General features: G+C 51.7%; 2 protein-coding genes across 4 annotated transcripts; both read left to right on the plus strand.

Moving 5' to 3' along the window:
- The first annotated feature begins 458 nt into the window (after positions 1–458).
- TEX264 (testis expressed 264, ER-phagy receptor) lies at positions 459–29,802 on the plus strand. 3 transcript variants are annotated; one of them, XM_027120954.1, is made up of 6 exons: positions 460–577; positions 1,574–1,649; positions 3,934–4,225; positions 12,599–12,820; positions 25,349–25,517; positions 29,210–29,802. In XM_027120954.1, exons 3-6 carry the CDS (start codon positions 3,968–3,970, stop codon positions 29,500–29,502), a joined length of 942 nt encoding a protein of 313 aa, XP_026976755.1. In that variant the 5' UTR covers positions 460–577; positions 1,574–1,649; positions 3,934–3,967; the 3' UTR covers positions 29,503–29,802. The 3 variants fall into 3 exon arrangements, with proteins under 3 accessions (XP_026976757.1, XP_026976755.1, XP_026976756.1); XM_027120955.1 differs by lacking the exon at positions 460–577 and adding an exon at positions 1,095–1,320; XM_027120956.1 differs by lacking the exon at positions 12,599–12,820 and having other exon boundaries at positions 459–577; positions 29,210–29,801.
- Positions 29,798–43,888, plus strand: GRM2 (glutamate metabotropic receptor 2). The gene is made up of 6 exons (XM_027120953.1): positions 29,798–29,909; positions 31,906–34,827; positions 37,460–38,297; positions 39,815–40,890; positions 42,898–43,078; positions 43,324–43,888. Exons 2-6 carry the CDS (start codon positions 34,378–34,380, stop codon positions 43,395–43,397), a joined length of 2,619 nt encoding a protein of 872 aa, XP_026976754.1. The 5' UTR covers positions 29,798–29,909; positions 31,906–34,377; the 3' UTR covers positions 43,398–43,888.
- Positions 43,889–69,572: the final 25,684 nt, after the last annotated feature.

Below are 69,572 nucleotides of genomic sequence, written 5' to 3' on the forward strand. Positions count from 1 at the left end.
AGCTGATATTTGTGCTGTCCGGAGATTGGATCCCGCTTCTTCCCTGAGCCTCAGCTGTAAAACGGGAGCAAGTGGCCATGCCTTGCCCGGTTCCCAGGTCTGTCGCGAAGCCTCAGTGAGAGAAAGTAGCAGTAACTAGGGTGGTACAAATGCCAGGCTTTTACTGCCGTGCTGCACTTCCCAAGCCTCTTCAAACGATCCTCTCCGGTGCCGCCTTCCGGGACCCCACACTGCCTCTCTACTTCCCCTCATGCCTGGGGTGCTCTCGACAACCCAGAAGTTAAGAGGTTGTTCCTAAATCACCATCTGCAACCCAGTAGTTTGTGGGAGGCACGAAGGTACGGGGCGGGCTCGGCCCCTGACAGGCTCGGCCCCTAACAGGCTCACGTTTGTTGCCCTGGATACGGGGCGGGGCAGGCCTCTGCCCGTCGGGTCCCGCGCGCACGCGCCCACGGCCACGGCCACGTCCTGCCGCGAGAGGGGGCGGAGCGAGCGTGTGCGGCGGGCGCGCGCAGGCTCCGCCGCTGAGCCCCGAGCCGCGTGCGCTGATCGGCGTCCGCGGCGGGCGGCAGCTGAGGTGAGGGCCGGGCCGGGGAGGTGTTCACGCTGGGGCGGCTCCACGCGCGCCGAGCTCCTGGGACCTCCGTCCGCCCGGGCGCAACCTCAGGGCCTCCCGCGTCCCCACCGTCACCCCCCGCTGCCCAGCCGCTCTTTGCATCTCGTCTCGGCCACAGCTCGCCCCGGCCGGTCCAAGGTCCCGAACGCGACCTTGGACCAGCCTACTATCCCGGATCACCCTCTGCCTCGGTCACGGGTGCAGGGCACGCCCGGAGGCAAGGGAGCCAGGGAGGGCGAGGGGGTGGGGAGCACGAAGACTGAGGCTAGAACCGTACTTTAACTCCGCCCCCGTCTCCTGAGGCCGCGCCTCGAAGCGTTGGCTGCAAACTTTTAACTTCCTTTAAGTTGCAGAGGTGCCTGGGACCCCGTGAGGTCGTGGCTGAAAAGAAAAGGGCTGGGTAAATAGGCGAGGAGAGGGTGAGCAGGGGCTGGAAGCCGAGAGCGGAGGTAGTGTCCCGTCCTTCCCGCGCAGGCCCCTCAGACTCCACGTCTTCCCGCGCCCCCCGAGTGCCAAAGTTTTGCTTGCAGCGGGCGCTTTAAGGGCGAGGCCAGCCGCCGCGGCGCACGTGAGCAGCCTCGGGAAGCCAGCGCGGGGCAGCCCGCCCAGACGCTCCGCCTGGGCCTCTAACCTGAGGAGAAACCGAGGCCCGAGAGGGGTCACAACCTGCCCGGGGTCAGCGGCAGGGGTTGTGTCACGGCCAGGTGCGGTGGCTGGAGCCCTCCAGGAAGAGGGCTCTCCAAGAACAGGGATATGTGAGCAGGGGTCTAGTGAAGAGCTGACATTTTTGAGGCGGAATTTGGCTTCTGATTTCCCTAAGGGGTCTGAGGGCATGGTGGAGGGTGCAACCTTGTGGCGGGGAGAGAGTTCTTGTAGAGGCCCCTGTGGACTTTCCCTGAAAAGAGATCAGTCAGGGCAGGGTGCCCGGCTCAGTGGTTATTTTCTTTCTGCCCCCAGCCCTGGAGCACTTGGAGCGTTTGGTCCCTGCCGTGCTGGATGCCATGAGTTGCTAAAATTGAGCCTGGCTTTAGAGGTGAGCTTCCCCAGCCCTTCTCCTTCCCTTTATCTTGAGAAAAGGGGAAATTTCCATTGCCCTGCCTCCTTCCTGGGCTGACCAAAGCTCTGCGGCCCCCAGGTACCTTTCACCCCTCTTTTGGGCAGTTTAGGAGGTGAGAGAGAAATGTGGGAACTAAGCTCCTTTCAGGAGACAGGGAGTGTGCAGCTGAGAGGATGGGGGTAGGTCACAGTGAGGGCTGATCACTCCCAAGATGAGTGGGAGCCTTAGATGCTGAGAGCTTCCAGCTGAGAGCCTTGGGTTCAGAGATGTCCAACGTGGATTAAATGCTTGGGCTTTTCTGGAAGTCTTGTTCCCAGGGAGGAGAGAGAAAGTGGATGTGGGGGCCTAGAATCAGACTACCTGGATTCCCATTGCCTGCATTTTGTCCAGGTGGCTCTATTTAGTACCTTTGTGACCTTGGGCAAGGCTCTTAATCTCTAACCACTTGTTTTCTGATCCATATCCACTTGGTTTTGAGGATTAATGAAGTATCTGTGTTTCAACGTTTAGACAGTGCCTAGCATATAGTAAGTACTAAGTGGAAGATTCATCATCATTATCATCAAAGAAAACAGGAGTGAAACTAGCTGGGGGCCAGGAACAGGGGTCAATGAGAAGACCAGTGTGAGACACCTCAAGGTCATGATGCCAAAGGTTTAGAAGTTTACTTTGCTTTTTTTGTGAGACAAACACGGTGTGCACATTGACTCCAAAGACAGTTTTTCAGCAAAAAATTTTGATACCCAGAACCCACAGGGAACAAATTATTCCATACAGCTGTTTTCCATAGGGTCAACATGTTGATTTTCAGCTCCTAAAGCTTTTAAAATTTTAAGTACTTGGGGTGAGAATGTTCTTCCAATGGGTCAGATGCTTCCATTCCTCTTTAAATAGTCTTCTCTGTGGTGCGATTTTTTTCCCCCCCTGGGTGACGCAGGTCAAGCCCTCTGTGTAAGAGGGTTAGTTTTCTGGCCCCAAGTTTCATGGAGTTCCGGGCAGTCTGTCTTGAATGGCTCATACACCAACCTATGTGTTGTGTCGCTAGGCCTGCTCTTTGATAGCTTCTCTGCTTTTTATTTTTTTCTCCCCTGAAACAAGTATCTTTATTGCTTGTACCATGCAAATAGCAAATACGGGAAACAGGGAAAGGCCACTGAGGAAGAGGGAGAATTGTCAGATAAATGACATACACAAAAAGGAAAAAAGACACCCCTGCCCTGCCCCAGCATACCTACCCCAGGATGGCTTCCTGTAAACTACCTAGTACAGGAGGTCAGGTGGGGAGATCAGAACCACAAAAACTGAATTCCAAATATCTGGAGATGTTGGGGAGAAGGGAAGGAAGGGGGAGGGACAGGGCAGCAAGTGGACCCCAGGTGTGGCTCCCTGCCAGGCTAGCACCCCTCCACCATAGGATGAAATGCTCCAGCCGTGGGTAACTTTCACAGCTACCTGTTGTGTCTCCACTTCTAGCAGTCTTTTCCTCCTCCTCTTCCTTGCTGTTTCTAATCTATGGACTGGGAAAGTGAGATGAAGCTTGTTAGCACCGGTAGCTCCGCTCAAGTCTGGGAAGCATAGTGCTAGACTTTGTTCTGCCTGCTCAGGCTATTTTAACCTCGTCTCTCCTTTGGTTCTGGGTGGGTGAGCTTGTTGGAAAGCAGTATTTCACGGGCCAGATGTGCTTAGCAGAGGAGAGCTTCCTACAAGAATCCCTTCCTGTGGCACATTTTTCCCCCTGACGTTTTGTTCCTTATGGTTTCCCTGTTTTTAAATACGTGTTTGGGCCCTGTGCTTGCCTGTCCTCCCTCTGGCAGTGGCCCATGAGGCTTGGGGAGTCTGGGCAGGCAGTGTGGCTCAGTTGTGGTAAGAAATAAGGAAGAGGCAATGTGGGGAAAAGGCAGGCTGGCTGACGTCTGGCCCAGCAGGGGTGGCTGGTCAGGGCCAGGAGTATGTCCCTGGCTGACTCACTCCTGTGCCCCTCTATGACTCAGCTACCCCAGGTGTGACCAAGGCTGCCAGCTGACAGAGCTGCTCTGAGAGCCTCAACAGTTTTGATTAAGAAATAAAGAGGCTTGTAGCTTCAGTCATCCTTTGTAACTCCCTTCTAGGTCACTCTGTGTGTAAACACCTCTGGCTCCTGCCTCTCCCACATCAGAGTACCCAAGGCAGGGCTGAGGTTGGGCCAGAACTGGCTGGCGGGAAGGTGGGCACATTGGTCAGACAGGCTACCAGCCACCTCTTCCTTCTGTCTCCTTTGCAGCTGCCTTGGGGTGCGGCGTGGGGGGCACAGAGCCATGTCGGACCTGCTACTCCTGGGCCTGATTGGGGGCCTCACTCTGCTGCTGCTGCTGACGCTGCTGGCCTTTGCTGGGTACTCAGGGCTGCTGGCCGGGGTGGCAGTGAGTGCTGGCTCACCCCCCGTCCGCAACGTCACCATGGCCTACAAGTTCCACGTGGGGCCCTATGGTGAGACTGGGCGGCTTTTCACAGAGAGCTGCAGTGTCTCCCCCAAGCTCCGCTCCGTTGCCGTCTACTATGACAACCCCCGCATGGTAAGGAGCCTCCTGGGCCCTGGCTGGGGTTCTACCCCATGGACAGACATGGGGCAGGGCTACTTGGGCAAGGGGTGTTCTGGTTTCTGGGGAGGGGTGGGAAAATCGTTGAGCTGGCTATGCACACCACCTCCTCTCTGAGCTTGAAGCTCCTTCCAGATTTAATCTGGACTTCTCCAGATTTCTATATATGCTGGCTTTCTACTTGTCACGATATGCTGGCTTTCTACTTGTCACGATCTAATTTTCCTGGCTTGTCTCTGCCCATGGACTTCTGAGTGCAGGGGGCCACACCACTGTGAGTCCCTAGCCTCTGAGGGGGCGTTGGTCTGTTGCCTCCTCTTCTCTCCCTCCCTCAGCCCCATTTGAAGCCAGCACTCTAAGACCAGACCATTTCAGATGCTACCCTCTCTTTGAGGTCATGTTTCTTTGACTTCCCTCTTTCAGCTCTTGTGCTGAAAGAAGGTGGAATCTTCCAGCCATTATGGTGGCCCCTGGCCCAGGGATAAGGCATTTCTTTGGACATCAAGCTGCCTGGTTGGGAGAGTGCTTTGGGGGCAGGTGGAGCCAGGTGAGCTGTCCAGAATGTCCAAGATGCTGGGGTCAGAGACTAACCTGACATCAGTGACACCCTGTAGGCATATGGCTGTATTTACAGCCTGTGGTGAATCGGGACTCACCAATATGGCCTCCTGCCATGCCATGAGGTGGTGCTGCCCACAGCTGCATTGGGCTGGCAGCTCTGCCAAGGGTTCTTCAGCCTCCAGCTCTGAGCCTTGGCACACCAGGCGTTGAGAATCCCCAGCTCTGGTGTTCTTGCTTGGAGAGCTCAAGTGGGCAAGGCCTGTAGCCTCCATACCATGTGCTGAACAGGCCTCAATGGGGTACTCAGTCGAAACAAGGGTGTGCTGACTCCCTCTCTGTGCCAGGTTCTGCTTGACACCTGCACTCTGGAGATGAACAGACGTGGCCCTGCCCTCAGGAAGCTTTGTGTGGTTGGCAAGTCAGCCCTGTACAGATGCATCTCCAGCAAGACACTGTGTTCAGTGCTCACAGAACTTTGAGCGAGCTGTGGGTTTGCCTCAAGTCTGCCAGGGAGGCTCAGAGAGGAGGTCTTCTGTCATGAGTAGAATTTTGCTCTACTGGAAAGGGCCTCCTGGCTAAGGGAACTGCAAAGTGCAGGCCTGCAGATGTCGGCTGACAGAGGAAGTGTGGCAAGTGAACACGTGGTGGGCGGAGAAAGATGTAGAAGGGTTTGCTGGGCCAGGTGGTGGGAGGTACAGTAGGTTGGGAGGAAAGGTACAGCACAATTTGCCACCTTTGATTTAGGAAACTAAGTGGATGGCAGGTGGAGGAGGGAAGGAGACGAGGCAGGGGGCCATCGAGGAGATTGGGCTGGGTCTGGGTGAGAGGTGATATGGCCTGGTTGAGGGATGAGTAGACATTGAGGTTTTTAGGTCACATGGCTCGGAGATGGCACTAACTGACAGTCAAGAACACTGGGGCCCAAGTGGGATGGGGCAGGCATTGGGCTATGGGAAGCTCCTAGACCAGATGCCGGGCCCCCACCCTTGCAGAGGTCTCTTGTGTAAGTCCCTTTCCCTCCTCTACCCTCCCCTGGACCCTGCTCCTCCTTCCACATCTGACCCAGTTGGAACCCTCTGCAAGACCTCAGTGGGAGGGATGAGGGTCCTTGCAGCTGCCTCTTTCCTCACCGGCATGTCCTGTTCCAGAAGCAGTACATCGCCTCTTGAGTTGGAGGTGCTAATTCCAGAATGGGAAAGGGCCAAGGCAGCACGGTACCTTTGGGTCATTGCTGGAGGCTGGTTCAGGGAAAAGTGAGATAGAAGAATCCTGGCATGGGACACTCTCCCTATGGCCTCCTGACCCAGCCACCTCCAAGCAGCCCACTGTACAGCTCTCCTGGAGGTGTGGTGGACTGTCTGAGGTGGTGGGACTTGGGTTTCCAGGGTTGGCTGGGCACAGCCCGACTTTGATACCAGTCTGGGGGCCCATGGCCTGAGAGGACAGACTCAAGGTTAGCAGTTCTGCGTTTTGATTCTGTCTCACCACTGTCCTGCTGTGTGGTATTGGGCATACCACATACCCTCTCTGAGCCTCCATTTCCTCATCTGCAGAGTAATGTTAAAAATACTGCTTATAGGTAGGCTGGCAAGGGTTAAATTAAGTGACATAGGTGAGCCATTCACCCCAGTACCTTGCCCTCAAGAAGTTGTTGTAACAACAACAAAAAATGGGTGGAAAAAACACTCATGCTACTTAGGTGTGATGAGGGGTTGTTAGGCTGGGCACTCATAACCCAGGCTTAGACCCTAGGCCTGGCTGTGACCATCTGGTTGGCACAGAGAATGAATATATATGTCTAAAAGTGGCCCCTCTGATCCTGTCCATCCCAGTCCTCGGTCACTCTGGAAGAAACTTGTGTCCCTATTCAGAGCTGGGTCACACCCTGGCACCTGCGATGGCTCACCTGCCTGGCAGAGATCCTAAAAGGTTCAGGGAACCCTGGACCCCCAGGCTTCAGGTGCTCATGGCTATCACAGACTATCTGGTCCATAAGGAACTGAAGCCTCTGGGTCCACACTGCTGATATTATAGAGGAGGAGACTAAGGAGCAGTTAGCAGGAGTTGTGGTACTATCTGAGTTTACTCATGCTTTTTTATTTTCATTTAGCAAATATTTGAGCACCCTGTCTGTGCCACTCTGTCCTGGGCACTGCTGCACAGTGGGGACCAAGGGGCCCAGCCCTCAGGCCATCTCAGTGGGGGTGGGGGGTGTCAGGGAAGCCTGAAGGACAGGCCTCATCCAGTCCTGGAGAAGGCCAAGAAGCCAAGCTTTCTGCTCCCCAGCTGCCTCCTACAGCAGTGTCCAGCATGGGGCCCTGCATAATATGGTTCACAGAAAGAAGGGACAGGATGTAGGCTGAGCTGTGGAGTGTCCCATCCCCATTCCACCCTCCCCAGCACAGCACAACACAACAGGAGCCAGAACCTGCTTCTCTGAGTGTGGGAGGAAGTGAGGCTATTTCAGGTTCTGTGAGTGGGGCAGTGAGTGACCAGGTGAGAGGTGGTCATGTGCTCTGGGTGCCGCCCACCCCCGTGAGATATAGACTGACAGCTCCCCAGCCACACCCCTTCCAGGCCTTAGCTGGACAGAAGGAGGCTGGTTCCTGAGAAAGGCCTGGTGAGGCTCCCCTGGTCTGTCTCTGGGCTCAGGAAGTGACACAGAGAAGGGTACCAACAAGGCAAGATTGTGGCGATTGCAGTGGACCATTTCATATGAGATGCTGCTTGAGCATATATCCTGGAGATACATATGTATGTCTGTATGTCAGTTAGCCACCCAGCCCTATATTTTGGAGTTCTCATGGGATAAGCCTGTAAGATCTGGGCGAGTGGTTCTTGTGGTGCAGGAAGAGGGATTCCGTTCTTCATCCCTGAGGGCCTTGGTGGAGGTCGGGGGAAGGAAGGAAGGAGCATGTGGCAAGAAGTTGACAGACTCTGGCAGTGGCTCATAGGTGTCCCTCTCCTCTCCAGGATGCCACATTCATGGAGTGTGGCCATTTCCTCTTTTTTTTTTTTAAGTCAATGATTTTTTTTTTTTTATATTTGTTTGTTTGTTTGGCTACACCGGGTCTTAGTTGTGGCACACAGGCACCCAGTCTCAGCATTCAGGATCTAGTTCCCTGACCAGGGATTGAACCCTGGCCCCCTGCATTGGGAGTGCTGGGTCTTAACCACTGGACCACCAGGGAAGTCTCGTCATTTCCTCTTCTAAGTGCCAAGGGAAGGGGGTGATTCCAGAGTCAATCAAGGATCTGTCCCCACCTCTCCACCCGCCCCCTCAGCACACGCACAGACACACACACACAGATCCAGTTCTGTCCTGCCTTTGTATAGTTCTGCCCTCTCTCTCCTGCTTGGACAGTGACTTTTGCCTCCCCTCCTGGGCCTAGTTCCTCTGGGAGCCTTGGGTGTTGGGAAGGAGGTGGAGAGGACCCTGAGCATCTTATTTGATCCTAACCAGTTCTGGCCTGTTAACAGGCCCTAATGGCTGGGCTGCTGTTCCTGTGCCCATGGGCCTGTCCTGTCTGCCAGCCTGGCCCTCCTCCTCCTGCCCCACCCTCTGCTGCCACCGCCTCCGCTGCTGTGTTTGGGGCTTAAGTAACCTGCCTGCTTGCCTGCCCTTGTGGGGAGCTTGGCTGAGGCCAGTGGGGCATGGCAGCCTGTTCAGCTCACCTGGGGAAGGCCTAGGAGGGAGTGCTGCCTCCAGGCATGGAGGAGTTTGGGGAGGGGACTGGTGACGGTTGGGTACTGCCTTTAGTGAACTAGACCACACTGAAGTTTCTTTTTCCCCCTAGTCCACTGAGAATCGGTTTACGGTCACCACGTCTGCAGGGGCTTAGGCCAGTAAGAGTTTTCTGACGTAGGCCTGTGCCGTACTTCCCCTTCAGTATATGTGGGGATGGTGCCCCCTGCTCTCCCTGGAGGCACTGAGGTCACATGGAGCCTGGGAAGGGGTGGGGTGAGGGAGTAAGATTTCCCAGGATTGAGCCCTCAACAAGGGCAATGGGAATGTGAGCTGAGCTGATGCTTCCTGGAGGCCCAGGCCATCGCCTACCCCAGGTACCCTGTGATGATTTTCTGCTAGATGGAATCTAGGTTTCTGCTCACAGCAGGTTAACTGTGGGCCCCTGTGGAAAGGTGGGCTGGGTAGTCTGGCCAGGGAGGAGTCAAGGTATCCCTCTGGGTCTGGGATTGGCAGACAGTGCAGCTGTCCCAGTCAGATTATGCAGGTTATGGACCTGGGGTGGCCCATTTCTAGTGAACCCGAAGGCTGGGTTTGGTCTGGGCTAGCTGACACCATTTTTTTCTTCCTGGATCCTGGAATTTATTGATCTTGTCCAGTTTCCAGATTCAGTGAGGTCTTGGCCAGGCAGAGACCCTCTCTTCGCTATGGCCTCACACAGCAGGGTCAGCAAGGTACTGCAAGGCCTCTCCAGAAGGGGCAGTAGGGCCAGCTTGTACCCGGAAGCTGTAGGTTCCAAGCAGACTGTGCTCTTCTTAGAATGCTAGGACTCAAGAGGCCTCACAGCCTGAAGGAGATAACTCTGGTATCTCTTTCCTAGCACTTTTGCTCTGAGGGCAGATTCTGGATGGGCCTGCCTTACTGAAATTGGTGGTGGGTCTGGCCACTGCCCTGTCTCCCTGGTATGGTTCCTTGCTGGTGCTAGTTCTGGTCCAGCTCTTGTTCTAGTCATAGGTACCCAGAGAAATGACTGATACAGGGAAGAAAGGGAGAAGACAGAACTGGAAGGCCCAGCCTGCCCTTCGAAGATCAGGCCCAAATAAAGACATTGTATTGAACCAAGGTGGGTGGGGTTTCTAGCCATCAAGACACTCCTGCTTTCTGGGCCCTTGACCATCTCAGTGGGCCATTCCCCTGGAGGTAGGCCTGGGCTCTCCTGGGAGCCCAGGAAAGCCTTCCCCTGCTCTGAGACCAGCCTTGCCACTCCCCAGCCTGTCTTAGGCCCTGCCCCATCTCCTCCTTGCTGGTGCCTGGTTCAGATGTCTCCCAGCTCCCGCTTGGTATGGGGCTGCTTAGCAGGTGGTGGGCTTGCTGGGTAACCTCCGAGTCTGCCCCTTAGCCACTTGGACAGGGGAAGGGGCAGGAAGTGTTCTCACTTCTGGAACTGAAAAGTTGCTCAGGCAGGAAGGGAGTCCCTGTGCCGAAGATCTCAGGAGCCCTGTCTCCTTATTAGCTGCTTCCCTCCCCCATGACAAGAGTTCCTCCTTTTTCAAGGGAGAGGGAGAGGAGGTTTGCTCATGATGCAGAGCCTGTGCGAGCAGGTTTATGCATGCATGCCTGTACTATCGCTGAAGAACTTCTGTGCACAGGATCCTGGACCTTTCTGCCTAGAGCCCCGGAGTGGTGGGGAGGAGAGGCCACCAGTTACAGTGCAGCAGAAGACCTGCTCCCTCTGGTGGGCATTTTGGGATCAGAGAGGAGGAGCTGCTTAGTGAGGAGCAACAGAGGCTTTCAGGAGGAAGGTTGAGCTGAGTCTTGAAGGATGGTTGAGTTTCCCAGGCAGAAAGAACTCTGCAGTAGGGTTACGAGGACATTTCAGGCAGAGGAAGTAGCCTACGCAAAGGGAGGAAGCATGGGAGGATGTGGCATGTTTGGGGAGCTGCAAATAGTTCTGTGTGGGGGTGTGGTGGGAGAGGAGGCTGGTAAGGCTGGCTGGCCAGAGCCCGGATTTGTCTCTCCCTCTGCCACTCACATGATTAGTGGGCACCTGCCCACCTGGGTCTTGGCCCCTACTCAGGCCTAGGGATGCAGAAAAGGAGTGCTAGGTCAGTGTGTGGACAAATCCAGGCAGTGTGTTGTGTGGGCCACCCTGAGACAGCCTTGCATGCTGGCCTCGAAAGTTTCATCATAGAGGTGAATTGGGATCCATTGAGAGGTTCTAAGCAGGATGATCACAGGTGTTCTGGTGCCTTTGGGGGACTGAGAAGGATGTGGAGCTGGAAGGTCCGTGAGGGCTGCTGAGGTGATCAAGACCCTGGGACCCAAACCCAGGCAGGCCAGGTGTTGGAGAGGAGATTACCAATTGACCTTCCATCCATTTCTCTGTTTAACCTGTATTGGATGTTTCTTTTGTATAGCATAGGTCGCTAGGGTTAGTTAGGAACATGAAGATGGGCTTTGCCGCAGACACTGTCCTTTGGTCTGTCAGCAGGCGGCCTGCCAGAGCCACTTGCCTTTCTGGCCATCCTCAAGTCTTGGGTGTGAATGGGGCAGTGGCACCATCTAGAGACAAGAGGTGGTACTGCAGTGCTCTCCAGCGCCTCTGGGTGGGGTGGGAGGAGCGTGAGGTTGAGAGAACTGACTGAGCTGCAAGGTTGACTTGATCTGGGTAAGAGTTTACAGCACAGTATTGGAGTCTGTGGGGGTTGCCATTGAGCCACCCTGAGAGGCTCTCCAAGAGGGTGTTTGGACCTGAAGGATGGGCAGGGAGGAGCTACATGTTCAGAGTTTTGGGTAGATGGGCATCCTGGGCCAATGGTTACGTGTTTGGCCAGTGTCATAGCTACTAATAACTGACAACAAGTATGGAGCACTTGCTGAACCATGCTCAGTCCTCCTGTGAAGTATCTCACAATTCTGTAAGTTGGTATCGAGGAACTGGGGCTTCAGGAAACCAAGGGACTCATCCAGAGCACAGGACTCAAGATTCACACCCAGGCCTGCCTCTCTTCAGAGTTGTGGTCCTGACCACTGCACCGTATTGCCTGCCACGAGAGCCCTGAGTTACGCTTAATGACATAGGATTCAAGGGGACCAGGGCTGCAGAGAGTGGGAGGTGACCCCCAGGGACTACGCAGAGGTGGGAGTCAGTGCCCAAGTTTCAGGCAAAGTGAGACTCTGCATTGGCCAGGGTAGGAAGGCAGAGCAGGCCTGAGACACCCCTGGGGGATTGTTGACAGGACTTGGAAGGGGCCAATGGGAGGGCAGAGACAGGTAAGAATGACTTCACGGTACTGGGAAAGGAGGCTGAGGAGAAGAGCAAGTGGAGGTAGAAGGAGTTTAAATTTAGGGGTCAGTGGCCCCTGAGTAGGGCCTTCAGATTGAGGAAAACCTGGGATAGAGAGCAAAAGGTCTGTGGTAAGTCTTTTGGATTTAGGAAGAGATACCCCTGGGGGCTGGTACAGATTCAGGTGTCAGGAGGTGAGACAAACTGGGACCCCTGATACCAGAAGGAAAAGCAAGTGCTGGCCCTTTCAGGCCTGGAGTTAGGCCTAGGAAGTGTTGGAGACTCACGTAGGAGCCCTTACCTGGGTGGGGTTTGTGGGAGCCAGGGGAGGGAGGGGAGCAGAGTGAAGTGAAGTGTAGGTACTAGGGGTCCAGGGAGACTTAGGGGGAACCAGCAGTCTCAGCTAAGAAGGGGCTTGGGAAGTGGGGCAGGGTTTAGGATAGGGTGTGGGTTGGAGAGGAGATATTGAGGCCCTGGTGATGATGGCTGGCCCTGCCTAAGAGCCTGGGGAAGAGGATCTCACACAGTTTGATCAGCAACCCAGAGTTCAGTTCTGCTTCCTGACCAGCCCTTCTGTGGCCCCTCCACAGCTGGCAGGAGCCTGCCCTGTGCAATGGAGGGATGGAGAGTCCTGCAGCGGGATGCCACAGGCCGGGTTTCAGCAGGAAATTGTCATCTCCATTATGGTGTCTGGGGCTGCGTGGCTTGTTGGAGCTAGTGGTTCTGCCAGGCCCAAGCTGGCACAGAAGCCAGGAAGCAGGAGGTCTGTGGGCCTCCTTCCTTTGCCCAGCCCTGACACCCTGCTCTGCTTCCCCAGGTGCCCTCTGAGAAGTGCCGCTGTGCGGTGGGCAGCATTCTGAGTGAAGGTGAGGAGTCACCCTCCCGTGAGCTCATCCGACTCTATCAGAAATTTGGCTTCAAGGTGTTCTCTTTCCCGGCACCTAGCCATGTGGTGATGGCCACCTTCCCCTACACCACACCCCTGTCCATCTGGCTGGCTACCCGCCGTGTCCATCCTGCCCTGGACGCCTACATCAAGGTGAGACACAAGTCTGGTGTGTGTGTCAGGGGGCAGCCAGTCCTTTGAGTGGGTGCTGGGGAGGCCTGCCTAGCCTGGGAGGAAGAGGCTGTTTGGGGAGGGCAGCACCTCGTGGAGCAGGTGCCTGTGGAGCTAGGAAGATGGGCAGAGGCTGCTGGCATTTCTTCCATACACCCGAGACCTCTTGGGCCCCAAGCATCTCCCAGGAGTACGGGTAGTTTGTTCAGAAACCCAGTCTTGTCATTTAAGCTCTGACTTGGAACAAAGACATCCTTAGTGCTCAGCCCCCACTCCAGACCCACCCTGTCCCTATCCTGCTGGGCCTGCAGAGCAAGGGCCCTGAGACAAACTTCCCCTGTTGTAAATTACTCCTCCTCTAAAACATTTTGTAAACTTGGGTGCTAGGGAAATGATCCCAATTTGGGCTTGGAAGTGATCGTTTATTCATCTGTTCAACTTGTATTTATTGAGTGTCTGTGCTAGGTGCTATGCTGGATGTGGTGTGACATACTGGTGCATGAAATAGGCATTTACAGTGAGGTGTGGAGATAGGTAATAACGTCAAACAAAAACGGGATACATGCTAGGAAAGTACAGGGTGAGAAAAGGCGGGGAACCAAGTGCACAGAGTGGTCAGGGACAGCCTCTCGGAGGAGGTAACTTCTCAGGCAAAATCCTAGAAGAGCCCTTGGAGGGGTGGTAAGAATGTTCTAGGCAGAGCTAGGGTGAGGAGCGTGGGTTTGATCTAAAGGCAGTGGGAAGTCACTGCAGAGTTCCAGCCAGGATCCGAGCTGCGCCTTTGCAAGATGGGCTCTGCTGTCGTTGGGAAGGGTAGGGCTGGACCATGGCTCATGGGGGCCGGGTGGAGGTGCTTTGAAGCTGTTATGAATCCTGCCGTGCATGGCGGCATCTTGGGCTGGGGCAGTAGCTGTAGAGATGCAGACAAGGGTGGAGACTGACAATTTGTTTTGGAGGTAGAACTGATGGATTTGTGGATGTGTTGGATGATGGGCAGGGGAAGGAGTGGGAGGAGTCACAAGTTGCAGTCCCCTCTGGGCAGGGCAGGTGGGTGAGCATGTAGTGGTGCTTTCTACTGAGGTATGCAGGGCGGAGGGAGGAACTGGTTTGGGGGGCCAGCTCTGTGGGCTGTGTCAGGGAATCTGCCTGAGGGACCTCTTAGATGGGGTGTGGAGTCCACAGTGATGTGTGTAGTCTGGAGTTCAGAGAGGATTGGGCTGGTGAATATGTTTGGTGACGTGAGCCTATTGACAGTATTTGCCCTGGAGGGTGGCTGAGGCAGCAAAGTGTACAGAGGGCATGGCCAGTGTGGCTGGGATCAGGGAACAGGAGAAAAAAGTTAGCAAGAATGTGAACTTGACGGTTTTGGAAGAACCTGGTGGCTTGTTCTCCAGAGCAGCTTGGGAAAAGGGACAGGGCCTTGGTGATGGAAATGGGAGTTCAGACACAACCTGGTTAAGTGTCTGGTATCAGGGCTTGGGAATGAATAAATGGGGCCCTGGGTCACCAGCTGTGGCCTTCGTGGGCAGAGACAGGAAGAAGAAACAGGAGGGCTGCTGTGGTAGGGAAGGGGCATGGGGAGGATGGAGGAGGATTTCCTTTGTGAGCTGGAGGTTGGCAGCCAGAAGGGTGCTGGGCGTGGGGTCGGGCCGGAGGCTGAGGGGCAGGGTGAGGCAGGAGGTGGGGGAGCTGACTGGTGTTGAGGGCAGGAAGAGAGACATCAGTGCCTAAGGCCTGCTCAGCATTTCACCCAAGGAAGGGCTGGTGTGTGGTGTCTCTGGTCTTGTCTGTGTCATCCTCAGCTTCAAGGGCCAGTCTGGAGGAGCACCCCTGGGAAGAGACTTTCTGGGTTCCAGACCTCAGAACAGGACATGTGGTGTGGTGGCGAGCAACTCAGCCACCACAGCCTTTTCTTGGCTTCAGGGGTTTATTTTTAGACACCTTTGTCCAAATTTCCTGGCCCCTGACAGCTTCACAAGTTGCCTGGTTTTGACGTCACCTCTTTGATGAAAGCCCTTCCTCCTACCTCCTCCTCCCGTGGGAGCCTGTCAGCTGTGCTCTGGGCTTGATTTTCTTGGGGTTGGGGCTGCAGCAGGGGTCGTACCATCCTCTCTCCTGCCTGTGATGAGGAAGCCTGACAGGTGCGGGGCAATGCAAGGGGCTTCTCAGGGATGTCTGCGAGGTGTGCTGTGTGGGCCTGACCACCAGCTGGGAGAGTGAGACAGATGCCGGGCTGCCCTCAGTGGAGGCACGGCCCAGGTGCTCTGCTGGTTTTGGGGGTGAGGAACAAACCCAGGTGAAAGACGAGGAAGGGGCCGGTTCTCTTTGTTGGTCTCAGCCTGCAGTGGACAGGGGGTGGCCCTGTGCCTCTCTTGGCCTAGGTGACAGAGAGAAGAGAATGTAAGGCTCGCTCTTACACCTGCCCTCTTCCCCACTGCCCTGAGACCAGAGAAAAGAGGCTGCTAATGAGACTCTGAGTGCTTCTGACTGTCCCAACCCTGACAGCTGGCTGCCTTTAACCATGTGTGCGTGCGTGTATGTACATGTTACGTACATGTGCGCATGTCTTTTTTCTCCACCCCACTGGCTTCTCTCTGGATCTGAGGCTGGGTCTGCTGTGGAGTTGCTTCAGATGCAGTGACAGCAGCCCGTCGGCTTTCTATTTCAGGAGTGGTGAGGGCGGCAGTAGCCAAGAGGAGGGGAGGGAGGGCTTGGCAGGCTCACCTGCTTCCCCAGAGGCTGGGGCGAGGGGTGGAGGTGAATGATCTCAGAGCTTTGGATGAGGGAGGTGGAGAGCAGCTGCTGTTCCGGCAGTGGCAGATGTCTGAGCCTGGGACAGGATTGGTCTCATGGGACAGCAAGGTCCTGGGGGTTCTCTGTGAGGAACCCAAAGACAAGCATTTGTCAGGGCTCTTGTGGGGATTCTGGAAGGATGGCTGGATCCCAGCTTTGTGGTCTGTGTGGCAGCCCCTGGCTCTCTGGCCGGGCTTCCCCAGCTTGGCAGCCTGGCAAGCTCTAGGGGCTGGAAGTCTGCCTTTCTCCACGTAAACCACTGGGGGCCCCAGGCCAGGCACTCTGGGACAGCATGTGTGTGAGGGGTCCCTGGGTTCTGTGTGACTATTTGTCTATGTGGAAGATGCCCCAGCTTTGTCAGGCCGCTCCACCAGGGTCCAAGGAGTTAGCCTCCAGGGCAAGAGGAGACCACTCCCTGATCCCCAGGAAGGGGGTTCTTCTGGCAGCTGAAGGAGGGAACTGAGCTTCCTTGAAATTGCAATGCCACAGAGGAGGTGGGGACCAGATATCAACCCAGAACAATAGGCAAAGGCCTCAAAATTCACCACAAGGTGAGACCAGTCTTAATGAGCGTCCAGGGAAGGCTTGGGGCACATGGAGCAGACCAGAGATGAGTGCGAGGCCTGGGGTCCCACGTATGGGATTGTGTGTGAGTTCCCTGAGCTCGGTACTTGGCTCATATCTGCAGTTGGTGAGGAGATCACTAAGAGTGTTAGACTGGCCAGCCAAGACCCCCGTGCCTGACTTCCTTTCAACAGGATCTATGATCTTTTCCATAAACCCCCTTCCCCAGGGTCTCTGCTTTCCCCAGGTTTTCAAGGGAGGTCTCCTTGTGATGTTTGGGCATCTCCTGAGTTTAGGGAGGGCATTGTCTGTGTGGAGGCTGGTTGGCTGGGTAAATGCAGGCAGGCCCTGGAGGTCAGATAGTGGCTCTTTCTCCATAGAATTGGAGATGTGTGGTAGGCAGAGCAGGTATAGTGAGCCAGTGGGGGAACCTTGGTGGTAGAGTTCTGGGATAGCTGGGTTGATGGGGCTGTTCTACCAGGGACAGCTGTGAGCAGGGACCCCAGACCTTAGTTCTCAGACTGCTCTGGGGGCCAGAGCCTAGGGGCTGTGCTAAGGTACCCCTGTGGCTGGCAGCCAGTGATAGGGGGCTGCACTCAGACCTTTACTTGCCTCAGCTGGAGTAACTCTGCCTCTGGGTTTTACACATCAGATGACCTCCTGAGCTTTTGTTTGGAGGAGGATGTTTGAGACTTAACTGGTTTGAAAACCTCTGTCCTAAGAGGGGGACACCATTGGGCAGATGCCTCTTCCACCCCTGGCCAACTGCATGTCTGTTCTAGATCCTGAGGACGCCGTGGCAGTTGCAGTGTGAGTGGAGCTGGGAGGTGCCAGGGCTCATCCCTTGTGCAGGCAGGGGCAGGAGGGGTTCCCAGAAGAGGCACTTTCTGGGGGAGCTGGAAGCTGGACCTGGAGGAAGCCCTGGGGAGTGTCACGGTGGAGATTTCCCTGGAGTGGATGTGACTGAATTCCTGAGTGGTGGGTGATAGGCTGGCAGTGTCAAGGGACAGCCAGCTGGAAACTAAGGAGCGGGGGACTCAGCTGCCTCAGCAGGGTGGCTACAGAAGTGGGTCATCCTGTTGAGCGTGAGCAGGGAGGAAGCTCCCAGCAGCGTGGTCAGAGTCTGGGTCCTGCCCAGTGGCTCACAATCTCCTGTGTTTGTTTTCCCTCAGACTGTCTGGGTGACTTTGAGGGAGTCAGTGATAGGGGTGGTTTGAGTCCACACTGAGGCCAAAACACCAGTAGGGAGCAGGATGGTCCTGGCAGTGGGAATCCAGGTAAGGAAGCCCCCATAGAATATGAAATTTGGGGTCGTCTCTTTCCCTGCCCATCACCTTTGCTGAGCTAATTTGGGAGAGTTCCCGAGCTTTATTTTTAATAAGGAAGGCCTTCCTGGTATCTCAGCTCAGTCACTTACTCTGCACTTATTTACTGGGTCCTCTTTTGTGTGGCATTGTTTGGGGCATGGAGGAATGAGCTAGGAGGCAGGCATAGGGTCCTAATCAAAGCCAGCATCCCCATTGTTTTACCAGTAACGACAGTGAGACCTAGGGAGGGGAGGTTACCCAAGGTCAGGAGTTGAAGCAGTGGCCAAGTCCAGACTGGATCCCCTGGGCAGAGAATCACTGATGGCTACATGCCTTTTGCCACTCTGCTCTGTCCATGATTGGGGCTGGGGCCAAGAGGCTGAGGACTGTCATGAGCTTGGGATGCACTGGGAGTGGTACCCAGAGTGGGCCTGGGATAATAGCAGCACTGTGGCCTAACACCCACTTGACCCTCTGTCTCCAGCCCTGGTGGGCAGAGTCATAGGCTGAGGCTGTCGATTTGGGAGCCTGCTGGGGGAGCCAGAAGCAAAAGGCAGGAAGAGCCTGGCTGCCCATTTGCCCAGCAGGGACTCATTAAGGGTTACCTTGGCAGCTGTTCTGGGCACAGGAAGCAGCTGCTGCAGGTGCCTTATTGGTCCTCATGTCCTTACCCTCAGTGAGGTGGAGATGGCTCCAGGGCTAGCTTACCTGCCAGGGCTGCGACCTGCTAATTGGCCTGCCCCAGTTCAGGGAGGAGGGTGTGCTCAGTAGCACCAGGACCTGGGGCTGAATGATAAGCCCCCAGAACTCTTTCCTCCCACCATCTCTCCCAGCCACAGGGCTTAGCCTAGGGGGAGTGGGGTGGGGAGGGGAGAGATGGATTCACTGGGAAAGGCAAAGCAACCTTTGGGGTTGGGGAAATTTGGGCTGAGCCTTGAAGGATGGGTAGTGTTCTCCAGGTAGGAAGGCAGGTCAGGCAGAGGCATTGACGTGGACATGGCCTGTGTATCCATTGTGGATGGAGTACAGGGGAGGAGCAAGAATTTGGGCCCAAGAGATGAGGCTGGGTCCTGCAGGTTTTAGAGAGCCACTAATGGTATGTGATCAGATGAGTGACAGCATCCAGGCTGGCTTTGGAACAGGACTTGAGCACTGGGGGATGGAGAGGAAGAGCCAGAGGCCACAGTCCAACTCTGAAAGAGAGTAACAGAAGTTAGCAGAGAGTAGCAGTGACTCTCCATTCCCAGATTTCCCTGGGCCAGGAGGAGACCCCCCCCATCCCAATTCCACAAACACACACCAAGGCTTGGCTTCCCTGACTCCCCTTAGGAGGTTGCCCCTGGATGTTGAGGTGTGGGGACCCACACAGGAGGCTAAGGCTCTCCCCTCTGCCGGCCTGGGGCCCTGAAACTTGTTCCTCAGCCTCTCAGGCTTCACCCCTCCCCACTCCCCTATCCCAGTAATGAAAGCACAAAGCCAGCCTTTGCTGGGGCGGGCGTGGGAGCCACCACTCTCGAAATACCAGCTCAGATATTGTAGCTTGGCAGCCCTGCAGGACCCTGGGGGCTGAGGCTTGTCTGGATGGTGCTGTGGGCTTGGGCCATCACCAATCCAGAGAGAGCCTTTTTCCCCAGGCAGATGGGCCTTACCAAGGAAGGATTCTTTTGCTCTTTTCCAGAGAGCTTGGGATTTCAGGAACAAGGAAGGAGGAGAGATTCCAAGGAGGGAGATCCCTCCAGAGCAGAAAAACTCTGCCTTTTAGTGGAGCCCTCAGATCGGGAGAGGCTGTCTGTCTGCTTATGCAGACAGGAAACCTAAGGCTCCAGAGGGAAGGTCTTTCCTGAGCAGCAAGTAGAGGTACCAGTCAGAGATGAGAAATTCAGGGCCTTCTCCTCCTCCCTTACCTTCTGTCTTTCTCCCCACCTCTCCGTCCCCACTTGCCCAGCTGTCCTTCCCTCTGGCACTTCCTGATTCCTCTGGCTCCCAGGTGCTTGACTTCATGGCTCCATCTGCACCAAGCAGCCTTCCTGCTGCTGGATAATCAATCAGCAACATTTTCGTTGGCTTATAAGCCGAACTGGGCTCAAGGTCCTTGACTGCACAGATGCTGCAGACTAAGCGGCAGGATCTCGGAGAGGGATGGGCTATGGAGCCTGCCATGGCAGCAGCGTCGTCTGGGAGGCTGTGGCTCCCCTTCATTTGGAAGGGAGAGTGTTAGGATCCCAGGTCTGAGCCCCTGAGCTCCCCGTGTAGGTACTCACCCCCACACTCCCCAGCCCTCTGCTCTTGCTCCACAAGGGCTCAGAAGGCCAGAGCAGGGCTGAGCTGGGATTGAGTATTGGCTATCTGGACCCTGGGGAAAGGCTGGGCATGGCTGCAGATCAGGACCTGCCTGGCCCACCCAGGTATTAGGATGCTTAAGGGCCTGTGCCCCCTGTGCCTGCTTAGAGGGAACTACTCTTGCCTGCTTCTGCCCCAGCCCACGCTGGTCTCCACTGCTGCTGAGGCCCCCCTCTTGGGCTGCCCAGGAAGCCATGGCCTGGGTGAGAAGGAATATGAGCAGAGGTGTAAATTGCATGGCAAGCTGCCGGCTCTGAGGTGAAAATGAAAAGTCTTCAGGCAGCAGCGGCAGCAGGCACAGCAGGCTGGGGTGCCAGGCACAGCGCCCTGCTCTCCCTCACACCTTCCCCCTTCTGCAGTCTTCCCCAGACTCCCACCCAAGCCTTGCTTCTCTGCCATCCCCTCCCCTACCATTTGGGGTGGGGGTGGGCTCCCAGTTCGGCCCTGGGCTAGACCTGACCCCAAGAGGGCCTTCATCTCTTTCTTCCATTATATCTTCTAACTGGCTGATTAGTGCACAGAAAAATGGGCTGTGCTTTTGCTAATTTTGTGAGCTTAATATTTTTGGTAGCTTCTCCATTGATTCTTTTTGGGTTTTTCAAGTGCACAATCGTCTTTAAGTAATGGGGGTTTTGTTCATATTTTCCAATTCCTCACTTATTTTAAGATCATCTATTCCAATCTCTTTATTTTACAGTTGGGGAGATTGAGACCCAGGGAGGGGTCAATAGCTAGGCCAAGGCTCTGGGCTCCTGCCCGGAGCTCTTTCTGCCACTTCCTTCACCCTATGTCCCGTCCCTGGCAACCCCATCTCATTCCTTTTCTCCTTTGCCTCTCATTTGCAGAGCTTTGGGCTGTCCTGCTCCAAGGGAGAAGGGTACTCACCATCCCTTCTGCAGGCTCTCCCTTGCTAGCACTGCAGCATCCCCAGAGCTGTCTCCTGCTGTCACTTCCTGCCCCACAGACAGGCTTAGGTTTTGGTCCAGAGGCTGTTGAAAGGCCCCTTGGGTATAAGAGGGAGCATGGGAGAGGGAAGTTGACGGAAGTTCCTGGGCAGAGTAATAACAATGTGCCACATTCCAGCAGCAGCCCCCGCTGCGCCTCCCCCATCACTTTGCACATTCGATGCAGACCAGCTGCCTAAGGGGCCTCCAGGGTCTGAGCCCCCACTTGGCAGGGACTGCTATGTGCAGGCGGGTGCACGTCAGTGTCTGTGAAATTAAAAATGAGCATGCCTCACTTCACCCAGTGAAGAGATGCCATCACCTTGGGTGGGATGCAACAGCTGTTTGCTGGCTGTGTGGCTGCCCAGCTCTCCAGCCTGGCGTGGAGGGACAGGTAGGACTGGTCCACTCAGAGTGAACAGGAAGACCCAGGGCCCCTCACTTCAGTGAGACAGGAAGTAGAGGGCTGTGATGGGGTGGAGATTGATAGAGCAGACCTCATCCCTTTCTGGGCCTAGAGCTCATCTAGGAGATGCATGACCCAGACCTTGGCCTGCACCCATTGCCTTGTCCTTTTGAGGATTTGAGGCCGCATAGCTCTGAGCAAACCCAGGCTCTGGGCAGCCTGGGAATGGGATCCACCCTGTCTCCCCTGCTGGGCCTGACCTCTTCTGCACGCCACACTCTCCCCACCCCTAGCCCAGGCCAGGGCACAGGTTGATGGTTTGAGAGCAGAACACCAAATGAGAGTAGTTCAAGTCCTCTCTCTTTCTTCCCTCCTCCCCTCTCCTAATTCAGTAAGAACTACCAGGGGTGGCACTGTGGGTCCTGTGGGGAAACCTTGGCTCGGCATATGCCAATCTGGTGCCTTTGCAGGAGCCCTGAGCTGCACCCCACCCAGGACATGAGCTCAGCCTGAGGTGAGGAGGGAGCGTGTGGTGTGTTCCCAAGGTAGACAGGTCAGTGGCACCATGGCAGCCTTTTGTGTGCTGCTCCTTCCCTTGTCTGCCGGCACCCCTGTGGGCGGTGTGAGCACCTGGTGTTGGTGCAGGAGTGGTGGGGGGAGTGCTGGTGGCTGAGGTCTCCTGGAAATCCCTGCCTTATGGGTGGTGTACCAAGTCCACCTATTGTTTCTGTTTGTGGAAGCCCCAGGGGGGAGGGAATCCTTGGAGGTGTGTCTGAGGGACTGGAACTCTGGAATCCAGTTTCTAGCAGTTCCTAGTGGCACCTTGGCATGATTAGCTGACTTCTTCCTATTAGGCGGGGAGGATTATAGACATCTGCGTCTCTCCCACCTTGGAGCAGGGCTTTGTGATCCCCTTGAGTCTGCATGTGCGAATGAGTTGCCCTGGTTTGTGGCCTCATCAGGTAGCCCGTAGCTTCAGTGGCCAGAGCAGGTTCCCCTGTCCTGGTGATGCTTCCTCAAGCGTCTGGCTGTCTGGTCTGTGGGAGGGGTTGTGCCCAGGGCTGGGAAGACTCCAGGCCCATCCAGTCAGTCCCCTTTCCCCAGCAGTACCGGCCCAGTGTGGCATTGGCCTGGTGTCCTTGGCAGTCAGTTCTCCAAGGGCTCCCTGAGGCTAGCTGAGGGAGAAGCAGCTGGCCTTGCCTTACTTCGATGATTTTCCAATATTTACCAGGTCATCAACACGCTGCCCGGGCCACAGCTCCTGCTGTGCAGAGAGGACCTGAGAGCTGGCCCACGGCTATCCTCTCTTCCCTCAGAGACTGCACCTGGCTGGGAGGGAAAGGGCTTGTTCTCTCTGCCTGATCACTTAGGGACAGGGCATATGGCTAGTCCTGCCCCCACCCTCCATCCCCAGCCCCCCACTGAACTCATTCTTGGTCAGTGGGCAGAGCGTGGAGAGGGATCTCAAGGAGAGGCTACAGGGACACTTATAAGCCCCTCCCCCTATCTATGGACCTGGTTTGGAAGTTTCTGCCTTTGCCTTCTTCCTGCCCCTTCTCTGCCCCTGAGTCTGAATTTTGACAGGATCCAGCATGTGTTAAAATGATTTGGGCTGAGCCGTCAATGAGATTTTAATTAGCTCCATGCCTCTCTCCAGTAGGGAGGGCCAGGGTCCCCCAGGTGGCTTGGGTAGGACTGGGCTGGGCTCGGGTATTAGGCTGCCCCTCCAGGGGCCTGGGGACAGGCTTGGGCAGCTGGCATTCTCTGTGTGGGATGCTGTGAGGAGGGAGGGCTGGGCAGGGAAGGAAGGGCTGGGTAGCCCCAGGCCACAGTTTTCTCTCCCTCCTCTGTCTCCCCTGTTCCTCTGTTCTCCCGGATGGCTTTGAGATGAAGGCGACAGCAAGAATGGAGGATGCAGTTTCCATGGCAACGGGGCTGTCCACAGCCAGGCAACTTCAGAACCGGGCTCTCCGGAGGAGGCAGATGCACAGAGCGGCCACAGAGAGCTGCCTCCCGCCTGCCAATGAGGGGGCTGGCAGAGCAGTTGGCAAGGGTGGCTGCTTGGTGCTACCCACCCTGATGCCTGGCCTCCAGGAGAGGGTGGAAAGGGCACTGCTCCCTCTTATCATCCCTGTTACTTCCAAAAGGAAAGCTAGGCAGGTGGCTTGAGTGTTGGTGAGGGTTGTCCCTGGAATTTCTGGGTGCACACAGGCTCTGATTCCTAGAAGCATCCCCAAAAGCCGACTGTCTTCAGCCCTTGAGAGATGGGCCTCCGGGTAGCTGATCACCTCTCAGCAGCTTCCTTTTGGACCCTTTGAATGCCCAGAGTATGGAATGCTGGTGAAGGCCATGCCCTGATTGGGTTCGGGAGCCCTTTCCCTCTAGCTATCAGGGAATGACCTGGACCTTCTTCAGGGAGCCTCCCTGACCCTGGCCTCGTGACCAGTTCACTGAGTGGGGTTCAGGTTTGGCAGATGCTCGCCCCCAGGTGCTGGCAGTAGCAGAGCCCCAGAGCCTGGTAGCTACTCATTCCTGATGTTGTCTTCTTGTTCACCCTCCTCCTGAAGACCAGGGCTGGGGTGGGTGTGTGGGCAGGTGGAAAAGCAGAGGCAGCCATTGATGTGTTTGGAGATGGGAAGAGCTGGGGGCATGGCCTCATTAGATGGCCAAAAGAGCCACCCATGTTAGCAAAGAAGGTCAGACTCAAACTATTAAAAATAATGACTTTCCTTCACTGCCCCTGGAGGTGTCAGGGCTAGGGTGTCCCACTCTGTTCAAGCTCACAGAGTCTTAGGACGAAAGGCCTTGCCTGGGTCACCCATGGAGTCAGAGGCTGAGCTGCAGCTAGACCTTGGGCCAGGACATTCACCCCCATGTGGCCTCCAGCCGGCTGCTGAGGGCCCTGGCTGGATAAAGTAAACCTTCCTTCCCTCTCTCTCCCGGGGGCTCATTTTTCTCTCTCTTCACTTGCTTCAACTGGAGGGGGGTTCCTCAACCCTAAGCGTGGCCAGGCAGGCAGACAAGTGGAGTCCTGGAGTGGCTTCTCCCCACCGGGCAGTAAGTCTCTCATTACCGCTAAGTGGAAGGCTCATTTCAGAGCTCATGGTGAGAGCCAGACGGGTGCTATAAATAGCCGTGTTGTGAAGGTTGGCGGGTGAGCAGTGACAGGGCAGGGTCCTTGCAATCATCTTAGTGGATAATTGTGCTCCATTGCGGGAAGAGGGCAGGCTCAGGAGCAAGATGCACTTGACCCCTGTTCTGGTTTGTCTGCCTGTCTCAGGGCAGCTCTGGCATGTGTCTGTGCCCCTTTCACATACACTGGGGGCTACGGAGCACTGGGCTCTGTGTTCACGCAGAAGGGAGTGGAGTGCCTGTCTACACGTGGGGCCCTATAAGCTGGCACTTCAGCCCACTGGGGAGTTGGGCAGTGTCCAGTATTAGACCTACTTGTCTTGTCTGTTCCTCTAGCCTAGAGTCTGCCACCTCCCCCTTGGCTGAAACTCAGGACCCAGGTCTGAGAAGGGGTGGGAACCAACCACATCTGACAGTCTCGGAGGTTGGAATAGACCTGAACCAGCAGGGGAGTGGGAGTAAGAGAGAGGTTTAGCTGGCCTGGAGCTCCTATTCAGGGTTAGTCAGTAACATGTCTGCAAGGGCAGGGGCTAGGGGCCTGAGAGTCAGGGGCACTGCCTCTCCTGATATTGGTGGGTCAGTCAGCATTGTCCAGGGCAGAGAGGAGGTCAGGGCCATGGGATCCTGAGATGGCAAGTCTGGCAGGTCAGACCTTGGCTTGGCTTGGGTGCCTGGGGTCAAAGACTGTGGGGTCCCTGTCCTAGGGTATTCTGGGGTGCTAAGCTTCATGGCTCTGTGAGACCGGTGCTTTCTGGAACAGCGTTTTGGTCCCAGGATTAGCAGTGCCAGGCTCCTGGGTTCTTTTAGCACCTGTCCTAGGACTCCCAGGTCCTCAGACCACTGCCCCCTGGAGTATGAGGTCCTGCCCTTAGGATGCTGTGTGGGTGCCTTCGGGAGATTGGGGCAGGAAGCGGAGCCAGCCCCCTGGGAGGGAATAAATAATGGACAGTTCCTGGGGCCACTCAGGGACATGTGGGTCAGAGGCCCTGTAGGGCTCATTCCGCCTTTCGCGCTCTCCCACAAGGAGCGGAAGTTGTGTGCCCACCCACGGCTGGAGATCTACCAGCAAGACCAGATCTATTTCATGTGCCCACTGGCACGGCAGGGAGACTTCTATGTGCCTGAGGTGAAGGAGACAGAGCGGAAATTCCGGGGCCCTGCAGAGGCCATTGATGCCCACGTGGATGGCACAGGTACGGGGCAGGGGTGTTGCGGGGGGAAGAGGGTGGGGCCTCCTCCTTGGCTGGGTCGCACTGTGGGTGTCCAGGCGAAGCTTCACAGAGGTGGAAGAAGGGACCCGTCTACCCACGTGCAGAGTTACTTGTTCTTAGACACGCAGATCCATGTAGGTGTGGCTTCACACGTTACCCTTGGCAATGCAGATACAAAGACCCTGCCTGGATTCCCTTCAGATGCAGCAGGAGTACCCTTGGAAACACAGATCACAGACAGCTGGATGCTCATGGGAGGGGGCTGAGGCTGCTCAGGAAAGGCATCACTTGGGTGGGCTCGTCAGGAAGTGAGATTGGCTCTGGATATGGAAGGTAAGGAGAGGAACAAGGTGTCCCCCAATATGGGGCCCCACCCAGAGCCAGCTGCTTTCTTCCTTCCGAAGAGGAACAGGGGGACTTCCCTGGTGGCCCAGTGGTTAAGAATCCACCTGCCAATACAGGGGACACGGGTTCGAGCCCTGGTCCGGGAAGATCCCACATGCCGCGGAACAACTAAGCCCGTGCGCCACAACTACTGAGCCTGCGCTCTAGAGCCCACGAGCCACAACTACTGAAGGCCATGTGCCTAGAGCCCATGCTCCACAACAAGAGAAGCCACTGCAATGAGAAACCTGTGCACCACAACGAAGAGCAGCCCCTGCTCTCCACAACTAGAGAAAGCCCACGTGCAGCAGCTAAGACCCGATGCAGCCAAGAATAAATAAATCAATGAAACAGTCAAAGAGGAACCAGAGAGCATGCAGAGGGGAGCCAGGAGATCAGCACCCTGCCCCTTCCATCAGAGCCAGCCTTCCTACCCCAGGTCCAGGCCAGTAGGTTGCTTGCCTGCTCTCAGCCCACCCCCTTTCGTGACCTCTTGTAACCCTGAGCTGTCCCCAGGTGCGAGGGGACCTGCTGGTAACATCCCAAGTGGTCTTAGAGGGTCTAAGGCTTGGCCATGCTGGTGGAGCCTCATGTGACTCTGGAGGTCCATGACCTGTGGCAGTGGTACAGGGCTGGGAGGAGAGTGACTGTCCCTCTTCACCTCCTGCTTTAGGAGACTCTCTCTGTCCATCCAATCTTCAACAGCCAAGGTCACCCTGAGAGACATGTGTTGGCGGGGGCAGGGGGTGGGTACTGGGAGGCAGCCTTCACTCCCTAGGGGCCATGTCCAACACAGTTAACTTCATCTGCCACTTAATTACTTCCATGGGGCACTGCTTCCACCGGCCTGGTAGTGCCTGACAGACACTCTTCAGTGCCCCTACTGTGGGCACAGGACATACTACAAGGTCAGCAGGCCAAGGCAGTCCCCAGGGCAGGAGGGGAGCACCTTGACCTTCTTTCAACCTCCCTCAGCTACCTGCACCCCTTTTCTTTTCCCCCCCACCCAGCTCCTCTTTCAAACACCGCCTGCCAGGGTGTCGAAGGACTGCTTGGCACCCACTACAGCTGGCTGCAACCTAGCTCCCACGCCCCCGGCTCCTTGGCCTGTCCTACCCACCAGCCTGCCCACCCATTCCCTGGAGTGGGGACAAGGGGTCTGCTCTCCTCTGATAGGGTCTGCCCTGGCACCTGGGGCGGACTCTGGGTGTCTGCTTGCCAGGTACATGCCACTTGCGCAGCAGTGTGTGGTGGATGCCTGTCTGCCCAAGGCTTGGCCTGTCCCTGTCTGCCTCCCTGCTGTGGCCCCCGCTTGGGCTGGGAGGTGAAAGGGGGGTGATTAGCTGCCTTGCACCTGTTATTACATTGATGTATTATTTAGCTCCAGAGAGGCAATGAATATTTGATCTTCTTGCACTGGCTGTGGGCAGTGGAGGAGAGAGGGACTGGGGTGAGGTGGCAGCTTCATTCTCTGCTTCAGCAGCCTTTGGGATTTAGGTGCTACCCTGCCTTGCCTGGCCTCTTCTGCCCTGGGACACAGACCCAGGACTCTGGACTTCCTCCTGTGCAGACCTTGATGGAGCTGGAGGGTTGCCACTTCCCTGCCTTGGACTCCTTTGCCAGAAGTGTCCACATGTGCCCAGAGGCTGTCCTCATCCCAGCATGCTGGTCCCTGGCCTGAAGGGGCACCCCTGGGCTCCTTCCTCTGATCATTCCTAGCCTAGGAACTGGGAGAGGGAGGAGGCAGCTAGCTGGCAAGCAGGCAGGTTCCCATACCTGGGTCCCGAGAGAGCCATTGGGTGGGTGGGTGGATTGAACTTAATGGGGCCAGGGAGAAATTATCCCCCTCCTCTGCTCCTTTCAGGCCTGCAGCCTCTGGGGCACCAGTTATTATTTAAGGCAAGAAAGAGGGGCTGGAGTCCTGCCCCAGGGTCAGAGGGAACCACCTATAATTCAGGGAGTAGTCCTGGCTCACTCTTGAATACCTCCACTCTGGGAGCCATGACTGAGGCCCCAGCAAGAAGAGGGCCCTGGGCCAGCAACCTGGCACTTACAGGGCTCATCTCACCTCTGTCAGTAGGTCCCAGAGGTCATCTTGGGGCCGAGGAGGCTGAGGGAGCAGATCCCACCCCACCCCACCCCTCACCCTGGGCTCCAGCTGAGGTTCAGTGAAAGTTCCAGGCCAAGTCCCAAACGCCAAGCAGTCCCCAGCTGTGCCGGGCTCGGGGCTCAATCACCATGGAGACAGGATCTGAGGAAGCTGGCCCACCCGTCACTTTCTGTGATGTTTGATAGCTGCCCCCTTCCCTCTCACACAGGAAGGGAAGCATATCCGCCTTTTCTCAATCTGGATTCCTACGCACAGTAGGCCTGAGCTCTTTGCTCCTCCTTGCCACCCTCAACTGCTGTCAGTGCCTCTGACCTGAGGAGGTGAATTGAGGGGCTGCTCCTGAGCAGGGCAGATGAACCTGCCCTGGAGGACGTGTTGGGGGTGGGAGGAGCAGGCTGGGAGACATCTCAGGGCACTCCAGCCACTTGCAGAGTTCTCCCATGGTCCCTTCTGCTGCTTTGTGGCTCAGGAGCCACTAGTGGTTGGGGATGGGTAAGGACTTCTCTGGGGTGACCCAGGCATAGAAGAAGAAAGTCCTTAAAATGCTTCGTCCCAACACCCTCCTCCCGTGTAATTGGTCGAGGATTTCTCAGGACTTCTCCATCCCACTCCTGCCCCAGCCTCCTCCTCAAACTGGGGCTCAGTGTGGGCCAGAGGCAGGGATATGGCTGCCCCTTGGGGAGCCCTGCATGGGGGAGGGACACAGGAGAGCAGGCCTCCTGGTCCATTCTCCTGTCCTCAGGCCTTATGGGCAGTGTTCTGGCCTTGGAGAAACCTCTCTCCAAGCCTGAAATAGGGGGTGGAGGAGGGGACACTACTTAAATCTCTGTCCTACCCTCAGCTTCTCAGGTTGGGGCTGAATGGTCCTTAATGGACTGTTGGGGGCTGGGGGGCAGCAGGCTTTGTGGGAGTGCAGGGAGCTGAGGCTAATTCAGGGTAGGGAGAGGAGTATACAGCAGGCTGTCCTCCCTCACTCCCTCCCTGTTCTGTCCCTCTGCCCTGCCAATGCAGCTCAAGACAGGGCAGAGGGCAGCTGGAATGAGCCTCTTGAGCCGGGGCAGCTTTATTATTCATGAGCACACTGTGTATGCTGAGTTGCTGGGCTGGTGGGAGAGCCTCAGTCCTCTCCCTGGAGGAGGGGGTGGGGGCCCTAGCTAACCTGTGCTCCCTCTTCCTTCAGGAACTGACACGATGAGTGACACAAGTTCTGTAAGCCTGGAGGTGGGTCCTGGCAGCCGGGAGACTTCAGCTGCCACACTGTCCCCTGGGGTGAGCAGCCGTGGCTGGGATGATGGTGACACCCGCAGTGAGCACAGCTACAGCGAGTCGGGTGCCAGCGGCTCCTCCTTTGAGGAGCTGGACCTGGAGGGCGAGGGACCCCTTGGGGAGGCAAGGGTCGGCCCTGAGGCTGAACCCCTTGGGGTTGCCAAGTGGCCCCGGGAGCCCAGTACCCCTGAGAAGGGCGAGGAGTAACCCACAGCCTGCACCTTCCTGTGGTGCAGTTGCTAAGGAACTGAGCAGCCTCTTCAGTCCTCTTCTTCCTCCACCTCCCAGGCTCAGGCTGGGGCCAGGGGTCTCAAGCAGACCTGACTTCTACTGCCCTGGGCCTCTGGCTAAGCCTTCTCCTCACTGCCCTCTCAGCTCCCAGAGCCAAAGGAGCCGGGACTGTTGGCACCGAGCCCCTGCGGCTGCCACCCCTGTTACATCTTTTTTTCAGATTCACATTGGAGCTTCCAGGACCCAGAATAAAGCAAATGCTTTTCTTTGTTTTACCTGGATTTGTACTGTGCATTTGTTTGTTCCACAATGGTTCTGGTTCTTGGGGACCGCAGAGTGGGCAGGAGCACCCCCAACCTGAGGAGAGGAAAGAACTTGGCCAGGTACCCTGGGGGGGCGGGTAGAGGGAATTGGAGGCCTTTCACTCCCTGTTCTTTGGCCCCACTTGACAGCTGCCCCTCCATTGCAGCAGCCCCAGAGGCTCCCCCAGGCTGCTGGAGAGCAGGCAGATCAGGACAAGGGGTGTGAAAGCTGAGCATGGGGTGCCCTCTGGGGCTCAGGAGTGGGGAGCTCACAGCCTGCCTCAGTCTGCTTCCAAGGGATGCCTTTGTGTCTGTGGCTAGAGTGTGCCTGTGCTGACACTGTTATCTGTCCAGCCGGTGAGGACATCCCTGCTGTGCCTGCCAGTGGCTGTGTATCTGCGTGTGTGCATGCAAACACACACATGCCTTTGGTCTTTTATGTGGTGGCTGTACCTTGTGTGGATGGCTATGTGACTCTGTGCACATGTTGCTATGCTTAGTGTCTAACTTTGGTTGAATTATAGGGGTGTGAGGCTGGCTATCTGGGAGCGTCACTCGGGGGTTTGTCCATATACAGCTGTCTGTGTGTAGTTATGTGTCTGTGTACAACTATGTTTGGCGGGGTGTGTTCATGTGTAAAGCTGTGTGTTTTTCTGTGTCCATATGTAAAGCTATAGGTCTTTGCAGCTGTGTGTCCATGAGTATAGCTATATATGTGTGGACATGTTCACCTGTACAGCTACGTATATGTGTTCATGTGTACAGCTGTGTGTCCACATGTAGAGCTATGAATTACGGCTGTGTCTGTTTATACAGCTGTGTGTGCAGTTGTGTGTTTATGTGTACTGCTATGTGTGTGGCTGTGTCCACATGTACAGCTCTGCAGGTAAGGCTGGGTGTGTGTTTGTGCATAGCTGGGTGTGTAACTGCATGTCCATGTGCTGTCGCGGGACTGTGCAGCTCACTTGCTGCGGGCCATATAATGGCCACTTGGGCTTGTGCTGTGTTTATAAAGCCCCATGTCTTTTGTGAGGCTGCCTTGGTGAGTGGGCTGGGACTGCTGTGCAGCTCCTCTCACCTCAGAACCCTGCTACTGTCAGCCCCTCTGCTCCAGGGGCCCAGGCCATCACTCACCTACCCCAGGGAGCAGTTGCTCTGAGACAGCGGAGAGGGTGGGAACAGCAGGAGCTGGCAGACAGCATGTCTGTCTCTCCAGCCTTGTCTGACAGCTCTGTACCCTCATCCTGCTGCCACCTTGCCTCATATTAGCGATGGAGTTTGTTTGGGTTTGATGTCTTAGTCTGTTGTACAGCTGTGCTCTTTCCAGAGCAGTGGAGCGTCCAGTTTCTGTGTCCAGGGAAAACACCTGTCCTTCCTTGGTGACAACCCCCTGCCCCCCAACCCCCAACGCCAAGCCCATATGTAGGTGTGTGTACCAGAGGGACCAGGGATTAGCATGTGCTCATTGGCATGCATCTCAGCTAGCCTTACCTCTACTGACACCTGTGGAAGAAAGGGCAGCACCAGGGGAACGTGTATAGATGCTGTGCCCCTTAGTACATGTTAGTGCGTGCGTTATGGCTCTGGGGCTAAATCTGGGTGCAGCCCCCCTCTCCAAATCCCTCAGTACAGTGTGGCGATGCAGATTATCCACCACCCCTACCCAGGGGTATCCTTCCGCACTCTGCTGCAGGAGGGGAGAAGACTCAAGAACATCTCAGAGCTGTCCTCCCTCTGCTCGGGCTCCAGCTCCTGCTCCCTCCTATGCAGCAGCCAGTTTCAGGAGCCTCTTCCCCAGCCCCCTCCCTCCCAGATCCCCCTGTCAGCCCCAGCCTGTCCCTCAGGGTTGACCCTGAGTCCCTGGTCCTGCAACCCCACCCCCCACCCCAGATTGGTATCTCTTTGCCATTAATGCCCTTTGCACAAGAGAGTGGAGATTAGTGGAGGGGTGGGGGGGAGGTCAGGGCTGGATGTGTGTGGGGTGTAGTGGTTTTAAAGGTCATCTGCAGGAAGGAAGAGAATGTCCCATCCTCCTCTGATCCTCGCCCCCCCCCCCCCCCCCATCTCTTCCTTCTAGTGACTCAGGCCCCAGCTCGCACTTGGGGCTGAAGACACATTCCCCCACCCCAGGCCTGGCATGTGGACGGAACTGCAGTTCATGGATATGGAGAATCAGTGTGAGGACAGGGATGCAGCAGGCTAAGCGCTCCACCTATCTCCTACGTGCCTCTTTACCTATCTCCCAGTGGACCCCACTACCCTAGGGCCAGCCCTCCCGCTTTCGCAGATGGGAACCCATAGCACTGTGCGCACCTCCCGGGGCTCAGTGACCTTCCCAGCCCAGTGCCTCATGCCCGCTGCTCTCTGGGACGCAGTCTGACTTGGGGTGGAGGGGGCCAAGAGGCAACTGCTCCAGCACAGGGTGGGAGAGCCCGAGGATTCAGCACCACGCGGCGGACAGCGCCGGGCCGGTGCGCCTGAAGAGGGGAGCGTTGGAGGAGTCTGGGGGGAGGCGGAGGCCCGGTTGGCCGCGGGAGATCTGTAATGGAGGAGGGGCTGAGGGCGGGCCGGGGCCGGGGGCGGGGCGGGCCGCGATTGAAAGCTGCAGGTTGAGCGGGCGGGCGGAGAGCGCAGAGCTGCCGAGCCAGCGAGCGAGCGAGCGAGCGAGCGCTCTAGCGGGAGCTGGAACCCCGCGCCCCCGGCTCCTCTCCGTTTTTCTCCGCGCCAGAGCCGGGCGCGCAAGGTAGGGTAAGCCTGGTGGTGCCGCGGCCGCCACCGACCTTATCGATCCTGACCCCACGTCCTGGGGTCCCACGGGCCCTCGAGTTCTGGGGCTCCTGGGGCTGAGACTGGCCAGGGCGTCCAGACAACGCTTGCCAGGAGCTCCGGGAAGCGGGAAGACAGCCCTAGACGTCCCGCCTTTCTTCCCCAAAGAACGCACGCTCTGCATCTCGATCCCTCGTTCTTCCTGCCCCTCCGTCCTTTGGTCAGTCTTTCTGTCTGTGCCTCTGTCTTTGTCTCAGCCTCCCAGGCTCCATCGCTCCCTCCCTGAATTTTGTGGCCCAGGCCCCCAGGCTGCCCCCTTCTAGGGTTCTCTCTCCCTTCAGGGTTCTGTCCCTTGTTGGAGCTTTGGTCCCAGCCACCCCTGTGGGAGGATCGTGGTCTTGACCAGTTTGGACCTCAGCCCCCATCTGGGTCCGTGTCCCCATCTGTGTTGGGCTTCATGCTTACCTCTCTCTCCTGTTTGCCTGCTTGAGCTGCTGCTTTCTGGCTACGCACAGGATCACAGTTCTCCTGGCCTAGCCCCAGTGGCAGACTAACCCTGGGGAGCTGAGGGGGCAAAGTGAAGAGCCCCAGTCTCTGTGGCCAGGATATGGGGTCCTTCAACTAGTTCTGCCCTTCTTCAGGCTCAGTTTCCCTCTGCTAGCCTTCCCAAGCCTGTGTGATTGTGACAACCTGTGTGGGATGGGTGTCTGGGAGGGCAGCTGGGGCACAAATACAGGGTGCAGAGTGGAAGAGGGAGGCAGGGTCTCTGAGGGCCGGGGCCAGGATGGACAGGGCCCTGAGACCAAGGATGGGGAGTCGAGATGGTGACTTTCTCTGCTTGGTTCTGAGCTGAAGAGAAAACGAAAGCAAAAAGTCTCAAACGGCAGTCTATATAGTGCTAGCGTGTCCAAAATCTCACCTTGAGCCCTGTTTTGAGATTTTGACCAGGTGGACTGCCCCTCCACCCCTGACACACACATACACTCACATCTACTTTCCCTGTTGACTTTAGGACCTGTGGTCACTTCGGTGTCCCTCTCTAGGGCCAGCCTCTCTACCTTGCTCTCTAACTTCCAAAGCCTAGAGTCTCTATTACTTCCCCAGTCAGGGGGTGTTGGGGATGGCTTTTTAAGAACGAGAGGCTGGGAACCTTGGGCGCTCACCTGGGCTTCAGTTTCCTTAGAGGTTGGAGACTAACTACCCTTTGTTCTCAGCCAGCGATGGCTCCTCTCTGGAAATCCAAGGCTCAGGATAGGGACTGGACTCCCAAGTTTGTAACTGTGACCTTCTGCTGCAAAGCTGTTGACTTTGGGGTCCCGGGAGGTTTTGGCAGGGTGTTGGACATTCTTCTGGGTCTTCTGTTTTCTGTTTGGGCCTTTACTCTCTGTAATCCTCCATCTCTGCTAAATTTGGGATGGGCACAGAGCCCATCTCCAGCCGCAGATCTGGGCAGGGCTGAGAGACAGGCCAAAGGGGTGTCCCAGGAGTTTCTCATCCTAGTTAGGAGCACCACCTCTCCCTGGCTCCTCAGTCCCTGGGAAAGGAGTTTGGGGGAGGCAGAGTCAGAAGGGGTAGCCACTCTCAGGTTCCACTGTTCCCTACCTGTTTGTCTGTCTGTCTGTCTGTCTCTCTCTCTCTCTCTCTCTGCAGGAGCTGGGTCCCTCCTCATCCTTTTCCTGTCTGTCCTTTCCTGGTCTATTTATACCTCTCTTTGCCTTTGCTGCTTCTGCCCTCACCCCCTGGAGGCCCAGGTCTGCTGGACCCATCCATCCCCTTTGGAGCCATGGGATCACTGCTTGGGTTCCTGGCTCTGCTGCTGCTGTGGGGCGCTGTGGCTGAGGGCCCAGCCAAGAAGGTGCTGACCCTGGAGGGGGACCTGATTCTGGGTGGGCTGTTTCCGGTACACCAGAAGGGCGGCCCAGCAGAGGAGTGTGGTCCCGTCAATGAACATCGCGGCATCCAGCGCCTGGAGGCCATGCTTTTTGCGCTGGATCGTATCAACCATGACCCAAGCCTGCTGCCGGGCGTGCGCCTGGGTGCACACATACTCGACAGTTGCTCCAAGGACACACATGCCCTGGAGCAGGCACTTGACTTCGTGCGTGCATCACTCAACCATGGTGCCGATGGCTCACGCCATGTTTGCCCCGATGGTTCTTATGCCACCCATGGTGATGCTCCCACTGCCATCACTGGTGTCATTGGCGGCTCCTACAGCGATGTCTCTATCCAGGTACATGGGGGCTGTTTAAGTGGGGGCTGGGGAGGGAGGCCAGAGGTGGGGACCTGGAATTCCTGCTGAGCAGGGCCTCTGGGCTACCATGCATTAGAAGAGGGACTAGAGGCTTCCTTCGAGTAGCTTTTTACAGAAGACTAAGAAAGTGCCCCTGTGGCAAAATGGGAGTACAATTTTAGAGACTGTGCAAGGAAAGCATCCCACTTCCAACACATACGCACACACACATCTGATGTTATACAGCCCTAAGAAACTTAATAGGCGTTTTGAATCCTGGCTCTCCCACTTACTGTGTGACTCTGGACATTATTTCTCTCTTCTGTGCCTCAGTTTCATCCTTATAAAATGGGACTCATAATACTTACCACTCTTAGGGGTGTGGTGGAAATTTAATGAGGGGGCCTGGCAGATCGTAATGGCGTAATCAACATTAGCTGCTATTGTTATTAAGCCATTTCATAGATGAGGAAACTGAGGCTTGGAGCGAGGCAAGGCACGAGTCCAGGTGCTCACAAAGTGGAGACATGAACCTAGGGCTCTCAGCCAAGGACCTCCGGGACTGTCAGCTCATCTGTCTTTGGATTGGAAAGGGGTGGAAAATAGAAGCCAAGAGCAAACCAGAGAAGAGAAACAGGGGTTGGGGACCCAGAAGGAAGAGAAGCAGGATGTGTGTGGAGGTGAGGAGGAGGGTACCCAAGGGTCTTCAGTGGGTGTAGGATTTGAAGGGGTGGAAAGGGGAGGGAACCAGGTCCTCCCTCCTCCTGTTCTCCCATAAGGGGTCAGCAGAGGGCTCAGCTAATGTCCCTTGCCACATCTGGCTGCTTTAGCCCAGGTGGGATCCTCCCTGTCCCTGACTGGGTTCCTCCTCTTGCTTGGACCCTTACCTTCCTGGTGCCTGACATAGGCTGCTGGAAGGTGAGGCCAGAGCTGGGATTGGGGTTGGGAGTGTTGCAAGGAGGGCCTTGTCTGGGGCCTCAGCTTCCTTTAGGAGGCCAGCAGAGGGCATTGCCATCAGAAGCAGGGCCAGGACCTCTGACCTGGAAGGCTTGTTTAGGAGAAAGGAAGCAGGAGTCTAAACCATGAAGGCAGCTTCTGGCCTGGGGTTGGGGACGCCTGCTCATACCCCTATTGCAGGGAATGAATTACCAGTCCTGCTAGTTCCAGCTACTGGAAGTGTCCAGCAGTAGCTTGGACAGGTGTGGCTGTAGCAGCACCTACATCTGCAGCCCTGGGGGTGCAGGGGCAGGGATGGGTAGGCAGCCTCCCACCTGCTGATGTCTGCAGGGGCCTCTGGGGTGCTTTCCCAGCACCCACTCTTCACAATTCTCTTCAGGGCCCCATGTATTCATCTCCAGGAGCCCAGTTACCTCTCTCCAACCCCAAGTTGCCTGCCTCCTGCAACAGGGCCCACACCTCAACATCAGTCTGCTTTTTCCTTGTCTGGGTCAAAGCAAAGCTCAGTCCTTTATCCATAGGCTGCACCTGCCTGTTAATGATTCCTCCATATTCTGGCCCCTTCTCTCTTGCCAAAACCCCTATCATCTTCCAGGCATTGTGGCTTCACATACATCATTTTTATCTGCTCATCAACCTTGTAAGGCAGGAATGAGAAACTGAGGCTCAGGGAGGTTTGCTAACTTGCCCAGGGGCACAGAGTTAGAAAGTACAGGGAAGGCATTGACACTGTCAGAGTAAAAACCTGTGTCCCAGTTGCAAATACAGGACCTAACTCCCGCTTGTGGAACCTGGACCATGCCCTGCTCTCACCTACCCACCATCCCACCTGGTCCTTGGCTAGACCCCACTCTTAGGGGCAGGTCCCAGGAATCTGGGGGTGGGAGATCGGCTGCCAGACAGGCAGTGGTAGGCAGGAAGCCTTGTTTATTTCAGGTTCAGGCATCCAGTGGAGACCAACTCTTGGGCTCTCAGGGCTATGGAGCCCTCAAATCTGGGTCTTCCTGGGGGAGTCTTTTCCTCCTTTCTCCATCATCCCATCAGAATTGACTCCGGGGTAGAGAGCTTAAGAGCCCTGAGCATCCCACTTGCCATCTAGGGCCTACTTTTCCCTGTGCAGCCAGTGGCCAACCTCTCTCCACCCAGGACTTGGGCCTTCCCTTAGCTCTCTTTCTTTGTTACTGCCATGAGTCTGAAGGGAGACAGCAGAGGGGTTCAGGTGTGGCTCAGGACCCTGGTGCCTTGGCCCTGGGTCTTTCTCAGCCCTTGGGAAGGGATAGAAAACTCCCTGCCACCAGGGGGAAGACACATCAAGACAAGATATAGGTCTTGGGCTTCCCTGGTGGCGCAGTGGTTGAGAGTCCGCCTGCCGATGCAGGGGACACGGGTTCGTGCCCCGGTCCGGGAAGATCCCACATGCCGCGGAGCGGCTGGGCCCGTGAGCCATGGCTGCTGAGCCTGTGCATCGGGAGCCTGTGCTCCGCAACGGAAGAGGCCACAACAGTGAGAGGCCCGCGTGCCACACAAAAAAAGAAAGATATAGGTCTTTTGGGAGAGGGAGACCTCAGGGACAACCGCATGGGCACTTGATCCCAAGGTCCAATAGCTGTGGGGGCACATCCGTCTCCAGCACTTGACTTGGTCTCTATCTTCGCCCTCTCTACCCCTCCCCCAGGTGGCCAACCTCCTGCGGCTATTTCAGATCCCTCAGATCAGCTATGCATCCACTAGTGCCAAGCTGAGTGACAAGTCCCGCTATGACTACTTTGCCCGCACGGTGCCCCCTGACTTCTTCCAAGCCAAAGCCATGGCTGAGATTCTCCGCTTCTTCAACTGGACCTACGTGTCCACTGTGGCATCCGAGGGCGACTATGGCGAGACAGGCATCGAAGCCTTTGAGCTAGAGGCCCGTGCCCGCAACATCTGTGTGGCCACCTCGGAGAAGGTGGGCCGTGCTATGAGCCGCACAGCCTTCGAGGGCGTGGTGCGAGCCCTGCTGCAGAAACCCAGTGCCCGCGTGGCTGTCCTATTCACCCGTTCCGAGGACGCCCGCGAGCTCCTCGCTGCCACCCAGCGTCTCAATGCCAGCTTCACCTGGGTGGCCAGCGATGGCTGGGGGGCCCTGGAGAGCGTGGTGGCAGGTAGTGAGGGCGCTGCTGAAGGTGCCATCACCATAGAGCTGGCTTCCTACCCCATCAGCGACTTTGCCTCCTACTTCCGGAGCCTGGACCCGTGGAATAACAGCCGGAACCCCTGGTTCCGCGAGTTCTGGGAGCAGAGGTTTCACTGCAGCTTCCGGCAGAGAGACTGTGCAGCCCACTCCCTGCAGGCTGTGCCCTTTGAGCAAGAGTCCAAGATCATGTTTGTGGTCAATGCGGTGTATGCCATGGCCCACGCGCTGCACAACATGCATCGCACCCTCTGCCCCAACACCACCCGCCTCTGTGATGCAATGCAGCCTGTCAATGGGCGCCGCCTCTACAAAGACTTCGTGCTCAACGTCAAGTTCGATGGTAATGCTGCTGGCCAGTGTCCACCAGGCAGCTGGCCCTCCGAGGGTGAAAGGGAACAGGCCCTCAGGTTCTAGTACACGGCTAAGAAAACATAGCCCATAGCAAGTAAGGGCATTACCCAAGGGGCTGGTGTCAGAGCCAGAACAAGGACAGCTAGGCAGAGAGGACTCCAACAGGAGCCAGGACTAAGGTTCCACTTTCTGAGTTCCTTCCAGAGAGTAGATGTCTGGCCTGGTCCTTCACTGTGAGGATCTCTGGTTCCTGCTTGGGCCTTGCCCTTTTATCTCCTGTCTCTTTATCATGCAGGGAGTAGGGATCAGGAGACCTCAAGCCCATTGTCAGGCAGCAAAATATCAGTGAGAGTCAGAAGGAAGGTGCATCAGGATGAACCACTATTTTCCAGGAAAATTTCTATTCCTAATCTTGGTTTTCCACTCAAGGTGGCCACAGTCTCTTCAAACCAAAAGTTATTTTAATAGAAGTTCCAGCTTCAAGAAAAATAAATGCCTCAGAATCATCGTTGTGCTTCAGGAAGAATCACTGTGGGAACAGTGAGAGAGGGTGCCAGGGCTGACAAAGCTTGGAGTACTGGACCAGGATCAAGAGGAATAGTAATTCCAATAAGACTGACATTCAGAGTTATGGGAGAATCAGAGTGGGGGTTAGTGTTGCATTTGGGTCTGATTGGGTTGACATTAGAACAAGGCTGAATTTAGCCCGCTGGGCTAAGTGGAATTTATGGTAGGGCTCAAGTTGGATTTTGAGGACTTTTTTGGGTAGAAAGAGTAGGGGCTGCGGGGGACCTGCATTCAACACCAGGCTGCACCATTCACCACGGGGCCTTAAGTACATGATCTGCTAACTTGAACACCATTTCTTACTGGGACATGGGATAACAGGGGTACCTGCCTTCTGAGCCTGGCTGAGAGATGTGAGGTTCACAGGGGAGTGGGGATGGGGAGTAGAGTGATTTGTGAGATGCCTGCCAAGCATATTCTGGTGAACATTGGTGGTTCCAGGTGACCACTGAGGTTGGGATTCAGCTTGCACTGGGATCAGTGTTAGGACTATCCGGGGCTGGAGGTGGGGATGTCATTGATGGGATTAAAAGTAGGACCAGGACTAGACCTGAGGTCGAGTTTAGCCTTAGGGGGTCTCCATGGTAGGTTTGGGGAAAGGGCTGTGGTGTGTGTTGGGATAAAGTTGGGGTCTGGGGTCTGGGTTGGAAGGTCTAAGGCTGGGTTTTGGGAGTCATGGTTGGGGATTGGTGTGGGCATTAGGTTTGTGGAGGTGCCTGGATTTTAAGGTTGGGGTTCTATCTGGGGCTTAGGGTTGGGGTTTGTTGTAGCCTCTCATTTAGAAAAATGGCTGGGGTTAGGCTGGCTTTAGTGCTGGGTTGAGGATCAGAAGGATGAGGGCTGACCTAAGCTTTGGGGTTTGAGTTCTATGTTAGGGTTGAGGTCACATCAGGATGACCCACCAATCCAACCCTCTCTTCCTTCCCTCCTCGACCCCAGCCCCCTTCCGCCCAGCTGACACCCACAGTGAGGTCCGCTTCGACCGCTTTGGGGACGGTATTGGTCGCTACAATATCTTCACCTATCTGCGGGCAGGCAGTGGGCACTATCGCTACCAGAAGGTGGGCTACTGGGCAGAAGGCCTGACCCTGGACACCAGCCTCATCCCATGGGCCTCCCTCTCAGCCGGGCCCCTGCCCGCCTCTCGCTGCAGTGAGCCCTGCCTCCAGAATGAGGTGAAAAGTATGCAGCCGGGGGAGGTCTGCTGCTGGCTCTGCATCCCCTGCCAGCCCTACGAGTACCGGCTGGATGAGTTCACCTGTGCTGACTGTGGCCTGGGCTACTGGCCCAATGCCAGCCTGACTGGCTGCTTTGAGCTGCCCCAGGAGTACATCCGCTGGGGCGATGCCTGGGCCGTGGGACCTGTCACCATCGCCTGCCTAGGCGCCCTGGCCACCCTCTTTGTACTGGGCGTCTTCGTGCGGCACAATGCCACCCCAGTGGTCAAGGCCTCTGGCCGGGAGCTTTGCTACATTCTGCTAGGTGGTGTCTTCCTCTGCTACTGCATGACCTTCGTCTTCATTGCCAAGCCATCCACAGTGGTGTGCACCTTACGGCGCCTCGGGTTGGGCACTGCCTTCTCCGTCTGCTACTCGGCCCTGCTCACCAAGACCAACCGCATTGCGCGCATCTTCGGTGGGGCCCGGGAGGGAGCCCAGCGGCCACGCTTCATCAGCCCTGCCTCGCAGGTGGCCATCTGTCTGGCCCTTATCTCGGGCCAGCTGCTCATCGTGGCTGCCTGGCTGGTGGTGGAGGCACCAGGCACGGGCAAGGAGACAGCCCCTGAGCGGCGGGAGGTAGTGACATTGCGCTGCAACCACCGCGATGCAAGCATGCTGGGCTCGCTGGCCTACAATGTGCTCCTCATTGCGCTCTGCACACTCTATGCCTTCAAGACCCGCAAGTGCCCTGAAAACTTCAATGAGGCCAAGTTCATCGGCTTCACCATGTACACCACCTGCATCATCTGGCTGGCCTTCCTGCCCATCTTCTATGTCACCTCCAGTGACTACCGGGTGAGCTACCTGCTCCAGGGTGGGCTGAGGCCTGGGGGTGGGTGGGGGGCAGGGTGGAGTGGGACACAGGACCTTCTATTTCCTGATATCTCATTTAATCTTCTGATAACTCTGAGGCTCCAACAGGTTAAATCCTCACCCAGGAGCACACAGCTTGTGGTGGCCCAGTTAGGAGTGGACCCCAGGGGAAGGTGGGAAGGTTGAGTGGGGCCTGGGGAAATGGCCATGGAGGTGGAGGAATTAGAGCTGAGAAGAGATTTCAGGACTCAGATGTTATCTCCTAACCTGGGTGGAGGTGGAAGTGCCGAAATGTGTCCAAATCAGCAGAGGCTCTACCCTGCTCCACTGAGGGGTTGGCTGCAGAAGGGGAGCCCTGGTCTCTGCTTTTGTGGAGCTCCCAGACTAGCAGGGTGATTGACCAAAGAGCTGCTGACTGGTTTAGGTTGACAAAAGGCCCCAGTGAGAATACAGAAGAGGGAGGTGTGTATGTGGTAGTGGTGGTGGTGTGTGTATGAGTGTGTAGGAAGTCAGAGAGGGCTTTTTGGAAGAGGGGTCCTTGAACTGGACTCTGCAGCACAGGCAGGTGGGAATAGGTAGGGTGGAGGAGGTGGGGAGGGCAGCCAATACGGAAGCTGATTGGAGCAGAGGGTCTGCATTGCCCTCCCCCTCGCCTGGAGTTGAGGTGGGGGGGGTGTACATGGTGGAAAGGTAGGCAGAGGTGAGAGTGAAGCAGGAATGGGAATGACAGAGCTATTAAACCAGCAGCCCCAGAGGGTACAATGCTTTGATGCCCCTTGGACCTGTGCAGTGTGGCGTGGTGCCCCCAGAGCTGTGCAACTCTGGGATTGAGAGATGAAACCAGGGAGGTCAGGAAAGGTGAAGCAAAGAGGGGGAGGAGATCTGGGGTGTAGGGTTCAGGAAGGTCAAAGCAGGTGAAAACTGTACCCCAGTTGGTGGCTTCCTAGCAAAATTCCAACTGGCACTGAGTGCTCAATGCGTCTCCTCAGCTTCAAGGGGCAATGGCTGCTTCAGATGGAGTGGTCAGGGCAGACCTCCCCAAGGAGGTGACAGGTGAGCTGAGCTCTGAACAATAAGAGGATAATCTTGGGTAATCCTCACAATTCTGGAGTAAATTCTGTGGCTCTCCCCGTTTTCCAGATGAAGAAATGGAGACTCAGGGAGGTTCAATTCCTTGCCTAAGGTCACTCAGCTTGGGAGTATAGAGCAGGGTCTGAGCTGACAATTTTAACAATTAAAGGAGCAGGAAAATTGAGGCAAGAACCCCTGCAAAAGCCCTTTTCCTCAGGACAGAGGTATGGGGGGCAGTGCCGGTGGCCAGGGACGGCTGGGTGTGGGCTGCTCTTGCACCTGCTGGGCCACCTGCCTGGGCAGTGGAGGCCCGAGCTGGGGAGGGAATCTGCTCAGACTCAGCCTGCATTTGCATATGATTTGCATTTGCATGCCAATCATAGGTGGCTAAGGACTTACCTGGCATGTACACACACAGTACCCACACACACATGCGTGCACACACGTATCCCTACACTCACACACGTGCACATACCAGCACACCTGGCAAACATCCACATCTTCCCACACATCCATATACATGCATCCTATACTTACACACACAACTGCACACTCTCACCACCCCCTACACACACACACCCCGTACAGATATTCATGCCCTTACATGCATGCACTCCATACCTGCACCCCTACACACACCCGCACACACACACATGCCTGCACACCCACTCCCACATGCACTCTGCATGTTCACCCCCACAGCTAGAACTCTGGTCATCCTGGAAGACGGTGCACTGGGGCTGATGCTGGGACTGTGCCCAACCTTCCTAAAAATTCTTTGGAGCTTGGCAGACAGACCAAGATCCAGTGTTGGATGCTTACAGTCTCCCCTGCTCCTTACCCCACCTCCTGGGCAGGGTTCCTGGGGCCAGGCCCAGGCCTGTGGGACAGACTCATCCTTGACCTCTCCCATCACAGGTGCAGACCACCACCATGTGTGTGTCCGTCAGCCTCAGCGGCTCTGTGGTGCTTGGTTGTCTCTTCGCGCCCAAGCTGCACATCATCCTGTTCCAGCCACAGAAAAATGTGGTTAGCCACCGCGCACCCACCAGCCGCTTCAGCAGTGCAGCTGCCAGAGCCAGCTCCAGCCTCGGCCAAGGTCAGTGTCCATCTATTTCTAAGACCCCTCTACACCTGTGCCCCCTCTCCCCACCTTAGTTCCTCATCATGGGGGCAACTCCCTGGGTTGCTGAGATTCCTTGGCTGGGGGTGAAGTGCCCCCTAGATGAGGCTGGACAGGAGAGGGTGTGTGGGGGATGATGGTGAGCTGCTCTCCGCCGCCCTGCTTCCCTACTGTATAAGGGACCTTGGGACTGGCCCCAACCTCCAGCTTCCTTTCCCTAGGGTCTGGCTCCCAGTTTGTCCCCACTGTTTGCAACGGCCGCGAGGTGGTGGACTCAACAACATCATCGCTTTGAGGATCCCCACACTCCTGCCCCGACACGGCTGCTCCCCAGAAGCCGGCGCAGACCCGTGTCCAGGGCCAGGAGGAAGATGGCTGGAGCACTGCAATAATGCCAACCCCGTGCCCGCCCCCAGCGCCACTTACCAACCTATTCACTCAAACCCTTCAGAGTCAGAAGTCAGAGTCCTTGGTCTGGGAGCCTCTATAACGACCACCAACTGCCCTTGCAGCTGTGTTCCCTCCTTGCCAGGCCCAGGACTTGGAAGGGAGCAAGCCAGGGTCCACTCTGCACTGGAACAGGAAGGATGAGGACTGAAGGCCCCAATCCCCAATCAGCAAAGGTGCTTCCAGCCCTGCCCCTCCCTCCTTCTAGGGCCTTTTAAATTTTTTATATAAGTTATTCTGGGATGGGGAGGGGGGTCAAAATGGGGGCCATCGCTCCTCCTGCACAGTAGTTTGTCCTGTAGTTTATTTTGTATTATCTGTAAATAAAGTGTCTTTATTAAAAAAAAAAATCACTCTTTGCCTCTGATCCAGGGAGGCCCCTCACCCCCACCACAGCCTCTCAACCTTCATTTTGCCAGTATTTGTTCACTCTGCTCTGTGCCTATGCTAGGAGGATCTGGTGGCCACAAGACAGACCCAGTCCCGCCTGGTGGAGACACAGAAAATGAATAAGCCATCCTTCCTTGAAAGGAGCTGCTACAGACAGGCCAAGGCACTACTGGGGTGAGGATGGGAGATTTAAATGGACACAAGCTCACCTGGCAGTCTGGGGGAGGACGTGGACGATGTGGGTGATGGAGCAGGCGGGGAAGCTGACTGTGACCCTTGGGAACTGTGGGCTTTTCCATTGTCTGGCATGCCTGGCACTTGGAGGAGCCTTTGGTCAGCTCAGAGCCAGGCTGAGCGTTTGGGGTGGAGAGAGCCAAGAGGAGGCACAGGCTGGAGCATCGCCTGTTCATGTGGTGCGAACAAAGCCAGGAAGAGGGCGTGAGGAGGGAGGAGGTGAGGTAGGGAGGGCAGTTGGAGAGACCATCTGCTGTCGGACCCGGTGAGAGGTGGGAGAAGGGGGCCTTTTTCCCATCCCTGGAGGCGCTCGCCCCGCGGTGGGATTGTGGAGCCCAGCGCCCTCAAGCAGCCCCCGCGTTTGCAGTCTGGGACTCACCAGCAGAGGGCGCCGAGGCACAGGCTCGGACTCGATTCAGCCAAGCAACCGCTGCCCTCCTGTGGCCTAGGGGGCAGAGGGCACGCAGCTACCACAGGAGCAGAGGAAACTGACGTTTTGGGGGAGGCCTCAGACTGTGGTATCTTAGAGGGACGAGGTCCTGCACTGGGAGACGGGCAGACCAGGGACATTTGTTTTTTAAATTCATTTTTACTTTGGCAGCGCCGGGTCTTAGTTATGGCACACAGGCTCTTCCTTGTGGCATGTGGGATCTTTTAGTTGCGGCATGCACGTGGGATCTAGTTCCCACCGGGCCCCCTGAATTGGAAGCACCGAGTCTTACCCATTGGACCACCAGGGAAGTCCCGACATTTGTGATTTTTAAGTGAATTCATTTGCATCTATAGGCTGGTAAGGCTGTGGAAATTTGGGTTAACAATTTAAGAAATGAAAACAGAAAACTGAAAAAAGAAAATTGCAAGAGTGGCTTTTCCTCTCCAGCCAATATTTGGGGTGTAGGGATGCCAAATAAAATACAGAATGCCCAGTCAAGTTTGAATGTCATATGAACAATGGAAACCTTTTTGGTATAAGTATATCTCATGTGATATTTGGGACATACTTACACTAAACATTTTTATTGTTTATCTGACGTTCCAATTTACCTGGGCATCCTGTATTTTCACTTGCTCATTTTGGCAACTCTACTGGGGTGTCTCTGCCCCAGATCCCTGCCCTGAATGACCCAGGCCTAGGTGCAGCCCCTAGTGACCAGACATCAGGGCGCTGCGCCCCATGGGAATTGTGGTGCTGTTCCCTGCTTCCAGTGTGGCCTTTTCTGGGTCTTCATGCTAAACTGGATCCAAGGAACATTTGCCCACCCTCCCAGGCCCTAGGCAGGCCAAGACAGGGCTTTGCAACTGAGCAACTCTGCAACTCCTCTTGCAACTGAAAAGCAATCCTCCTTCGCATGGCTCAAGTATATTTTCCTTAAAATGTAATAATAATAAGTTTTAAAAGGTAGTAATTAACATGGTTCACAGCTAAAAAGGTACAAAGTGTATTCAGTGAAGACTCTCCTATCCCTGCCACCCATCCAAGGAGAGGGCCCAGAGGCCTGGGAGCTGGAGGCAGGTGAAGACTTCCTAAAGGTCAGTCCTCAAGTCTATGGACCACATCCCTTTCCTTCCTCCCTTGCCATCCCCACTCCCCGACAGTGTTGAAGGTGGAGAAGCTCTTGTCCTTCACTCCTTAGCTCTCAGTCCTTATCACACATTACTAAGACCAAGCGCCCAGTTCTCCCCCCAATCTTAAGTGTTCTGGGTTTATGTCCCTGCTCTCTTCTCCAATGCCACATTCATGTCCACAAAGCCCTGAAAGGGGTGGGGGCTCAGAGGCCCCTGCCCTTTCCGGATGTTACTGGAGAGTAGGTTCTTGTCTCGTGGCAGAAAGAATTCGGAGACGAGACAGGGAGGTCAAGAAAGCAAAGCCAGGATTTACTTAAGCAACAGAATGCTCAGAGAGCAGGCAGGCTCAAGTGACTAGCTGGGCTGAGCTTCTTTGGCAAGCCAGTTATGTGGGGTATAGAAATGAAGGAATGGAATATTCATTGGGGAGGATTCCCTGATTTTCATCCCAGCTCCACGTTCCCAAAGGGAGGAGGGATTTTTGTCCTTTAGTCTTGATCATTAGTGTCATGGTGTCGGTGCATGATGGGAACTTCTTATCTGCAAGGCTAATTTTATTGTAATGAGAGCATAATGAGCAAAATGTTACCTTCAGATTCCAGAGAGTCGTGCCTTTTCCCACCTTTCTTTGTCTGGCTCCAGGACACTTATCACCCCAAATGTGTGGTTTCCTGTCAGTCCTGAAGTTCCTGCTTTTCTTTGTCTGCCCAAGGACCCCCACTGTTTACAAGATGTGGTTTCCTGCCATTTGGCCTGTGTCCGCCTTTCTCTGTTCACATCTAGCTATCTACCTGCTCTAACATTCCCCCTTCAAGGAATCTGGACCCTTAAAGTCTTTCAAGGGGCAAAGGGTCGATGGTCCATCTTCTGTTACTGCTTCAAGCTGAGCATGGGTGTTGTCCCTACCTATGGGTCCAGGTCTCCTTGCTGTCTGTCAGAGATAGGGGTTTGGGGGTTGTTTACAGTGGTGGAGATGGAGAGTGGGGAGTAGAAGGAGGCAGCATGCTTATCCAGTGGATGTTGATAGTCCTCATCTTCAAGTGGGATGGTTTGAAATCCCTGACGTATCATCATTTGAAGCTGGAGTTTTCTGAAGCTGTGGGATTTTTTTCCCTTGGCACCTCAGGTTTCGCTATAGCAGCTAACAGGGAGAAACTGGAGTATATCTGAGTGTATTCATTATATTAAACATTAGTCCGGAATATTGTCCAATCCCTCTGCTGGCCTTCTCTCGTGTATTGTTAACTCTATTATTATGCTTTTATTGTGAGTTTTAGTTTTATTTATTCCAGTCACTAGGTTCTTCCACCAGATAGTGACGCTCCCCACATATTAGATATTGGCAGTCTGGTTGGTGTCTGTCACCCAACTGTGATTACTAAAAATTAGAGTGTGATTGTAGTATGTTTCATTAAGCCATCGTAATTCTTGTCTCCAGATGCTAATACCAGTAAAACAGAGGCTAACTTTGTCTAAAAGCTGAAATACCCTTCCCTCTGATTTGGAGGAGGGTGTCTGTTCCAGAGACCTTGGCCTCCAGTTGGTTTCTGCCCCAGTCCTTCCTTCTTTACTGCACTGGGGTGGTAAATAACCAAAATATTTTGCTGTTTGCCCCATCAAGTCCCTCAAGGAGGTAGGGAGTCCTAAAAGATGTAGGTCCTTTGGGGAGGTACAGCTGTGGGGGCAGATCCAACCATCAGAAGAGTTAGTAACTTTAGCAATGGCATTCATGGTGTCAGATAGTGGATGTTTGTAAGCTGGAGCTGTGACTATGTGAATAAGAAGGGACTTCCCTGGTGGCGCAGTGGATAAGACTCTGCGCTCCCAATGCAGGGGGCCTGGGTTTGATCCTGATCAGGGAACTAGATCCCACATGCATGCCGCAACTAAGAGTTCACATGCCACAACTAAGGAGCCCACCTGCCACAACTAAGACCCGGTGCAACCAAATAAATAAATAAATATTTTTAAAAAAAGTGACGCTGGGTCTGTCAGACCTCATGGTTGGAAGTTGCTAGAAAGATGTTAGGGGATGTTTAAAAAAAAAAACATCCATGTTAAACATGTTTAAAAAAAAAAAAAAGGAGGACCATTAGGATGGGTGAGGTTAAAGGAGCCGTGACCTCATGAGAAGCAAAAGAGCAGAGATACAGGGAGTTTACTGGAAAGGGAGGGTATTGACACCTGGAAGGAAGCCATTAGCCTCCTTTAAGGTGATTTTTAAAGGAGTGACAAACTTTGTTTTCCCTGGGATTCCCTGATCCGAGACCTGTGGATCTATACGTTTTTCTGTTTGTTTTTAATTTGGGGGGAATATTTGGAGCTGGATTGTCCATAATGCATAATCCAGCCAAAAGTAGGCCTTGCTTTTGGTTTTCAGGGAGAGTAAGAGTTGCCGCCAAGGCTGAGAGAAAATCCCTTCCCAGTAAATGGACTGGGGCATTTAGGCATGAAAAGAAACTTCTGAGTTATAAGGGTCTTTCCCTGGGTGCAAGTGAGAGGGGTGATGAAATGTTTTAGCTTAGGCCTTCCTTCTACGCCAACAATAGAGCAGGTTTCAAGGGCAAGGGGCCCAGTGTGAGAAGTCAGGACAGAGCACATGGCTCCCGTGTTCACTAGAAACTGGACAAGCTTACCCGCCACATCAATGGTCACCCGCGGTTCCTCCCATGTGATGACTGTCTTCTAGGAAGCCTTGGGAGGTCCCAGGTCCCGTCAATCAACCACTGCCATGACTGGCATGGGGGAATTTCCTCACTCCCTTCAGAGCTGGGGGCATTTCCTCCTCCAGTGGCCCATCTTCTTACAGATTGGGCATGGTGTCTTGGGTAGAGGTTGGGACCAGTTTCCTGGACATTCCTTGCTCCAGTGTTTGGAGCTCCCACAGGTAAAACAGGCTCCCTTTCCTGGCAGAGTTCTTCTGAGAGTACTTTTGGGGTGATCAGGAGGTGGATTAGATCTTGTCATGACAACTGCCAAAAGCCTGGCTTGCCATTTCTTTTTTTTTTTAAAGATGAATTTTTTTAAATTGTTACTTTTATTTATTTATGGCTGCGTTGGGTCTTTGTTGCTGCACGTGGGCTTTCTCTAGTTGCAGCGAGTGGGGGCTACTCTTCGTTGTGGTGCGCGGGCTTCTCATTGCAATGGCTTCTCTTTGTTGCGGAGCACGGGTTCTAGGCGTGCAGGCTTCAGTAGTTGTGGCACGTGGGCTCAGTAGTTGTGGCTCACAGGCTCTAGAGCGCAGGCTCAGTAGTTGTGGCACACGGGCTTAGTTGCTCCGCGGCATGTGGGATCTTCCCGGACCAGGACTCGAACCCGCGTCCCCTGCATTGGCAGGTGGATTCTTAACCACTGTACCACCAGGGAATTCCCTGGCTTGCCATTTCTTAAGTCATGCTGTTCCTTCCTTTCTTCCTCTATTAAAGACACTGAAAGCCCTGTATCAACAAGAAGGTTGAGAGGGGTTTGGGGCCCCATGGCAAGCTTTGAAGCTTCCGACGGATGTTGGGCTGATTGTCCAGTGAAGTGGGTTGCAAATACAGTGTGTCCCTCAAAAGTGTTTGGGTCTACATTCGTATACTTTCTGAGGGCAACTGCCAATTGGGCCTGAAATAGGGCTGGATTTCCATCTTGGCCTTGGGTGATCTCTTTAACCTTATAGTTAACAGGTTTAATTATGCATCCCTTCAATGAGGCAAAGGCTCATGTGGCCCCCTCTAGTGATAACAAGCTGGCCTGGCTGATAGTCCCAATTGGGATCCATTAGAGGCACTGCTGTCATGCCCACAGGGTATTGATGAGGTTGGGCAACGTGTAATCCATCAGCATATGTTTGATGCTGTGCCCAAATACAGGTCTTTTCCTCAGTGGTGCAGCAGTGGAAAAGAACAATATTTAGGTCCTTCCAGGTAAAGTCAGAGGAGAGAGTCAGTCCCTGGAATTCTTGGGTGAACCGGCTAGAGTCCTCCCAGAATCCACCCAAGGGAGTGCGGTGCTGGTTGAGGTCAAGGGGGGTGGACTCTGGTAATTCCCTGAGGCCCACCTACTACTTCCTGAAGGGGGCAAAGAAGCTCTGGCTGTGCTTTTGGTACAGAAGGGTAAAGGGGCTTTTAGGGCGGGGGAGGGGCTGACAATGGTGAGTGTTGGGGCTAGGGTCTTCTGCCTGGGGGCTTGGGTTCCTCCAGGAATGCCAATAGAGAGGGCTTTTGTGTAGCCTGAAGGGGTCCCAGCCAGCAAGGTTCCCTAACATAGGAGTTGCATAGCTCTGGGTTTTCTCTTAGGGTCATAAAAGCCTGCACATAAGGAACTTCTGTCCATTTTCCTTGCCTTCTGCAAAAGTGTCTAACTGTAGGACGGTATTATAGTTGAGGATTCCATTCTCTGACCAGGCCTGATGGTCCTCAAGTTTATATTGGTGTCAGGCTGTTTTACAAAATAAAACGAGATTTCTTCGTTTTAAAGAATATAGAGGGACTTCCCTGGTGGTCCAGTGGTTGGGAGTCCGCCTTCCAATGTGGGGGATGTGGGTTTGATCCCTGATTGGGGAACTGGGGTCCTGCGTGTGGCGGGGCAACTAGGCCTGAGTGCCGCAACTGCTGAGCCCGTGTGCTCCAACTAGAGAGGCCACGAGCTCTGGAGCCAGAGCGCTGCAGCTGGAGAGAAGCCCACGCGCTGGGAGAGATTATGCATGCCGCAGCAAGGATTCTGTCTGCTGCACCTAAGACCGGAGGCAGCCTAATTAATTAATTAAAAAAAGAAAGTAATGTTAATTTTAAAAATAACGTTTGCATTTAAGCAATTGATGTTGTCTGATACCGATATCATCTTCAATATTTGTAATAATAATAAAAAAAAATCTAGAGAAAACTTGTTCCAGTGACTCAGACTGATCCCAAGGGGGTAGGCCTTGGGGATGGAGGAGATGTTTCCCATTGTTCCTTCAGGGAGAGAGTACTCCTGTAACAGGAGCACTAGCGTTAGGAGCTCCTGTGGGGGCTCCCTAAGACAGGATTGGTCCCAGAGGTCCCCGTTCACCTAGTCCCCTCGACCCTAGCCAAAATAGGGGTTATCTCCTCCCCCATATGGCGGTCCTGCTGGCCCCAGCGTCCTGGGGCCGTGTCCTAACCTGGCGTCCCTGGTACCCCGGATGAGCAACCTTCCTGAAGGCTTCTCTATAGCTTCTATGGCCAATGATTAATTCCTGTGTTCCAGGGTTTGCTCCCCTGGAACGGACATCCTCATAGTTTTAGGACGTATTTGGTCAGGGAACCATCCTTTCTCGAAAAGCGTGATAAGTTTCTGAAAACAGGCATTGGCTGTTAAGGGAGGTGGTTTGTGAAAAAGCTTCTCTTTTCCCTTCCTTATTGTGGGCGGCGCCCCCATCGCCAGGCTGCCCTCCCCTCCCCGCCGTGGGCTCGCGGCGGCGGGCGGCGGGCGGCGGGCGGGTGAGGGAGGGGATGTGGCGGCGCCAGGCGGAGGCACCCTATCTGCACTTAAGCAGACGGAGAGTCCCGGAGCCTCCCAATCCCGCAACCCTGGTGAGCCAAGGACACCAGCACACGCGGGTTACCTCTGGCGCACGTACGCCGGGGGCGTGGCCCCAAGGGCAACGCAGCCCCGCCCGAGCTCCCTTGCCTTTAGGGCGAGGCGGAGGCGGAGGCGGGGGCGGAGGCGGGGGCGGGGCCGGACCCCCGCCAAGAGGCAGCCCACTGAGGAGGTGCGCAGCTAATGATGGCGGCCTGGGCGCGGTCCCAGCACCGTGGGCCCTGACCGAGGGGCGCGGGACGGCCCCCCCCCTCCCAACACGCAGACCGCTTGTGGCACGAGGGAACTCGCGAAGGGACCGCGGCAAGACCACAGCACGAAGTCTCTTACAGTCTATTTAAGTAAGGCTACATTTTATATTTCCACACGGTTGTAGCTGATGACTGTTAATTAAGTGGTGGATAAGGCAAACCCCTGAGGGCAAAGCTCCTGTAGTTGCGGTCAGTAGCCTCTGAAAAGGGCTGGAAACTTTTCCTGACGTGCCCTGCGCAATGAAAAGTTCCAAGCGGGAGCGGCGAGGTTGGAAAATGTTTGGCAGAGGTTTTTTTCCATTTCCAGCGCAGTAAGGCGCGAAAGTAAGAGTGAGGTAGGTACGAAGAGAGGAGACAAGGATAGTGAGGCATAGATGCACCAGTAAATCTATAAGGGAAGCCGGGGGTGGAGGTGGGGGCGGTGTTATGCTTTTAACTGTGCGCCTAAAACGTTGCGTGGAAGTTACCTTGAGGTGGGCGGGCAGACCTATCGTCTCTCTAGTCCGGTCCACGACCCAGTCGTCCTTTGGAGGGAGACTTCTTGTGGTAAACTGCAGGTAGCCCTCAGCCTGTCTGGGTGGTCCTGGAGCTCCCTCTCAACAGGGGGTCCCTCGGCTTGGGCGAAAGTGGTTCCGGCCACTCTGCTCACTGATCCTCCTCGCGCGGCGTAGGGGATAGTGAGCCCTCTGCAGAGGCAGACCCTTGAGAGAATATCGCAACCCACGAAGTTGGAATGTACTGAGCAAAGGTATTGGGGGCAAAAAATGGAGCTGAGGGGATGACACGGAGACGGGAAGATTCAAGCTCGTCCACAGGGCGGAATCGTGTGGAGAGCCTTGCCCCAGAGTTCTATTCAGCCAGAGCGCTCTCTCTCCGTTCCTCCCGCCCCACTGTGGCTGCTCTCACCTCCTCTCCTGGTGTGGGGGGTCCTGAGAGGTTGAGGGGTAGCTGAGGGTCTGAAAAAATGTGCCCACCCCAGCCTCCTGCAGAAAAAGGGAAGTAGCCTACCATTGCCACCCCTGTGGGCCCGCGGGGCATCAGCACGAAAGATGCAGTTTTCGCAGTCTGGGGAAGAGGGCTAGAACTGGGGAAAGCAAGGGAAGGAGAGAGGTGGGGGGTTAAAAGGAAGTGAAAAGGGAGGGAGGAGGGAAATGGAGGAGACTTGGGGTGGGGAGGGGGGAAAGAGCAAGAGGAAGAGAGTAAAACAGGGAAGTTTTATACCTGAGGACTCTTGCCAAGATATCAGGGTTTGTATGTTTGTTTTTAAGAAAAATCGCTTTATTCTTTCTGTGAAAACAGTACATGCTCCCCATGAACAGTTTAAGCAGAAAAGTACAAAAAGAAACTAAATTACCTCTTGGACTTCCCTGGTGGCACAGTGGTTAAGAATCTGCCTGCCAATGCAGGGGACACTGGTTCTATCCCTGGTCCTGGAAGATCCCACATGCCCCAGAGCAACTAAGCCCGTGCCATGCGCCTCAACTACTGAGCCCGCGTGCCACAACTACTGAAGCTCCCATGCCTAGAGCCTGTGCTCTACAACAAGAGAAGCCACCGCAGTGAGAAGCCCATGCACCACAACAAAGAGTAGGCCTGCGCGCAGCAATGAAGAGACAATGCAGCCAAAAATAAATAAATAAATAACCTCAAGTTTTATCATTCAAATATAACCATCATTGACATTTCTGGTATAGCATCCTAGACATATTTCTATGCGGTTTTACAGGAAGAATGGGAGACAGAAATACTTTCATAAAAATGGGATCATGCCATATGTTTATTTTTTTAGTTAAGATTTAATTTTACTTGATTCTGGGCTTCCCTGGTGGCGCAGTGGTTGAGAGTCTGCCTGCCGATGCAGGGGACAGGGGTTTGTGCCCCGGTCTGGGAAGATCCCACGTGCTGCGGAGCGACTGGGCCCGTGAGCCATGGCCACTGAGCCTGCACGTCCGGAGCCTGTGGTCCGCAACGGGCGAGGCCACAACAGTGAGAGGCCTGCGTACCGCAAAAACAAAACAAAAGATTTAATTTTACTTGATTCTAATTGAAGAAAGTGAATATGAAGTGAAACTGAAGAAACTTAGAACTTCTCATACATTTCTTCACCACTAAAGATATTTTTTCCCCCTGAAAGATCCCTGTACGTTTAAGAAAAGAGACAGTGACATTTAGAGGTAAACATTCCTTTAGTCTCAGGGAATGGGAGGAGAGAGAGTTTGACCTGTGGTCAGCCTTCTTACAACATGAACAGGAGGAGGGTGAGCTGATGCTAGCTCTTCCTGAAGCACACTGCACCTGGTCTGGGGGTTGCTGACTAACCCGTCATTAATGCACTGCCAATGCACGGATGTGTGCGAGGCAGACACCCACAGGTGCTAGGGGCTAGCGAGGTATTTCAGGGGAGGGAGCCCAGGCGCCGCAGCTTCTCTGTGGTGATGTGGTCGGCACTCATGTTGGTTCCCATTCCTCAGGGATGGTGGCTTGACAGACTGTCTCTGGGTCTCACAGGCCCTGGGACACTGGGCTCCCTGTTCTGGATCCTTTCTCCAAGCAAAATAACTTTGGTGCTGGGACAGCCTCTTGTGTATCGTAAGTTTGATTCACAAAATGTGAAACTCACCCTGGTGGTCTTGCAGCATTATGCTTTTTTTTTATTAACCATATTTTCATTGTAGACCATATTGATTGATTAATTCCTTGTTGAGAAATTGAGAACATTTCTCATTAATTAATTAGTATTTTTACACTGCATTAAAATGGCAATTAGAGCATTGATTAATAGTTTTACACTGTCCAATTTCATCAATTTAATCATGTTTAAATTCTGTTCTGTAACATTAATTTACTTAGTTATTTAATATTCATTCTATATCTAATGCATGCACAAGACACCACCAGTCCTTTTATGTCAGCTTTTTCATTCCTGAGTTTAAAGTTTTGATTTACTTTTTTTTTTAGATGAAAGATTTTTTTTAAAACATTTATTTTATTATTTATTTATTTGTTTTGGCTGCATCGGGTCTTAGTTGCAGCATGAAGGCTCTTTATTTATTTATTTTTGGCTGCGTTGGGTCTTCGTTGCTGCATGCGGGCTTTCTCTGGTTGTGGTGAGCGGGAGCTACTCTTTGTTGTGGTGCGTGGGCTTCTCATTGTGGTGGCTTCTCTTGTTGCGGAACACGGGCTCTAGGAGCGTGGGCTTCAGTAGTTGTGGCACGTGGGCTCAGTAGCTGTGGCTCACAGGCTCAGTAGTTGTGGTGCACGGGCTTCGTTGCTCTGTGGCATGTGGGATCTTCCCAGACCAGGGCTGGAATCTGTGTCCCCTGCATTGGCAGGCGGATTCTTAACCACTGCGCCACCATGGAAGTCCCTTGATTTACTTGTTAATTGTTGAAATTTTATTAACTAGTTTTTATTTTCCATGAAAGGCTCATGGTCCCCATATTCTGAGTTCTTTTATATATTTGACAATGCCGTTTCCCCCTCTTTCCATGTTTGTTATTACAAAGATTAAGTTTTTTTCTTCCAGTTTTATTGAGATATAATTGATATACAGCCCTGTGTTAAGTTTAAGATGTACAGCATAATGATTTGACTTACCTGCATCATGAAATGGTTATCACAATAAGTTTAGTGAACATGCATCATCTCATATAGATACAAAATTAAAGAAATAGAAAAAAAATTTTTCTTGTGATGGGAACTCTTAGGATTTACTCTTTTAACAACTTTCATATATAACATACAGCAGTATTAATTGTATTTATCATGCTGAACCTTACATCCCTAGTACTTATTTACCTTATAACTGGAAGTTTGTACCTTTTGACTTACTTCATCCAGTTTCCTCTCCCCCTTACCTCCCACCTCTGGTTACCACAAATCTGATCTCTTTTCTCTGAATTTGTTTGTTTTTGAAGTATAATAGACATACAACGCTATGTTAGTTCCTGGTATACAACATAGTGATTTGGTATTTCTATACATCTCAAAATGATCATCATGAGAAGTCTAGTTAGTCACCATACAAAGATATTACATAGTTATTGACCATATTCCCCACACTGTACATTTCATACAGGTGACTTATTTGCAACTGGAAGTTTGTAGCTTTTAATCTCCCTCACCTATTTCTTTCCTTCCCCAGCCCCTTCCCTCTGGCAACTACCTGTTTGTTCTCTGTATCTATAACTCTGTTTCTGTTTTGTTATGTTTGTTCATTTGTTTTTTAGATTTCACACATAAGTGAAATCATACAGCGTTTGTCTTTCTCTGTCTAACTTATTTCGCTTAGCATAACACCTGCTAGGTCTGTCCATGTTGTTGCAAATGGCAAGATTTCATTCTTTTTTATTCTTTTTTACATACAGGCCATCTGTATGTCTTTTTTGAAAAGATGTTTATTCAAATCCTCTGCCCATTTTTTAATTGGGTTTGGATTTTTTTGTTGTTGAATTGTATGAGTTCTTTGTATATTTTGGATATTAACCCCTTATCAAATATATCATTTGCAGTTATTTTCTGCCATTCAGTAAGTGGCCTTTTTGCTTTGTTAATAATTTCCTTTGCTGTGCAAAAGCTTTTTAGTTTGATGAGTCCCATTTGTTTATTTTTGCTTTTGTTTCCCTTGCCTGAGGGGACACATCCAAAAAAATTATTATTAAGACCAATGTCAAAGAGCTTACAGCCTGTGTTTTCTTCTGGAAGTTTTATGGTTTCAGGTCTTAACTTTTTTTTTTTTTTTTTTTTTGCGGTATGTGGGCTTCTCACTATTGTGGCCTCTCGCGTTGCAGAGCGCGGAGCACAGGCTCTGGACGCACAGGCTCAGCGGCCATGGCTCACGGGCCCAGCTGCTCCGCGGCATGTGGGATCCTCCCGGACTGGGGCACGAACTCGTGTCCCCTGCATCGGCAGGCAGACTCTCAACCACTGCGCCACCAGGGAAGCCCTTAATTTAACTTTTTAATCCATTTATATTTATTTTTATTTTTTATTGAAGTATAGTTGACATACAATACTATAATGGGTCTTTAATCCATTTTTTTTAAGTTTTTTTTTTTTTTTTTTGTCTGCGTCGTGTCTTAGTTGTGGCATGCGGGATCTTTGTTGAGGCATGTGGTATCTTCATTGTGGTGCACGGGCTTCTCTCTAGTTGTGGCACGCAGGTTTTCTGTTCTCTAGTTGTGGCATGCAGGCCAGAGCACATGGGCTCTGTAGTTTGTGGCACGCAGGTTCCAGAGCACGTGGGCTCTGTAGTTTGCGGCATGTGGGCTCTAGTTGAGGCATGCAAGTTCAGTAGTCGTGGCATGCGGGCTTAGTTGCCTCCTGGCATGTGGGATCTTAGTTCTCTTACCAGGGATCAAACCCACGTCCCCTGCATTGTAAGGCGGGTTCTTTACCACTGGACCACCAGGGAAGACCCTTTCCCATTGTATATTCTTGCCTCACTTGTCATAGATTAATTGTCCATATAATCGTTCATATAATTAACCCATATACATGTGGGTTCATTTCTGGGCTTTCTATTCTGTTCCATTGATCTATGTGTCTGTTTTTGCACCAGTACCATATTGTTTTGATGACCATAGCTTTGAAATCGGAGTGTGATACCTCCAGCTTTGTTCTTCATTCTCAAAATTTTTTTGGCGATTTGGGGACTTTCATGGTCCCATACAAATTTTAGAATTAATTGTTCTCGTTCTGTGAAGAATGCCATTGGTGTATCGATAGAGATTGCATTGAATCTGTAGATGGCTTTGAATAGTATGGTCATTTTATCAGTGTTAATTCTTCCAATCCATGAACATAATATATCTTTCCATATGTTTGTGTCGTCTTCAATTTCTTTCATCAGCCTCTTACAGTTTTCTGAGTACAGATCTTTCACCTCCTTAGTTAGATTTATTCCTAGGTATTTTATTCGTTTTGATTCAATTGTAAATGGGATTGTTTTCTTAATTTCTTTTTCGGATAATTTGTTCTAAGTGTATAGAAATGTAATAGACTCCTGGGCTGGGGAGCCCAAAGAGGGGTTCAGATCACTCGCTCCTTGGGCAGAACCTCTGCGATTATAATTGTCCTTCCATTTGTGGCTCTCCCATCTGGGGGTATGGGTCTTGCCTATACCACATCTTTGTCCCTCCTACCCATCTCCTTGTGGTTCCTTGTTTATCTCCTTAGTTGTAGGTCTTTTCTGCTAGTCTTCTGGTTTTCCTCATCAATAGTTGCTCTGTAGAGTTGTAATTTTCGTATGCCCGTGAGCTCAGGGTTTTCTTACTCCACTATCCACTCCCCCCATGAAAGATTTCAAAGATTAGGTTTTATTAGTTTATTTTGCTCAATTTTAATACAATTTCTTCTTAATAAAAAGATCCCCTTGCTTCCGGTGATACTTCTCCCTTTTTATTATAAAAACTGTATATATAAAAAAGTAGAATACCTCTATGAACCCATCCTTTTAGAATTATCAACTTCTGCCTAGTATTTTTTCATATATACCCCCATTCTTTCCTCCCTCCCCTTCCAGAATTTTTTTTTTTATAAATTTATTTATTTAATTTTGGCTGCGCAGCCTTTCTCTAGTTGCAGCGAGTGGGGGCTACTCTTTGTTGTGGAGCATAGGCCCTAGGTGCACGGGCTTCTGTAGTTGTGGCATGTGGGCTCAGTAGTTGTGGCTTGTGGGCTGTAGAGCACAGGCTCCGTAGCTGTGGCACATGGGCTTAATTGCTCTGCAGCATGTGGGATCTTCCCAGACCAGGGCTCAAATCCGTGTCCTCTGCATTGGCAGGCGGATTCTTAACCACTGCGCCACCAGGGAAGTTCCCAGAATTTTTAAAATGTAAATCAGGTATATTCTTATCCTTTTAATTAAAACAATATACAACATTTATTGAGCATTTACTGTGTTCAAGAACCTATTATTGTATATATACATGTTATTATACATATTGTGCATAGGTTTTTTCATTTTATCCAGTAGCTATATTAAGTACATTTTATTAATATACCCATTATACAGATGTGAAATAAATTTGTATTGAAAAATGCACACAATTCATAGAGGTAAACCTCAGATTTTTTCACAAAGTGAGCATACTTTATAACCATAACTCAGATTAGTGATGGGGATGTTTGCCTCCTGACTTTTTACTTGAATAAAAGGTTGACTGGTTTTAATACTTTGGGGTCAGATTTCCTAGTTTTTACCTAATATCCTTTTCCTGCTCCAGGATCTCATCCAGGACACCACATTATATTTAGTTCTTGAGTCTCCCTAGGCTCTGTTGGAGGAGGTCATCCAGAGAGGCAATCAGAGGCTCTTCACCCCCTCTCTGTCCTTGAAATGCATGTTCTGTCTGCCATTCCCATAGTGGGAGCTGTTTCAAGGATGCAACCTTGACAGAGTAATGTGTTGTTGAGAACATCTGGATGGTATACATGACGAAACCCCATTAAGGCCTCTCTATAAACTTTTAAGATTCTGGTGGGTGGGTGCAGAGATCTGATTGTCTGCAGCTGCCCAGGACAGCCTTGCAAGTAAGTTCCCTTGCTTATTAAACCTGCCACATACTAATCTGGAGTGATCTGCCTCTTGCTTCGGTCCTTGCTGTCAGTGTACAGGGCCAATTTGTGAACCAACAGCCGCCTCTAAATAAAAAAAAAAAAAATTATGTCCATTTTTCTCCAGTTTTATTGAGATATAATTGACATACGTCACTATATAAGTTTAAGGTGTACAGCATAATGGTTTAACTTACATATATTGTGAAATGATTACCATAATAAGTTTAGTTAACATCCATCACCTCATATAGCTATAATAAAAAGAAAAATTTTTAAAAAGAAAAAAATTTTTCCTTGTGATGAGAACTCTTCGGATCTGCTCTCTTAACAACCTTCATGTATATCATATAGCAGTGTCAACTATAGTCATCATGTTGTACATTACATCCCTCCCTAGTACTTATTTATCTTGTAACTGGAAGTTTGTACCTTTTTTTTTTTTTTTTTTTTTTTTTTTTTGCGGTACGCGGGCCTCTCACTGTTGTGGCCTCTTCCGTTGCGGAGCACAGGCTCCGGTTGCGCAGGCTCAGCGGCCATGGCTCACGGGCCCAGCCGCTCCAGTGGCATGTGAGATCTTCCCGGACCGGGGCACAGACCCGTGTCCCCTGCATTGGCAGGCGGACTCTTAACCACTGCGCCACCAGGGAAGCCCGAAGTTTGTACCTTTTGACCACCTTCCTCATGGTCCACACTCTTTCCTTCAGAACTTGGTAGACATTTCTTCTAGCTTTGAGTGTTGGCTGTAGAAAAGTCTGATGCCTGTCTAATTTTAAAACAAATATTGAGAAGTGTTTTACATATATAAAATGCATAGATTTTTAAGGGTATAAGTCTGTGAATTTTGACAAATGTGTACATCCATGTAAACATCACTCAAATCTAGATTTCTCATTACTCCTGAAAGGTCCCTCAGGCCCCTTTCCAGTAACTACTGCCTCCTCCCATAGATAACCAGTGTTCTGATTTTGATCATCATAGACTAGTTTTTGCCTGTTATGGAACTTTATATGAATGGAACCATACCATATATACTTTTGTGTCTGAATTTTCTCTTGATCTGTTTACCATCATGTTGTTCATGTTTTTGTGAGAATCAGGTCTTTGTTCCTTTTTATTGCTGAGTAGTATTCCATTGTACAAGTATATCATAATTTGGTTATCCATTCTGCTGTTGATGTATATTTTGGATTGTGTTGAATTTTTAAAGCTTTGCATATATATACATTTATATATGCACATACATATATGCATATACATACACACACACACACACACACTCACATACACATTATGAACACTACTTCTGGTGAAGTCTTTTTGTAGACATAGGTTTTCACTTCTCTCTAGTAAATGCCTCAGAGTGGAACAGCTGAGTCATAGGGTCAATGTTTTTTTAAAATCTTTATTAGAAATTCCAAATGGTTTTCTCAAATAAAATGACACAATTTCTCAATTGTGTCATTTTACAGCAGTGTATGAGAATTCCAGTTACTCCACCTCTTTGTCACCTGTCTGTGTGTAGTGGTATCTCACTGTGGTTTTAATTTGTATTTATCTGGTGATTAATTATATTAAAAATCTCATGTACTTTTTGGCTATTCGTAGATCTTCTTTGAAGTATTTGTTCAAGTCTTTTGCCCATTTTTATTGGGTTATTTATCTTCTAATATTGATTTGTAGGAGTTCTTTATATATTCAGGATGAGTCCTTTATCAGATAAATGTATTGTGAATCTTTTTCCTACTCTGTAACTTTGCTTTTAATTATCTTGCTCTGTTAATGACTTAAATTTGGCTGAAGTACAATTTATCAGTTATTTTTAATGGTTAGTGCTTTTATGTCCTATCTGGAAATTCTATGCTTGCTCGAGGTTTATGAAAATTTCCCCTATTTTTTGTCTGTACTTTTTTTTAATGAGGTAAAATTAACATAACATAAACTAATTTTTTTAAATTTATTTAATTTGTTTATTTTGGCTGCTCCGGGTCTTAGTTGCAGCATGCAGGATCTTCGTTGCAGCATGCGGGTTCATAGTTACAGCATGCAGGCTTCTTAGTTGTGGCATGCAGACTCTTAGTAGTGGCATGCATGTGGGATCTAGTTCCCCTACCAGGGATGGAACCCGGGCCTCCTGCATTGGCCCCCTGCATTGGGAGGGTGGAGTCTTACCCACTGGACCACCAGGAAAGTTCCTAAAGTAAATAATTTTAAAGTGAACAATTAATTCAGTGGCATTTAGTAAATTCACAATGTTGCACAACCAACACCTCTATCTATTCCAAAACATTTTCATCACCTCCAAAAAAACCCTGTACCGTTAAGCAGTTACTCCCCATTCCTCCCTCCTTCAGCCCCTGGCAAAACCATCAGTCAGTCTGCTTTCTATCTCTGTTGATTTACTTATCCTGGATATTGCATATACATGGAATCATGCAATATGTGACTTTGTGTGTTTGGCTTCTTTCACTTAGCGTAATGTTTTTTATGTTCATCCATGTTTTACTAGTACTTCATTCCTTTTCATGGCTGAATGATATTCCATTGTATGTATATACCACATTTGCTTATCCATTCATCCACTGATGAACATTTGAGTTGTTTCCACCTTTTGTTTATTGCAAATAGTGCTGGTATAAACATTCATGTACAGATATTTATTTGAGTACCTGTTCTCAATTCTTGTGGGGTTTGGGCCTAGGATTGGAAATGCTGGATCATATGGAATTCTATGTTTAACATTTTGAGGAACCACAGCTGAACCATTTTTACATTCCCACCAGCAACATATGAGAGTTCCAGTTTTTTCACATCCTCTCCAATACTTGTTTTGTTTAGTCATGCTAATGGGTGTGAAGTGGTATCTCATTGTTTGTTTGTTGGTTTGTTTTTTAAATTTCTGGCCACACCGTGCGGCATGCAGGATCTTTGTTCCCTGACCAGGGCTTGAACCTGTGCCCCCCTGCAGTGGAAGCACAGAGTCTTAACCACTGGACCACCAGGGAAGTCCCTGATTGTAGTTTTGATTTGCATTTCTGTAATGACTAATGGTATTGAGCATCTTTTCATGTGTTTGTTGGCCATTTGCATAACTTCTTTGGAGAAATGTCTGCTCAAGTCCTTTACCCATTTTAAAATTGGCTTGTTTGCATCTTTGTTGTTGAGTTATAAGAGTCCTTTATATATTCTGGATACTAGACCCTTCTCAGATATATGATTTGCAAGTATTTTCCCCTATTTTGTAGGTTGTCTTTTTTGCTTTCTTTATTTTTGGCTGTGCTGTGCTGTGCTGCGCTGCATGCAGGATCTTAGTTCCCCGACCAGGGATCGAGGCCACACCCCCTGCAGTGGAAGCATGAAGTCTTAACCACTGGACTGCCAGGGAAGTCCCAGTCTTTTTGCTTTGTTGATAATATCCTTTGATGCACAAAAGTTTTTAATTTTAATGAAGTGATTTATCTATTTTTTCTTTTGTTGCTCATGCTTTTGGTGTCATGTCTAGGAATCCATTTTGCCAAATCCAAGCTCATAAATATTTATCCCTTTGTCTTCTTATAAGAATTTTATGGTTTCAGCTTTTATATTTAGGTCATTGGTCCATTTTAATTTTTATATATGCTGGTAGGAGTCCAACTTCATTATTTTGCATGTGGATATCCAGGTGTCTCAGCACTATGTCTGTCTGTCTATCCTTATGCCAGTACCACAGTGTTTTCTTTTTTTTTCAATTGAAATATAGTTGATTTACATTGTCGTGCCAGTCTCTGCTGTACAGCAAAGTGACTCAGTTATACACATATAGACATTCTTTTTTTAATTCTTTTTTAAATATTATTTTCCATTATGTTTTATCACAGGATATTGAATATAGTTCCCTGTGCTATACCATAGGACCTTGTTGTTTATCCATCCTGTGTATAATAGTTTACATCTGCTAATCCCCCACTCCCAGTCCTTCCCTCCCCCACTCCCCTCCCCCTTGGCAACCACAAGTCTGTTCTCTATGTCTGTGAGTCTGTTTCTGTTTTGTAGAGAGGTTCATTTGTGCCATAGTCAAGATCCCACATATAAGTGATATCATACGGTATTTGTCTTTCTCTGTCTGACTTCATTTAGTATAATAATCTCTAGTTGCATCCATGTTGCTGGAAATGGCATTATTTCGTTCTTTTTTATGGCTGAGTCGTATTCCGTTGTGTTTATGTATCACATCTTCTTTAACCATTCATCTGTCAATGGACATTTAGGTTGTTTCCATGGCTTGGCTATTGTGAATAGTGCTGCTGTGAACATAGAAGTACATGTTATCATTTTGTTTTTATTTATTTTTTTGAATTTTATTTTATTTTACTTTTATATAGCAGGTTCTTATTAGTTATCTATTTTATACATTATCTTTTTGAATTATAGTTTTGTCCGGGTATATGCCCAGGAGTGGGATTTCTGGATCATATGGTAATTCTGTTTTTAGTTTTCTGAGGAACCTCCACACTTTTCCATAGTGGCTGCAGCAACTTACATTCCCACCAGCAGTGTAGGAGGGTTCCCTTTTCTCCACACCCTCTCCAGCATTTATTATTTGCAGACTTAAAAGAAAAAAAAATTATTTATTTTTGTCTGCGTTGGGTCTTTGTTGCTGTGCGTGGACTTTCTCTAGATGCAGCAAGCAGGGGCTACTCTTTGTTGCGGTGCACAGGCGTCTCACTGCAGTGGCTTCTCTTGTTGCAGAGCGTAGGCTGTAGGCGCAGGGGCTTCAGTAGTTGCATCATGTGGGCTCAGTGGTTGTAGCATGTGGGCTCAGTAGCTGTGGCGCACAGGCTTAATTTCTCTGTGGTATGTGGGATCTTCCCGGACCAGGGCTCGAACCTGTGTCCCCTGCATTGGCAGGTGGATTCTTAACCACTGCACCACCAGGGAAGTCCTGTAGACTTTTTAATGATGGCCATTCTGACCGGTGTGAAGTGGTACCTCACTGTAGTTTTGATTTGCATCTCTCTAATAATTAGTGATGTTGAGCATCTTTTCATGTGCCTACTGGTCATCTGTATGTCTTCTTTGGAGAAATGTCTATTAAGGTCTTCTGCCCATTTTTTGATTGGGTTGTTTATTTTTGTTGTTGAGTTGTATGAGCTGTTTGTATATTTTGGAGATTAAGCCCTTGTCTGTCACATCATTTGCAAGTATTTTCTCCCATTCCATAGATTGTCTTTTCGATTTTTTTTTTATGGTTTCCTTTGCTGTGCAAAACTTGTAAGTTTGGTTAGGTCCCATTTGTTTATTTTTGTTTTTATTTCTATTGCCTTGGGAGACTGACCTAAGAAAACGTTGGTACGATTTATGTCAGAATGTTTTGCCTATGCTCTCTTCTAGGAGTTTTATGGTGTCATGCCTTATGTTTAAGTCTTTAAGCCATTTTGAGTTACTTTTGTGCATGGTAGTACCACACTATTTTTATTACTGTAGTTTTGTAGTAAATTTTGAAACCAGAAAATGTGAGCCTTCCAAATTTATTTTTATTTTTTTAAAGATTGTTTCGCTATTCAAGATTCATTGCAATTCTATAATAATTTGAAGATCTGCTTTTTCATTTCTGTAAATAAGATCATTGGAATTTCGATAGGAATTGCATTGGATGTGTAGATCACTTTGTGGAGTACAGTTGTCCCTTGGTATCTGTGGGTGATTGGTTCCAGGACCTCCCTTGTATACCAAAATCCACAGATGCTCAAGTCCCTTATATAAGATGGCAAAGTATAGTGGATATGTAGTGTATCCATGGATATATCCTCTGTATCCATGGATGTGGAATCTGTGGATAGGGAGGGCCAACTGTATTGCCATCTTAACAAAAATGATTAAGTCCTCAAATCCATGAACACAAGATGTTTTCACATTTGTTTGGGTCTTGTATAATTTCTTTCAGCAATGTTTTGTAGTTTCCATGTACAAGTCTTTCACCTCCTTGAGTAAATTTATTCCTAGATGTATTATTCTTTTTGATAGTATTGTGAATTGTGGAATTGTTTTCTTAATTTCCTTTTCAGATTGTTCATTGCTGATGTACAATAACACAGCTGGTTTTGTGTGTTGATTTGGTATCTACAACTTTGCTGAATTCATTTATTAGCTCTAATAGTTAAAAGAATTATTTGGGATGTTCTTTTTTTTGGGCACACCACATGACATGCCAGATCTTAGTTCCCTGACCAGGGATTGAACCCATGCCCCCTTCAGTGGAAACGCGGAGTTCTAACCACTGGACCACCAGGGAATTCCCTATTTGGGATGTTCTATCTGTAGGATCATGTCATCTGTGAACAGAGATAATTTTACTCTTTCCTTTCCAATTTGGATGCATTTAATTTATTTTTTCTTACCTAATTGCTGGTTAGAATTTCAGTACGGTGTTGAAAAACAGTGAAGTGGGCATTCTTGTCTTGTTCCTAATCTTGGTGGTGGAGGAACACCCTCCGTCTTACACCTTTGAGTTTGATGTTAGCTGGGGTTTTTTTCATAAATGCTCTTTGTCTTGTTGAGGATCTTCCATTCTTGTTTGTGTGTTTGTTTTCTGAGTGTTTTTCTCCTGAAAGGATGTTGGATTTTGTCATAAGCTTTCACTGCATCAATTGAGAGGATCATGTGAATTTCCCCCCTTTGTTCTATTAATGTGTTCTATTACTTTGGATGGTTTTGTATGTTGAACCTTAAATCCTGGGGAAAAATCCCACTTGGTCATGGTGTGCAATCCTTTTAACATGCTGTAGGATCTCCATTATTAATATTTTGTTGAGGATTTTTGCATCTATATTCATAAGGGATATTGATATGCAGTTTTCTTTTCCTGTAATGTCCCTCTCTGGATTTGCTATGACGGTGGCCTCATAGAATGACTAAGAAATATTCTCTCCTATTTTCTGGAAGAGTTTGAAAAGGATTGATATTAATTCTTTAAATATTCATTTAGAATTCAATAGCAGCGCCATCTGATCCTAAACTTTTTTGGTTGGGAAGTTTTTGATTAGTGATTCAGTCTCTTTGTTACAGGTCTATTCAGATTTCCTGTTTCTTCTTGGGTCAAGTTTCATAATTTGTGTGTTTCTAGGAATTTGTCCATTTCATCTATATTATCCATTTCATTAGAGTACAGTCGTTCCTAGTATTCTCTTATAATTCTTTTAAAAACCACTATATTGAGGCATGATTGACATACAAAAAGCTGTACATATTTAACATATACAACTTGATGAGTTTGGAGATAAGTATACTCCCATAAGATCACCAGAATCAAGGCCATGAAGGTATTCATCAGATCCAAAAGATTCCTTCCATTCCTTTATTTATTTATTAAGTTAAATAATTTTTTCTTTTGTGGTAAGGGCCCTTAACATAAGATCTACCTTCTTAGCAAATTTTAAGTATACAATACAGTATTGTTTAATTAACATAGGCTCTATGTTTACAGTAGACCTCCAGAATTTACTCAGACACTTCTCCATTTCCCTCTCCTCCCAGCCCTGGTAATCATTATTCTACTCTCTGCGAGTTCGACTGTTTTAGATTCCTCATAAAGGTGGGATCATGCAGTATTTGTCCTTCTATGTCTTGCTTATTTCATGTGGCATAATGTCCTCCAGGTCCATCCATGTTGTTGCAAATGGAAGGATTTCACTCTTTTTCATGACTGAATAATATTCCAATGTATATATATATGTGTGTGTGTGTGTGTGCATACATTTTCTTTATATATATCATTTTCTTTTTTTTTATTTTATATTGGAGCATAGCTGACTGACAATGCTGTGATAGTTTCAGGTGCACAGCAAAGGGACTCAGCCATACATATACATGTATCCATTCTCCCCTAGACTCCCCTCCTATCCAGGCTGCCACATAACATTGAGCAGAGTTCCCTGTGCTGTAGGGAACAACAAGGACAGTAGGTCCTTGTTGGTTATCTATTTTATTTTATTTATTTATTTTAAAAACCAGTTTGCTGTTTATTTTTATTTATTTATTTATTTTTTGGCTGTGTTGGGTCTTCGTTGCTGCATGCGGGCTTTCTCTAGTTGTGGCAGAGTGGGGGCTACTCTTCGTTGCGGTGTGCGGGCTTCTCATTGCGGTGGCTTCTCTTGTTGCAGAGCACGGGCTTCTAGGTGTGCGGGCTTCAGTAGTTGCAGCATGCAGGCTCAGTAGTTGTGGCTTGCCAGCTCTAGAGAACAGGCTCAGTAGTTGTGGCGCAGGGGCTTAGTTGCTGTGTAGCATGTGGGATCTTCCCAGACCAAGGATCGAACCCGTGTCCCCTGCATTGGCAGGCAGATTCTTAACCACTGCACCACCAGGGAAGTCTCTGGTTATCTAATATAGCAGTGTGTACATGTCGATCCCAACTCCGTAACTATCCCTTCCCGCATCCTTCCCCCCTGGTAGCCATAAGTTCTGTCTCTAAGTCTGTGAGTCTGCTTCTGTTTTGTAAATAAGTTCATTTGTATCATTTCTTTGTAGATTCTACATGTAAGTGATATCATACGTGTATGTGTAATTTTCTTTATCCATTCATCTGTTAATGGATATTTAGGTTGTGTGTATATCTCAGTTATTGTGAATAATGCTGCAGTGAACATGGGAGTGCAGATATCTCTTTGAGACCCTGGCTTCAGTTCCTTTAGATTATATACCCAGGAGTGGGATTTCTGGATCAAATGTTAATTCTATTTTTAATTATTTGAGGAAACTTCATAGTGTTTTCCATAGTGGCTGCACCAATTTACATTCCCACCAGCAGTGCACAGGGGTTCCCTTTTCTTACATCTTTGCCAGAATTTATTATCTTGTGTTTTTGATAATAGCCACTCCAACAGATGTGAGGTGCTATCTCATCGTGGTTTTGACTTGAATTTACCTGAGAGCCATATGCAGCAATGTCCAGCACATCAGTATACTTCATCACTGGGCTTGTTGCCTTCATGGATGCTCTTGCTCTTTTTGTGTTTTTTTCTAGGCAGAGACAGAATTTCTTGCCACCCTTCTCAGCCCCAGAGTCTCTCTCTGGAACAACCTGGATTCTTCTTTTTAACAATCAGTCCTTGCTCAAAGTTAAGGGAAGTTAGCAGGACACTGACTTGGAGCCAGGACCCCTGAGTGGTAACCCCTCTCCAAGGGCATATCACCTTGTTCTTTGAGTTTAGGCTTCCTGTTCTTTTTATTTTTTGCATGTTAGATCTGGAGGATGCCATATGAGTTTCAGGAATTTCCTTGTGCCAGCCTTCATAATTTCAGGTCACATCCCTTCCCTCTAGATTCCACCCATGTAGTGGCCCTCCTGCTCTTTTATGGCTAACCCTGCCAGTCCCACCCCAAGGCTTGTGGCTTCCTATATGCTGCCACCTCTTCACCCAGAAGACTTTGGGCCTTTCTTATCTTTTCTCCAACTTCTCTCTTCCTGATCCTCACCCGTTCACTCTTATTCCCTAACCATGTATTTCTAGTCCAGGTTTTCCATATACAGCTCCTTCTAATCCCTAGTCTTATCCTCCTCTCCCACTCCTTGTTAACACGTTGCTGATTCTTCTTCCCACCATTCATTCTCCATCTCTCATCCAGAAACTACCCTCCCCCTAGTCTGGAAAGGGGAGGATAAGAGGGAGCAAGAGAACAGTGTCAGGCTCTGGATATGGAAGACTCTGGATCCAACAAAAAGACCAGAAACCAAGGGAAACCAAGGGTTCATATTTAAATAGTTAAGATTCTATTTATTCCTGTGGAGCTCCCATGTATCTTTTGCTTCTGTTTTAATAAATACACTTACCTACTCCTGCTGCCATAAGATTGTATCTTTGATGTCTTCAATTCTAATACATTGGCCACTTTTCTGTTCTTATTACGTGGATGAGTAGAAGATGTGGCGTTTTATTCCTTGTGGCTTCCTATCCTATCTCAGGACTTATGAAGGCACATGATACCCCAAGTCTTGTGGAAACCACCAGAGTGGATCTGGCCATGGCTCTGGATGACAGCCAACACTCATGTGGTTGCTGAGAGTCCTGGCACTGGTAGGAAGGGAGAGGTGAGTTACAAGATCATAATCATACTGTGACATAGGGGTTTTTTGTGTGTGTGTGTTACATGGGCCTCTCACTGTTGCGGCCTCTCCCGTTGCGGAGCACAGGCTCCGGACGCGCAGGCTCAGCGGCCATGGCTCACGGGCCCAGCCCCTCCGCGGCATGTGGGATCTTCCCGGACCGGGGCACGAACCCGCGTCCCCTGCATCGGCAGGTGGACTCTCAACCACTGCGCCACCAGGGAAGCCCAACATAGGGGGTTTTATACCTACCACACAGCTGTGTCTTCTATAACAAGTGCCATGGAGCAGGTTGTGACAGCTGTCCACTCCACATCCATCAGAGATAGAGCAGAGCCCAGGATGGAAATATAGGGCCTCTGAGTCCCATCCACACCAGGATTCTCTTCTTTTGTAGCCCATC

This window comes from Aethalodelphis obliquidens, unplaced genomic scaffold (genome assembly GCF_003676395.1).
Source record: "Aethalodelphis obliquidens isolate GAN/ISIS:26980383/991018 unplaced genomic scaffold, ASM367639v1 scaffold22, whole genome shotgun sequence".
Taxonomy (NCBI): Eukaryota; Metazoa; Chordata; class Mammalia; order Artiodactyla; family Delphinidae; genus Aethalodelphis; species Aethalodelphis obliquidens.

Bases quoted from the DNA above. Each gene is read 5' to 3' on its own strand.
- TEX264 (XM_027120954.1), top strand. From the start codon at position 3,968: ATGTCGGACCTGCTACTCCTGGGCCTGATTGGGGGCCTCACTCTGCTG. The intron at 4,226-12,598 runs GTAAGGAGCCTC...CTGCTTCCCCAG, and splicing joins ACTATGACAACCCCCGCATG to GTGCCCTCTGAGAAGTGCCG. The intron at 12,821-25,348 runs GTGAGACACAAG...CTCTCCCACAAG, and splicing joins CCCTGGACGCCTACATCAAG to GAGCGGAAGTTGTGTGCCCA.
- GRM2 (XM_027120953.1), top strand. From the start codon at position 34,378: ATGGGATCACTGCTTGGGTTCCTGGCTCTGCTGCTGCTGTGGGGCGCT. The intron at 34,828-37,459 runs GTACATGGGGGC...CCCCTCCCCCAG, and splicing joins ACAGCGATGTCTCTATCCAG to GTGGCCAACCTCCTGCGGCT. The intron at 43,079-43,323 runs GTCAGTGTCCAT...TCCTTTCCCTAG, and splicing joins CAGCTCCAGCCTCGGCCAAG to GGTCTGGCTCCCAGTTTGTC.